This window comes from Zea mays, chromosome 1 (assembly GCF_902167145.1).
Source record: "Zea mays cultivar B73 chromosome 1, Zm-B73-REFERENCE-NAM-5.0, whole genome shotgun sequence".
Taxonomy (NCBI): Eukaryota; Viridiplantae; Streptophyta; class Magnoliopsida; order Poales; family Poaceae; genus Zea; species Zea mays.
In genome coordinates this window covers 161,481,969-161,554,057 of record NC_050096.1, presented here as the reverse complement: position 1 = coordinate 161,554,057, position 72,089 = coordinate 161,481,969, and the positions used below count along the sequence as shown (strand labels likewise).

General features: G+C 47.3%; 1 long non-coding RNA gene and 1 pseudogene across 1 annotated transcript; both read right to left on the bottom strand.

Moving 5' to 3' along the window:
• Positions 1 to 22,782: 22,782 nt before the first annotated feature.
• LOC111590520 (uncharacterized) lies at positions 22,783 to 22,959 on the bottom strand (annotated as a pseudogene).
• A 24,509-nt stretch (positions 22,960 to 47,468) lies between these two features.
• On the bottom strand, positions 47,469 to 48,675 carry LOC103640214 (uncharacterized). Its single transcript, NR_158208.1, has 2 exons — positions 48,438 to 48,675; positions 47,469 to 47,529 (listed from the first exon to the last, which is right to left on the bottom strand). It is a non-coding gene; the product is annotated as an uncharacterized lncRNA (long non-coding RNA).
• Positions 48,676 to 72,089: the final 23,414 nt, after the last annotated feature.

Sequence of the window (72,089 nt, the reverse complement as noted above, 5' to 3'; positions counted from 1 at the left end):
CAATATCAAATGTTCTTTTAGTTGCACCCTTGAGCTTCAATTTATTATCAGTGGGACAACTCTGTGATCTTGGACTTCAATGCTTATTCACTCCATCAGAGGTTATTGTAACAAAAATGGATGATGAATCAATGGTATTCAAGGAGTTTAGATACAACAACCTCTACTTAGTGGATTTCACTTCAGAAGATGCAGACTTAAGAACTTGCCTCTTCACCAAAGCTTCTCTTGGATGGCTTTGGCATAGGAGGCTTGCACATGTTGGGATGAGCACACTCAAGAAGGTATTAAAGAAAGATATGGTTAGAGGATTAAAGGATGTGGTATTTGAAAAAGACAAGCCATGCAGTGCATGTCAAGCTGGAAAGCAGGTTGCTAATACACATCCCACTAAAGCTTTCATGTCAACATCAAGGCCACTGGAACTACTTCATATGGATTTATTTGGACCTACAAATTATGTCAGTGCCGGTGGCAACCTCTACTGTCTAGTGATTGTTGATGACTTCTCAAGATACACTTGGGTGTTCTTTCTCCATGGCAAATCTGAAGTTGCATCTATATTCAAGAAGTTTGCCAAGAAAGCACAAAATGAATTTGATTGCAAGATTAAGAAAATTAGAAGTGACAATGGCAAAGAATTTGACAACACCAACATTCATGAGTACTGTGATGAAATCGGGATCAAGCATGAAGTATCTGCCACATATACACCTCAACAAAATGGAGTTGTTGAAAGGAAAAATAGGACCTTGATCACCCTTGCAAGAACAATGATTGATGAGTATAACACACCGGAGAGGTTTTGGGCCGAAGCTGTCAACACTGCTTGCTATGCATCAAACAGGCTATTTCCTCACCGGCTACTTGCGAAGACTCCTTATGAACTGCTAAATGGGAAAAAGCCAGACGTCTCTTTCTTCCGGGTGTTTGGGTGCAAATGCTACATCTACAAAAAACGCCATCATCTAGGGAAGTTTCAAAGACGTTGTGATATTGGTTTTCTTTTGGGTTATTCATTAAAGTCCAAAGCATATCGAGTATTCAACCATGCCACTGGCGTGGTAGAAGAAACATATGATGTGGAATTTGATGAGACTAATGGCTCCCAAGGAGCACATGAAAATCTTGATGATGTAGGTGATGAGCCACTTAGGGAAGCAATGAAGAACATGCCTATTGGAGCTATCAAACCAAAAGAAGATGAAGAAGAGGTGCAAATCATTGACAGGCCTTCTTCACCAAATGTACCACAAGATGATGAAAAAGATGAGAGGCATGCAAATGAAGATACATTTGTCCCTCATGAACAAGCAAGGGTACAAGCCGAAGATGTTGATGCTCCAGGATCTTCTTCCCAAGTGGTTGACAGGAGAAACTCATCACTACTTCAAGCTCATCCTCAAAACCAAATCATCGGGAGTCCTTCACAAGGGGTTATTACTCGATCACATAAACATGCTAATTTTATTGAACATCACTCTTTTGTTTCTTGTGTTGAGCCTACTTGTATAGATGAGGCGCTACAGGATCCGGACTGGGTGAATGCCATGCATGAAGAACTTAACAACTTCACCCGTAACGAAGTTTGGACCCTGGAGAAGCCCCCACAAGATGCAAGAATCATTGGAACAAAGTGGGTGTTCAGAAACAAACAAGATGATCAAGGTGTGATTGTAAGAAACAAGGCAAGACTTGTCGCAAAGGGATTCTCTCAAGTTGAAGGCTTAGATTTTGGAGAGACCTTTGCACCGGTTGCTCGACTGGAAGCCATCCGTATCCTACTTGCATATGCATCATGCTATGATATAAAACTTTATCAAATGGATGTAAAAAGTGCATTTTTAAATGGCTTCATAAATGAACTTGTATATGTTGAGCAACCGCCTGGATTTGAAGACCCTAGATATCCTAATCATGCTTACAGGTTGTCCAAGGCGCTTTATGGGCTAAAGCAAGCTCCAAGGGCTTGGTATGAGCGTCTTCGCGACTTCCTCATCGAAAAGGGCTTCAAAATCGGGACCGTCGACACAACTCTCTTCACAAAGAAACATAACGGTGATATTTTCATTTGTCAAGTATATGTTGATGATATAATCTTTGGCTCGACAAATGACTATCATTGCAAGGAATTTGGTGAGTTGATGTCGAAGGAGTTCAAGATGTCAATGATTGGTGAGCTAACATACTTCCTCGGCTTTCAAGTCAAGCAAATGAAAGATGGTAACTTTCTCTCACAAGAGAAGTATACCAAAGACTTGTTGAAAAGGTTCAACATGGAGAAGTGCAAACCAATCAAGACCCCCATGCCTACAAATGGACATCTCGACTTAGATGAGGGAGGTAACCCGGTTAATCAAACTCTCTACCGTTCTATGATTGGTAGTTTATTATACCTTACCGCATCTAGGCCCGATATTATGTTCAGTGTCTGCATGTGTGCTAGATTTCAATCTAATCCTAAGAAAGCTCACCTTCGCGCTGTTAAGAGAATTCTTAGGTATCTCAGGCACACCACAAGCGTTGGTCTGTGGTATCCCAAAGGAGCTACTTTTGATTTAATTGGCTATTCCGATTCGGATTATGCCGGTTGCAAAATTGATAGGAAAAGTACTTCTAGGGGATGCCATCTGCTTGGTAGATCACTAGTTTCATGGACATCTAAAAAGCAAAATAGTGTTGCCTTGTCAACTGCCGAAGCGGAATACATTGCCACAGGTGCTTGTTGCACACAGATTTTATATATGAAACAAACTCTTCTAGACTATGGCGTAGTTCTAGAAAAAGTACCTTTGTTGTGTGATAATGAGAGTGCTGTTAAAATTGCTAATAATCCTGTACAACACTCTCGCACCAAGCACATTGATATCCGTCATCACTTCCTTAGAGATCATGTTGCTAAAGGAGATATCATTTTAGAAGGAGTGAGGTCGGAAGATCAATTAGCGGATATTTTCACTAAGCCACTTGATAAGACCCGCTTTTGCATGTTAAGGAATGAACTAAATATTCTTGATCTCAGAAATTTTATGTGAAATGTCAAATGGTGTTGTCAAGCTTGCATTGCATATTTAAATTCCTTGTATTGCATCTAGGGCTTGTCTAACCTAGTTGAGATAACCGCCAACAAAGCGAGTGAAAAAGCTTAACTCGGGTCAAACCTGACAAGTCTTAGTTTTAAGCTTTTAGCATTTAAATTCTTACTTTCTATGCAATTATTGGTTCTTGAAATGTGCATGAGGTACTGCACTTAGGGGGAGTATTCAAAACTCAAATCACTCATGAAAACCCCGAGTGCAAACCAAAATGCAAATTTCACCATTTGCCTATTTTCTCTAAAAATTATCTAGCCTATGGCGAAATATTTTGAAAAATGTATGAGGGTGCCAATACCTGTCCCAACAAGTGTTATTTTGTGTGATTATAAGTTGGGATTTGGTTTGGTTAGGAGTTAGATAGAAAAATTCAAAATTTTCCAAACTCCCCTCTGTCTGGGCTCACCGGACAGTCCGGTGTGCACCGGACACTGCACTGTGCAATGTCCGGTGCACCGGCAGCCGCGCGCTAAAATCCAATTTTCCTGTGCGCTGTCCGGTGGTTCACCGGACAGCTACTGTGCGCTTGATAGTCGCCTAGAGGGGGGGTGAATAGGGCGAAACTGAAATTTACAAATATAAACACAACTACAAGCTGGGTTAACGTTAGAAATATAAACGAGTCCGCAAGAGAGGGCGCAAAACAAATCGCGAGCAAATAATGAAGTGTGACACACGGATTTGTTTTACCGAGGTTCGGTTCTCTCAAACCTACTCCCCGTTGAGGAGGCCACAAAGGCCGGGTCTCTTTCAACCCTTCCCTCTCTCAAACGGTCCCTCGGACCGAGTGAGCTTCTCTTCTCAAATCAAAGCTGGGAACAAAAACTTCCCCGCAAGGGCCACCACACAATTGGTGCCTCTTGCCTTGATTACAATGGAGTTTTGATCACAAGAACAAGTGAGAAGGAAAAGAAGCAATCCAAGCGCAAGAGCTCAAATGAACACGGCAAATCACTCTCACTAGTCACTAGGGTTTTGTGTGGAATTGGAGAGGATTTGATCTCTTTGAATGTGTCTAGAATTGAATGCCTAGCTCTTGTAAGTGGTTGAGAAGTAGGAAAACTTGGATGCAATGAATGGTGGGGTGGTTGGGGTATTTATAGCCCCAACCACCAAATGTGGACGTTGGGAACCTGTCTGTTCGATGGCGCACCGGACAGTCCGGTGCACACCGGACAGTCCGGTGCCCCCTGCCACGTCATCACTGCCGTTGGATTCTAGCCGTTGGAGCTTCTGACTTGTGGGCCCGCCTGGGTGTCCGGTGCACACCGGACATGTACTGTTTGATGTCCGGTGCACCGGTATGGGCGTGCCTGACGTCTGCGCGCGCTGCGCGCGCATTAAATGCACCGCAGGGAGCCGTTGGCGCCGCAGGGAGCCGTTGCTCCGCTGGCACACCGGACAGTCCGGTGCACACCGGACAGTCCGGTGAATTTTAGCGGAGCGGCTGCCGCGCGAACCCGAGGCTGACGAGTTCCGAAGACCGCGCTTCCTTGGAGCACCGGACATGTCCGGTGCACACCGGACAGTCCGGTGATTTATAGCGCGCCGGCTTCCAAGAAATCCCGAGGGCGAAGAGTTTGAGTTGGTGTCCTCTGGGCGCACCGGACACTGTCCGGTGCACACCAGACAGTCCGGTGCCTTCAGCCAGAGGTGCCCTCGGTTGCCTCATTGCTCCTTTGTTGAATCCAACACTTGGTCTTTTATTGACTGAATGTGAACCTTTTACACCTGTATAATCTACACACTTGGGCAAACTAGTTAGTCCAATTATTTGTGTTGGGCAATTCAACCACCAAAATTATTTAGGAACTAGGTGTAAGCCTAATTCCCTTTCAATCTCCCCCTTTTTGGTGATTGATGCCAACACAAACCAAAGCAAATATAGAAGTGCATAATTGAACTAGTTTGCATAATGTAAGTGTAAAGGTTGCTTGGAATTTAGCCAATAAAACTACTTACAAGATATGCATGGAATGTTTCTTTCTTATTTAGCATTTTGGACCACGTTTGCACCCCATGTTTTGTTTTTGCAAAACCTTTTGTAAATCCATTTCAAAGATCTTTTGCAAATAGTCAAAGGTAAATGAATAAGAGTTTGCAAAAGCATTTTCAAGATTTGAAATTTTCTCCCCCTGTTTCAAATGCTTTTCCTTTGACTAAACAAAAACTCCCCCTAAAAGAGATCCACCTCTTAGTGTTCAAGAGGGTTTTGATATACCATTTTTGAAATACTACTTTCTCCCCCTTTTGAACACAATAGGATACCAATTGATAAATACTCTTGGAAAACACTGAGTTTTTGAAATTGGTGGTGGTGCGGTCCTTTTGCTTTGGGCTCATTTCTCCCCCTTTTTGGCATGAATCGCCAAAAACGGAATCATTAGAGCCCTCGAAGAAATTTCTTCCCCTTTGGTCATAAGTAAATGAGTTAAGATTATACCAAAGACGAAGTCCTTTTCATGATGCTCATTTCTCCCCCAAAGAATAGAGAGATGGTTGGAGTGATGGCGAAGGATGAGTTACGGAGTGGAAGCCTTTGTCTTTGCCGAAGACTCCAATTCCCTTTCAATATACCTATGACTTGGTTTGAAATAGACTTGAAAACACATTAGTCATAGCATATAAAAGAGATATGATCAAAGGTATTCAAATGAGCTATGTGTGCAAGCTAGCAAAAGAAATTTCTAGAATCAAGAATATTGAGCTCATGCCTAAGTCTGGTAAAAGATTGTTCATCAAGTGGCTTGGTAAAGATATCGGCTAATTGATCTTTAGTATTAATGTAAGAAATCTCGATATCCCCCTTTTGTTGGTGATCCCTAAGAAAATGATACCGAATGGCTATGTGCTTAGTGCGGCTATGCTCGACGGGATTGTCGGCCATTTTGATTGCACTCTCATTATCACATAGCAAAGGGACTTTGGTTAATTTGTAACCGTAGTCCCGCAGGGTTTGCCTCATCCAAAGCAATTGCGCGCAACAATGTCCTGCGGCAATATACTCGGCTTCGGCGGTGGAAAGAGCGACCGAATTTTGCTTCTTTGAAGCCCAAGACACCAAGGATCTTCCCAAGAACTGGCAAGTCCCCGATGTGCTCTTCCTATTAATTTTACACCCCGCCCAATCGGCATCCGAATAACCAATCAAATCAAATGTGGATCCCCGAGGGTACCAAAGCCCAAACTTAGGTGTATAAGCCAAATATCTCAAGATTCGTTTTACGGCCGTAAGGTGGGATTCCTTAGGGTCGGATTGGAATCTTGCACACATGCAAACGGAAAGCATAATGTCCGGTCGAGATGCACATAAATAAAGCAATGAACCAATCATCGACCGGTATACCTTTTGATCCACGGACTTACCTCCCGTGTCGAGGTCGAGATGCCCATTTGTTCCCATGGGTGTTTTGATGGGTTTGGCATCCTTCATCCCAAACTTAGCAAGAATGTCTTGAGTGTACTTCGTTTGGCTAATGAAGGTGCCTTCTTGGAGTTGCTTCACTTGAAATCCTAAGAAATACTTCAACTCCCCCATCATCGACATTTCGAATTTCTGTGTCATGATCCTACTAAACTCTTCACATGTAGACTCGTTAGTAGACCCAAATATAATATCATCAACATAAATTTGGCATACAAACAAGTCATTTTCAAGAGTTTTAGTAAAGAGTGTAGGATCGGCCTTGCCGACTTTGAAGCCATTAGTAATAAGGAAATCTCTAAGGCATTCATACCATGCTCTTGGGGCTTGCTTGAGCCCATAAAGCGCCTTAGAGAGCCTATAAACATGGTTAGGGTACTCACTGTCTTCAAAGCCGGGAGGTTGCTCAACATAAACCTCTTCCTTGATCGGTCCGTTGAGGAAGGCACTTTTCACGTCCATTTGATAGAGCTTAAAGCCATGGTAAGTAGCATAGGCCAATAATATGCGAATTGACTCAAGCCTAGCTACGGGTGCATAGGTTTCACTAAAATCCAAACCTTCGACTTGTGAATACCCTTTGGCCACGAGTCGAGCTTTGTTCCTTGTCACCACACCATGCTCGTCTTGCTTGTTGCGGAAGACCCATTTGGTTCCTACAACATTTTGGTTAGGACGTGGAACTAAATGCCATACCTCGTTCCTTGTGAAATTGTTGAGCTCCTCTTGCATCGCCACCACCCAATCCGAATCTTGGAGAGCTTCCTCTACCCTGTGTGGCTCAATAGAGGAAACAAAAGAGTAATGTTCACAAAAATGAGCAACCCGAGATCTAGTAGTTACCCCTTTATGAATGTCTCCGAGGATAGTGTCGACGGGGTGGTCTCGTTGGATTGCTTGGTGGACTCTTGGGTGTGGCGGCCTTGGTTCTTCCTCATCCTCCTTTTCTTGATTATTTTCATCTCCCCCTTGATCATTGCCATTATCTTGAGGTGGCTCATCTTCTTGATTTTGCTCTTCATCAACTTGAGCCTCATCCTCATTTTGAGTTGGTGGAGATGCTTGCATGGAGGAGGACGGTTGATCTTGTGCCTGTGGAGGCTCTTCGGATTCCTTAGGACACACATCCCCAATGGACATGTTCCTTAGCGCTATGCATGGAGCCTGTTCTTCACCTATCTCATCAAGATCAACTTGCTCTACTTGAGAGCCGTTAGTTTCATCAAACACAACGTCACATGAGACTTCAACTAGTCCAGTGGACTTGTTAAAGACTCTATATGCCCTTGTGTTTGAGTCATATCCTAGCAAAAAGCCTTCTACAGTTTTAGGTGTAAATTTGGATTTTCTACCTCTTTTAACAAGAATAAAGCATTTGCTACCAAAAACTCTAAAGTATGAAATGTTGGGCTTTTTACCGGTTAGGAGTTCATAGGATGTCTTCTTGAGGATTCGGTGAAGATATAACTGGTTGATGGCGTAGCAGGCGGTGTTGACCGCTTCGGCCCAAAACCGGTCCGGTGTCTTGTACTCATCAAGCATGGTTCTTGCCATGTCCAATAGAGTTCGATTCTTTCTCTCCACTACACCATTTTGTTGTGGCGTGTAGGGAGAGGAGAACTCATGCTTGATGCCCTCCTCCTCAAGGAAGCCTTCAATTTGTGAGTTCTTGAACTCCGTCCCGTTGTCGCTTCTTATCTTCTTGATCCTTAAGCCGAACTCATTTTGAGCCCGTCTCAAGAATCCCTTTAAGGTCTCTTGGGTTTGAGATTTTTCCTGTAAAAAGAATACCCAAGTGAAGCGAGAATAATCATCCACAATAACAAGACAATACTTACTCCCGCCGATGCTTATGTAAGCAATTGGGCCGAATAGATCCATGTGGAGTAGCTCAAGCGGCCTGTCGGTCGTCATGATGTTCTTGTGTGGATGATGGACTCCAACTTGCTTCCCTGCCTGGCATGCGCTACAAATCCTGTCTTTCTCAAAATGAACATTTGTTAATCCTAAAATGTGCTCTCCCTTTAGAAGCTTATGAAGATTCTTCATCCCAACATGGGCTAGTCGGCGGTGCCAGAGCCAACCCATGTTAGTCTTAGCAATTAAGCATGTGTCAAGTTCAGCTCTATCAAAATCTACTAAGTATAGCTGACCCTCTAACACACCCTTAAATGCTATTGAATCATCACTTCTTCTAAAGACAGTGACACCTACATCAGTAAAAAGACAGTTGTAGCCCATTTGACATAATTGGGAAACAGAAAGCAAGTTGTAATCTAAAGAATCAACAAGAAAAACATTGGAAATAGAATGGTCAGGAGATATAGCAATTTTACCAAGTCCTTTGACCAAACCTTGATTTCCATCCCCGAATGTGATAGCTCGTTGGGGATCTTGGTTTTTCTCATATGAGGAGAACATCCTTTTCTCCCCGGTCATGTGGTTTGTGCACCCGCTGTCGAGTATCCAACTTGAGCCCCCGGATGCATAAACCTACAAAACAATTTTAGTTCTTGACTTTAGGTACCCAAACGGTTTTGGGTCCTTTGGCATTAGAAACAAGAACTTTGGGTACCCAAACACAAGTCTTGGAGCCCTTGTGTTTGCCCCCAACAAACTTGGCAACTACCTTGCCGGATTTGCTAGTAAGCACATAAGATGCATCAAAAGTTTTAAATGAAATGACATGATCATTTGATGCATTAGGAATTTTCTTCTTAGGCAACTTAGCATGGGTTGGTTGCCTAGAACTAGATGTCTCACCCTTATACATAAAAGCATGATTAGGGCCAGAGTGAGACTTCCTAGAATGAATCTTCCTAATTTTGCTCTCAGGATAGCCGGCAGGGTATAAAATGTAACCCTCGTTATCCTGAGGCATGGGAGCTTTGCCCTTAACAAAGTTAGACAAGTTCTTAGGAGGGGCATTAAGTTTGACATTGTCTCCCCTTTGGAAGCCAATGCCATCCTTGATGCCAGGACGTCTCCCATTATAAAGCATGCTACGAGCAAATTTAAATTTCTCATTTTCTAAGTTGTGCTCGGCAATTTTAGCATTTAGTTTAGCTATATGATCATTTTGTTGCTTAATTAAAATCATGTGATCATGAATAGCATCAATATCAATATTTCTACATCTAGTACAAATAGATACATGCTCAACAATAGATGTAGAGGGTTTGCAAGATTTTAATTCTACAACCTTAGCATGCAACATATCATTTTTAGTTCTAAGGTCAGAAATTGTAACATTGCAAACATCTAGTTCTTTAGCCTTAGTAATCAACTTTTCATTCTCTACTCTAAGGCTAGCAAGAGATACATTCAATTCATCAATCTTAGCAAGCAAATCAACATTATCATTTCTAAGATTGGGAATTGAAACATTACAAACATGTGAATCAACCTTAGCATTTAAAATAGCATTTTCATTCCTAAGGTTGTCAATCATCTCACGGCAAGTGCTTAGCTCACTAGATAATTTTTCACATTTTTCTACTTCTAGAGCATAAGCCTTTTTAACCTTAACATGTTTTTTGTTTTCTTTAATTAGACAATCCTCTTGGGAATCCAAAAGGTCATCCTTTTCATGAATAGCACTAACCAATTCATTTAATTTTTCTTTTTGAGCTATGTTAAGGTTGGCAAAAAGGGAACGCAAATTATCTTCCTCATCACTAGCATTGTCATCACTAGAGGATTCATATTTAGTGGAGGATTTAGATTTAACCTTCTTTTTGCCGTCCTTTGCCATGAGGCACTTGTGGCCGACGTTGGGGAAGAGGAGTCCCTTGGTGACGGCGATGTTGGCGGCGTCCTCGTCGTCGGAGGAGTCGCTTGAGCTCTCGTCGGAGTCCCACTCGCGACAAACATGGGCATCGCCACCCTTCTTCTTGTAATACCTCTTCTTTTCCTTTCGTCTCCCCTTCTTGTCGTCACCTCGGTCACTGTCACTAGATATAGGACATTTAGCAATAAAATGACCGGGCTTACCACACTTGTAGCAAACCTTCTTGGAGCGGGACTTGTAGTCTTTCCCCCTCCTTTGTTTGAGGATTTGGCGGAAGCTCTTGATGACGAGCGCCATTTCCTCATTGTCGAGCTTGGAGGCGTCGATTGGTTGTCGACTTGGTGTAGCCTCCTCCTTCTTCTCCTCCGTTGCCTTGAATGCAACGGGTTGGGCTTCGGATGAGTCGCCAAGCTCGTTGATTTTCCTCGAGCCTTCTATCATGCACTCAAAACTTACAAAATGCCCGATAACTTCCTCGGGGGTCATTTTAGTATATCTAGGATTACCACGAATCAATTGAACTTGAGTGGGATTAAGAAAAATGAGAGATCTTAAAATAACATTTACCACTTCGTGATCGTCCCACTTCTTGCTCCCGAGGTTGCGCACTTGGTTCACCAAAGTCTTGAGCCGGTTGTACATGTGTTGTGGCTCCTCTCCTTTGTGAAGCCGGAACCGACCGAGCTCCCCCTCGATCGTTTCCCGCTTGGTGATCTTGGTGAGCTCGTCTCCCTCGTGCGCGGTTTTGAGTACATCCCAAATTTCCTTGGCGCTCTTCAACCCTTGTACTTTGTTATACTCCTCTTTACTTAGAGAGGCGAGGAGTATTGTTGTTGCTTGAGAGTTGAAGTGCTCGATTTGGGCCACCTCATCCTCATCATAGTCCTCATCCCCTACGGATGGTACCTGCGCGCCAAACTCAACAACATCCCATATGCTTTTGTGGAGCGAGGTTAGATGAAATCGCATTAAATCGCTCCACCTAGCGTAATCTTCACCATCAAAAGTTGGTGGTTTGCCTAATGGGACGGAAAGTAAAGGTGTATGTTTGGAAATGCGAGGGTAGCATAGGGGGATCTTACTATACTTCTTGCGCTCTTGGCGCTTAGAAGTGACGGAGGGCGCATCGGAGTCGGAGGTAGAAGTTGATGAAGTGTCGGTCTCGTAGTAGACCACCTTCCTCATCCTCTTGTGCTTGTCGCCTTTCCGATGCGGCTTGTGGGAAGAAGATTTTTCCTTCTTCTCTTTGTGGTGAGAAGAAGATTTCTTCTCCTTCCCTTTGTTGGAGGAGCTCTTCTTCTTCTCCCTCCTTTTGGTGCGGGACTCTTCCGATGAAGTGCTCCCGTGGCTTGTAGTGGGCTTTTCGCCGATCTCCATCTCCTTCTTGGCGTGATCTCCCGACATCACTTCGAGCGGTTAGGCTCTAATGAAGCACCGGGCTCTGATACCAATTGATAGTCGCCTAGAGGGGGGGTGAATAGGGCGAAACTGAAATTTACAAATATAAACACAACTACAAGCCGGGTTAACGTTAGAAATATAAACGAGTCCGCAAGAGAGGGCGCAAAACAAATCGCGAGCAAATAATGAAGTGTGACACACGGATTTGTTTTACCGAGGTTCGGTTCTCTCAAACCTACTCCCCGTTGAGGAGGCCACAAAGGCCGGGTCTCTTTCAACCCTTCCCTCTCTCAAACGGTCCCTCGGACCGAGTGAGCTTCTCTTCTCAAATCAAAGCTGGGAACAAAAACTTCCCCGCAAGGGCCACCACACAATTGGTGCCTCTTGCCTTGATTACAATGGAGTTTTGATCACAAGAACAAGTGAGAAGGAAAAGAAGCAATCCAAGCGCAAGAGCTCAAATGAACACGGCAAATCACTCTCACTAGTCACTAGGGTTTTGTGTGGAATTGGAGAGGATTTGATCTCTTTGAATGTGTCTAGAATTGAATGCCTAGCTCTTGTAAGTGGTTGAGAAGTAGGAAAACTTGGATGCAATGAATGGTGGGGTGGTTGGGGTATTTATAGCCCCAACCACCAAATGTGGCCGTTGGGAACCTGTCTGTTCGATGGCGCACCGGACAGTCCGGTGCACACCGGACAGTCCGGTGCCCCCTGCCACGTCATCACTGCCGTTGGATTCTAGCCGTTGGAGCTTCTGACTTGTGGGCCCGCCTGGGTGTCCGGTGCACACCGGACATGTACTGTTTGATGTCCGGTGCACCGGTATGGGCGTGCCTGACATCTGCGTGCGCTACGCGCGCATTAAATGCACCGCAGGGAGCCGTTGGCGCCGCAGGGAGCCGTTGCTCCGCTGGCACACCGGACAGTCCGGTGCACACCGGACAGTCCGGTGAATTTTAGCGGAGCGGCTGCCGCGCGAACCCGAGGCTGACGAGTTCCGAAGACCGCGCTTCCTTGGAGCACCGGACATGTCCGGTGCACACCGGACAGTCCGGTGATTTATAGCGCGCCGGCTTCCAAGAAATCCCGAGGGCGAAGAGTTTGAGTTGGTGTCCTCTGGGCGCACCGGACACTGTCCGGTGCACACCGGACAGTCCGGTGCCTTCAGCCAGAGGTGCCCTCGGTTGCCTCATTGCTCCTTTGTTGAATCCAACACTTGGTCTTTTATTGACTGAATGTGAACCTTTTACACCTGTATAATCTACACACTTGGGCAAACTAGTTAGTCCAATTATTTGTGTTGGGCAATTCAACCACCAAAATTATTTAGGAACTAGGTGTAAGCCTAATTCCCTTTCAGCGCTGTCCGGTGTGCACCGGACAGGCACTATAGACTGTCCGGTGCGCCCATCTCGCGTTTTAAAAAACGGCCTCCAGCCCGACCGAGCCAGAGACCTCTGTTATTTCTCCCAGCCACCGGTGCTCTCTGTCCAGTGGCGATTTCCTCTTCCCCCGCCGACAATCTTCAGCCACCGGCGGCCACCGTCCCCGCTGGGCTCCGACGACCTCGCCCGTGCTCTTCCCCTCGGTGAGCAGCTACTCTCCTCTCCCCTTCTCTCCTGTTCTCTGACTGAAAGGCAGTGGAGCCCCTTCTCTCCCTTTGTGCAAAATTCAAATTCCTGTGAAATCTGGAGATTTCCTGTTGTGGAATGTGTTCCTTTGTATGCCTTAAACATCATTGCAGGTTCCTAGCTCCTTCGGGAGGGTTTTCATACCTCAAATGGCCATTTTCCTAAAACCCTAACTCCCCGCACACCATGTGCTCGGTGAAATGCCCAAACCAGCCAAACTTGCTCCAATTGAACCCAAATTTTTTAGGCACCTTCACAACACTTCCAGCAACATCCTTGCCAAATTTCACGCCAATCCGAGATCCCAGGCTTAAATTTCACCAAAATTCCCGTTTTGAGCGATCGTTTCCGAGCCGAGTGCCCAAATCTCTTTTTCTTCGACTAAATTCAAACCAAGCACACACTTCACTCATATTCATCTATATAAACCTATTCGTGAAGTCTCGGCTCAATTCCATATCATTTCGTGCCTCATTTCGAATTCCAAACCTCCTATGTCACTATTTATCTGTCAAACGTCGCTTTTACGTCTTTTGACCTCTTGAACGTCCCGTCTCGTGCCATATCTCTCTGTGTATGTATTTATTCACATTTCATATGCTTATGACTATGTGACTAATACGTGCTCACCTCTTCTGTCATTTCAGTGACCTTGTGTGACCGTGTGTCGTCTCCCGTCCTGCCTGGATCGTCACCTCTCGTGTGAGCTTTCCAGGTAGACATCTCACTCTTTGCTAAATCTATCGGTCACTTTTGCTCTGTGCTTAGTCACTCTCTCTAATATGCAGACATCAGATCAGGATGCCGCGCACGAAGAATGCGTCGGCGTCAGGGGGTGGCGATGATGAGGACCCTCGTCGCCCCTTCAGGCAGGTGAAGGGCAAGACTGTCTATTTGGAGCAGCAGGAAGGCCGCAAGAAGCGGCGTACGGACAGAGAGGCTCGTGCAGCGGCAGCAGCTGCAGCAGCCGCTGCGCAGGCCGCACTTGGAGATCAGCCGCATGTTCCATCCGATCAGATTGCATTCCGTGCTCGTCATCTCACCTCCCGGTCTCGCTCCTCCACTCACACCTCCGCTTCCACTCCGCCACCCACCCTGCCTGCTCCCGTCACTCCTATTGCTCCATCCACCTCCACAGCCATACCCACTACCAGCACTACGCCAGCTTCCACTGCTACCCCTGCTCCCGCTCCCGCTTCAGCTCCTCCTATTCCTCCACCTCGATTCCGGGAGCGTGATGAGACTGAGGTCTGTCCTCTGGTTTCGGATCCTCGTCTGTTTGATCTTCAGCGTGCTACTGCAGCACGGGTACGTCGGTTCAGGTACGTACCCGTGGAGTCTTGGCTACCAGCTCAGAGAGACCCAGCAGCAGGTGTTCTTTTCAGCACACGGATTCAGGAGTCATTCTTCAGAGCTCAGATGTCTGCTCAGATAGCGCTGCGAGTGCACCGCCTTTTAGATCTTCCAGCTTTTCTGCTTGCAGCCGGTGCTGAGTCCGAGGCGCATCTCACCTATCTGCCTGGCCTCCTGACCCTTCTGACTATCAGCGGCAGATATGTTGAGGAGTGGGTCCGCGTCTTCTACGCCTCTGTTTGGATTGACCCAGATCATCACTGGATGAGGTTCCGCTTTGAGCGCGAGGATGTCACGATCACTGCCAGTTAGATCCGACAGCTATTTGGATTCCCTGAGTCGACGACTCGCCTTCACAGCCTCTGCTACGGCACTTCTGATCCTCCTTGTCGCCCTCACGGCGGTGTGGCTCCAGGGACAGCTCACGTCGCGGCTCTGTTCCGCCCGCCTTTCACAGATGGGTCGCGACGTTCACCAGCAGACTTTACTACAGCAGCGAAGTACTTATATGAGCTCATCAGACGGACACTCCTGCCAAGGATGGGATATAGGGAGGCTACCACTCATATTCAGCTTTGGCTCCTTGGTGCCCTGGTATCCCACTCTGAGTTTGACGTTGTGGACTTCCTGATCTGTGAGATCGAGGACACCGTTCTGGATGGGATTCGTGCTCGTCGACAGTTACCTTATGCTCACTACTTGTGCCACATCTTTGCGCAGCTGATTCAGCCACCTCGATTTCAGAGCACCCTTGAGGCCTCACGCCTTGTATTTGGATCTTACCGTCCTGCTCCTGAGATTCCAGTGCCAGCTTCTGTGTTTGACTCTCAGGCCGAGGATGCAGCTCTTCGACAGTTTGACACTCAGGGTACAGCAGCTAATGATGATGATGATGATGATTTTGGGGTTCCTCCTCCGCCTCCGCCTCCTATGCCTCCACGCTCACATGATCATGAGGCTGGGAGTTCTCGTGCTGCCCCTGCTCCTCCTCCGGCTATGGACCCTGCTCTTGCGACGATTCTGGCCAACCTGGCAGCCGAGCAGGCCCGGTTATCCGAGACGATGCTCTCGATGTTTCAGAGCATGCAGGACAGGCAGGATGCACTTCAGCAGCAGCTAATTCAGGATAGGGCAGAGAATAGGGCATTCATGGCTCTCATGCTTCAGCATTCTGGTATCTCAGCACCTCCGGTTCAGTCTGCTCCACCTCCTCCGCTTCACGCTCCAGTGGTGCCATCGATTTTGTCTGGACCCCCTGTTGGTACCTCTCCGCTCCGGCCGGTCACTTTGGCGTTCACCTCTCCGGTTCTCAGCTCTGTCTGTCCGCAGCCGCCAGTGCCACCAGCATCTGCTGTTACCACTACCGCTGTGGCAGTATCTGTGACCGCTTCTGCTCCGGTAGCTCCTGCAGCGCGGCCTTCGTCCGAGTCAGTACCAGCTCCAGCTTCTACCGCAGATCCTGGATCCGAGACTGACTCTGACCCTCCGTCGGCATTCGCTCTGCTACCTCGACCTCGACCGGATGCGCCCCCGCCGCCTCCTCCTGCTTCAGGCGTTTAGGTTCAGGTCCCTTTTGGTGTTTGACGCCAAAGGGGGAGAGATATGAGTTGTGAGAGCTAGGGGGAGTTAGAGAGTTAGTAGAGAGTCAGAGTCATTTTGATGTAATATATGTGCTTGCTACTCTCTGTACTAGCTTGATGTTTTTGGCTCACAAACTCGTCATAAACTCTCGTTGCGTATGATTGACTGTGTGTATTATGTTTTCACCTTATACTTTATCACCAGTCTTCTAGCTCTTGTTTCATTAATTTAACTTCACTTTTATATGAACAAGAATCTTATGATGTGTATGCGCTCACTCTTACTATTATGGTACACATTCTTTCTGTCGAAGAATACTGAGTATAACTAACCATTCTTTCCATTGACAGAATCTACAAAACAAACTACTCTCACAAAACTTGTAGGGTTGTCATCAATCACCAAAAAGGGGGAGATTGAAAGCATCTAGGCCCCTGGTTGGTTTTAGTGATTAATGACAACGTAATATTATATGTGACTAACGTGTGTTTTGCAGAAACAAATGGTAAGTTAGGTCGCATGACAGGTAAAAGTACTACAACCGTGAAAACAATCCCGGAGATAAGAACTCGAAGCGACGGCTAGAACGACGGAACAAAAGGTGAAGGTCTACGGAGTCCGAGTGTCAAGGAGATGTGGACACTCGCGATTTAGTTAGGTCTTTTATTCTCTTTTAGCCGTACTATAAAGAGGGGTTGTCGATGAGTAGTTTGACCAAGAGAGTTCTAGTGTAGTGTTGGTGCACAATCTCACTCATATACAGTGCTAGGTGTCACTCTAGAACTCACACACAAGTTAGAACGAAAACTGATTTGAAAATCAGCTGAAAATCAAGACTTAGTGTTTCTGGCTTAGGGGCACTGGACTGTCCGGTGTGCACCGGACTGTCCGGTGCACCCTCTGCCAGGTGGGGCCAGGCTGGTCCACGGCAGAGTCCTCCCCTTCGCAGAAACCCGAGAGCGCAGCCTTCGGAGATGAATTTTAGTGGCACACCGGACACCGCACCGGACTGTCCGGTGTGCACCGGACAGTGGACTGTTCACTGTCCGGTGCGCCATGAGTCCAACGGCTCTCTGTCAGAACTAGCCATTGGAAGTGACCGTTGGCGCACCGGTGGCGCACCGGACTGTCCGGTGCGCCATCACGCAGTAAATTGCCTGTAACGGCTAGTTGGTGGGTGAGGGCTATTTATACCCCCTCCACCCACCATATTCAATGTCTTGCACTCCACATTTATTCCAGCACCTTGGTAGAGCATTGCAAGCACCAAAAGCCTAGTGAGGAGATTAGAGAATCATAATCCACGCTTGTTCCTCATTAGCGCTAGTGAGAGCCACCTAGAGCACACACCACTTGCATTAGGCTTCTCTTGGTCAAGCGATAGTCTACGGCTTGTTACTCTTGGTGATCGGCATCACCTAGACGGCTTGGTGGCGTTGGGAGCTCGGTGATCACCGTGAAGATCTTGTTGGTGACCCGACTCAAGTTTGTAAGCGGTCTCGAGGGATCCACCGCGCCGGAGTGGCAAAGGATCATCTCGTAGTGAGCACTTGGTTCTTGCGAGGACCAAGGGGGAGCGATACCCTTGCGCGGGTGCTCCAACGAGGACTAGTGGAGAGTGCCGACTCTTCGATACCTCGGGAAAAATTGGAGGAGTCTTCTAAACTTTGCTTTACATTCCGCACTTAATTCAAGCACTTTACATTATGTATTTGTTTAGCAAGTATTTGAAGTATTATCTTAGCTTTGTTACATTTCTAGTATTATATTCTTAGTGCTAGTTGTTGGGGTGAAGTTGGGCTCTTGTTTAGCTCTTGCTTAGGTTTTAATTAGTGTTGATTTTTAGAAAAGCCCAATTCACCCCCCCTCTTGGGCATCGTGATCCTTTCACGGAGTTCAAGAACTCTCAAATTGAAGGCTTCCTTGAGGAGGAGGGCATCAAGAATGAGTTCTCTTCTCCCTACACCCCACATCAAAATGGTGTAGTGGAGAGGAAGAATAGAACTCTATTGGACATGGCAAGAACCATGCTTGATGAGTACAAGACTTCGGATCGGTTTTGGGCCGAGGCGTTCAACATCGCCTGCTATGCCATCAACCGGTTATATCTACACCGAATCCTCAAGAAGACATCTTATGAACTCCTAACCGGTAAAAAGCCCAATATTTCATATTTTAGAGTCTTTGGTAGCAAATGCTTTATTCTTGTTAAGAGAGGTAGAAAATCTAAATTTGCTCCTAAGACTGTAGAAGGCTTTTTACTAGGATATGATTCAAACACAAGGGCATATAGAGTCTTTAACAAGTCCTCAGGACTAGTTGAAGTTTCTTGTGACGTTGTGTTTGATGAGACTAACGGCTCTCAAGTAGAGCAAGTTGATCTTGATGAGATAGGTGATGAAGAGGCTCCATGCATCGCTCTAAGGAACATGTCCATTGGGGATGTGTGCCCTAAAGAATTCGAAGAGCCTACAAATGCACAAGATCAACCATCCTCCTCCACACAAGCATCTCCACCAACTCAAGATGAGGATGAGGCTCAAGTTGATGAAGGAGAAGATCAACAAGATGAGCCATCTCAAGATGATGGCAATGATCAAGGGGGAGATGCAAATGATCAAGACAAGGAGGATGAAGAACCAAGACCGCCACACCCAAGAGTCCACCAAGCAATCCAACGAGATCACCCCGTCGACACCATCCTCAGCGACATTCATAAGGGGGTAACCACTAGATCTCGTGTTGCACATTTTTGTGAACATTACTCTTTTGTTTCCTCTATTGAGCCACACAGGGTAGAGGAAGCACTACAAGATTCGGATTGGGTGGTGGCAATGCAAGAGGAACTCAACAACTTCACTAGGAATGAGGTATGGCATTTGGTTCCACGTCCTAATCAAAATGTTGTAGGAACCAAGTGGGTGTTCCGCAACAAGCAAGACGAGCATGGTGTGGTGACAAGGAACAAAGCCCGACTTGTAGCCAAAGGATATTCACAAGTCGAAGGTTTGGATTTCGGTGAAACCTATGCACCCGTAGCTAGGCTTGAGTCAATTCGTATATTACTTGCCTATGCTACTTACCATGGCTTTAAGCTTTACCAAATGGACGTGAAAAGTGCCTTCCTCAATGGACCAATCAAGGAAGAGGTCTATGTTGAGCAACCTCCCGGCTTTGAAGATAGTGAGTACCCTAACCATGTTTATAAACTCTCTAAGGTGCTTTATGGGCTCAAGCAAGCCCCAAGAGCATGGTATGAATGCCTTAGAGATTTTCTTATCACTAATGGCTTCAAAGTCGGAAAGGCCGATCCTACTTTATTTACTAAAACTCTTGACAACGATTTGTTTGTATGCCAAATTTATGTTGATGATATTATATTTGGGTCTACTAACGAATCTACATGTGAAGAATTTAGTAGGATCATGACACAAAAATTCGAGATGTCGATGATGGGGGACTTGAAGTACTTCTTAGGGTTTCAAGTAAAGCAACTCTAAGAGGGCACCTTCATTAGCCAAATGAAGTATACTCAAGACATTCTACACAAGTTTGGAATGAAGGATGCCAAACCCATCAAGACACCCATGGGAACCAATGGGCATCTCGACCTCGACACGGAAGGTAAATCCGTCGATCAAAAGGTATACCGGTCGATGATAGGCTCTTTACTCTACTTATGCGCATCTCGACCGGACATTATGCTTTCCGTATGCATGTGTGCAAGATTCCAAGCCGACCCTAAGGAAGCTCACCTTACGGCCATAAAACGAATCTTGAGATATTTAGTTTATACTCCTAAGTTTGGGCTTTGGTATCCACGGGGATCCACATTTGATTTAATTGGTTATTCGGATGCCGATTGGGCGAGGTGTAAAATTAATAGAAAGAGCACATCGGGGACTTGCCAGTTCTTGGGAAGATCCTTGGTGTCTTGGGCTTCAAAGAAGCAAAATTCCGTAGCTCTTTCTACCGCCGAAGCCGAGTATATTGCCGCAGGACATTGTTGCGCGCAGTTACTTTAGATGAGGCAAACCCTTAGGGACTATGGTTACAAATTAACCAAAGTTCCTCTTCTATGTGATAATGAGAGTGCAATCCGCATGGCGGATAATCCCGTTGAGCACAGCCGCACTAAACACATAACCATTCGGTATCATTTCTTAAGGGACCGCCAACAAAAGGGAGATATCGATATCGCATACATTAACACTAAAGATCAATTAGCCGATATCTTTACCAAGCCACTTGATGAACAAACTTTTAACAAACTTAGGCATGAGCTAAATATTCTTGATTCTAGGAATTTCTTTTGATGTCTTGCACACATAACTCATAAATATACCTTTGATCATATCTCTTTCATGTGCTATAACTAATGTATTTTCAAGTGAATTTCAAAACAAGTCATAGGTGTATTGAAAGGGAATTGGAGTCTTCGGCAAAGACAAAGGCTTCCACTCCATCGACTCATCCTTCGCCGTCGATCCAAACAATTCTCCGCGTTTGGTATAATCTTCACTCATATGTCTTTTACCAAAGGGGGGGAAAGTAATTCAAAGGGCTCTAATGATTCCGTTTTTGGCGATTTATGCCAAAGGGGGAGAGAGCATGAGCCCAAAGCAAAAGGACCGCACCACCACCAATTTCAAAACTTTTAGTCTTTCAATTTGGTTTTAAATAAGTATTTTCAAATTGGTATCTTATTTGTGATATAATTTCAAATTGGTATACCCTCTTCAAAATTAACATCAAAACCCTATTGAACACTAAGAGGAGGATTTCATTAAGGGGGAGTTTTGTTTAGTCAAAGAGAAAAGCATTTGAAACAGGGGGAGAAAATTTCAAATCTTGAAAATGCTTCGCAAAATCTTATTCATTTACCTTTGACTATTTGCATAAGGGCTTTGAAAAGGATTTACAAAAGAATTTGCAAAAACAAAACAAGTGGTGCAAGCGTGGTCCAAAATGTTAAAAATAAAGAAACATTCCATGCGTATCTTATAAGTATTGATATTGGTTCAATTCTAAGTAACCTTTGCACTTACATTATGCAAACTAGTTCAATTATGCACTTCTATATTTGCTTTGGTTTGTGTTGGCATCAATCACCAAAAAGGGGGAGATTGAAAGGGAAATAGGCTTACACCTTTTCCTAATTGATTTTGGTGATTGAATTGCCCAACACAAATAATTGGACTAACTAGTTTGCTCTAATCTATAAGTTCTACAGGTGCCAAAGGTTCATAATAAGTCAATAAAAAGACCAAGAAAAGGGTTCAACAAAGAGAGCAAAGGGATAACCGAAGTGTGCCCTAGTCTGGCGCACCGGACTGTCCGGTGCACCACCGGACAGTGTCCGGTGCACCAGGGGACTTCAAGCTGAACTCAACACCTTCGGGAATTCTCAGAGGCGCTTCGCTATAATTCACCGGACTGTCTGGTGCCCCACTGGACAGTGTCCGGTGCTCCAAGGAAGAGCAACTCTGAACTCGCCAGCTTCGGGAATCTGCTCCGCTATAATTCACCGGACTGTCCGGTGAGTCACTGGACAGTGTCCGGTGCACACCGGACTGTCCGGTGTGATAGCGGAGCAACGGCTACTTCGCGCATAATGGTCGACTGCAACGCATTTAATGCGCGCCTGCGCGCGCAGAGGAGCAGAGCACGCGCGGGTGGCACACCGGACAGTCTACAGGACTTGTCTGGTGCGCCACCGGACAGCCAGGCGGGCCCACAAGACAGAGCTCCAATGGTCGAACCCAACGGTCTGCTGACGTGGCTGGCGCACCGGACAGTGTCCGGTGGCGCACCGGACTGTCCGGTGCGCCATACGACAGCCCACTTCCAACGGCCACTTTGTGGTGGTTGGGGCTATAAATACCCCAACCACCCACATTCATTGGCATCCAAGTTTTTCCACCTTCCAACTACTTACAAGGGCTCTAGCATTCAATTCTAGACACACCCAAGTGATCAAATCCTCTTCCAATTCCACTCAAAGCATTAGTGATTAGTGAGAGAGATTTGTTGTGTTCTTTTGAGCTCTTGCGCTTGGATTGCTTCTTTCTTTCATTCTTTCTTGCGAACAACTCAATTGTAACTGAGGCAAGAGACACCAATTGTGTGGTGGTCCTTGCGGGGAAGTTTGTTCCCGTTTGATTGAGAAGAAGAAGCTCACTCGGTCCGAGGGACCGTTTGAGAGAGGGAAAGGGTTGAAAGAGACCCGGTCTTTGTGACCACCTCAACGGGGAGTAGGTTTGCGAGAACCGAACCTCGGTAAAACAAATCCGCGTGTCACACTCTTTATTCGCTTGCGATTTGTTTTGCACCCTCTCTCTCGGACTCGATTATATTTCTTACGCTAACCCGGCTTGTAGTTGTGATTAAGTTTGTAAATTTCAGATTCGCCCTATTCACCCCCCCTCTAGGCGACTTTCACACCCTAACCAATACCATTCAATATGATTGTGTGTCATCACAACGTACAGACATCTTACTAGTTATGGGTAAAGAGTGAGCAATTATGCAATCTATTTTTCCTTTCTCTTAGACCTCTATTTTTTCCTTCTGGTCAAAAGGTATGCAATAAATAAACTACTAGTAACGTGCTCGTGCATTGCGACATCACACAAGAACAAATATTACAATTTATCTTAGCCAAAAGGCATAGAAAGGTATGAGGTAAAAAGGAGATCGACCCCCTTTTATAGCTCGTCCTCGTTTAACTAGCGAGGTGGTAATGGGAGTTGCGCTGTGTGCGACTACCTTTAGTGTTGGGCATGGATGGTTTCTCACGACCCATTTGTGGGGGTAACGACCCACTAATTAATGCTAGATATCGAGCCAGCTCAGCTTGGCTTATTTGTAAGCTCGAGCTGGCTTGTTTAGCTCGCGAGCTACAACAAAAACAATATACATATTGTCGTGGTTTCGGAAATCAGGGGGCAATAGTATTTGTGTTCAAGAGGGGATGCTATCGTGGATTCACTCTGAATGGTGAACCACAAATGATTCGAATAGAGCGTTTGAGACAGAGAGTCATACTGGTTCAAGCTTTCGTCCTAACTAAGTGTAGCGCTGGTCATAGTATTGCTTGAGGATTGTGTTACATCCGGTGCATGTGTGCGAAAAAGGAGGATGGTATGCCCGTTTATAGCTCAAGGGTAGGACCTTACAGAGAAGACTTGTTTCCTACTTGGTAAGGGTGTGATATGTTGCCTCTAGTTGGCGTAGTCCCTCTAACATCGTCCATAGGGTCGTGCGTGGCCGTACTCCTGGCATGGTGCGATGCTTTGTCTGTCCGGTATATGGGTCCCTATAGCGAGTCCGATGTTGATGTCCTCATAGTGGCGCTTCGTGGCTCCTAAGGGGTAGACTCGTGGTATGATGCACGGCGTAGTCTCGACTTTCGTCATAAACCCTGTGTCACCCTCCATCGTGCGTAGCCATACACCCGGTATGGTGTATACTCTTGTCCTTCTCGGTATACTGGTTACTGTAGAGACTCTGGTACTTAGGTCCCCCATGATAGGGGTTGACTGGCCCCACAAGGCAGACAGGATACGCTACAGATCATACGTGGTGGCGTACCATCATGTTGATAGGGACCTCTCAGTGCCCCTTTGGTATGCCGCACCCGTGGTCCAGACGTATCTTGGTGACGACACGTGCTGACATGGGTCAGTAGTACTGTCGTGGTTTTGGAAATTGGGGACAATAAGAGTTATGTTCGGTGGGGGATGCAAGCTATTGGGCACCTAGGAACGGGGTGCCCAAACAAAGCCTAAGAAGTCCCTGCCGAGCAACCTTACGAGGCTGAGCGGGCGACCAAGTCCCTACCGAGCAACCTTGTGAGGCGGAGTGGGCGACCAAGTCCATGCCGAGCAACCTTGCGAGATCGAGCAGGCGACCAGGTCCCTACCGAGCAACCTCATCAGAGACTGGCGTAAGAAAAGGCTGATCCAATGATACGAGCCCACGTCAGTCGGACAAGACGGGTCATCACCAACTATGTCCGGGCCTCGGGTGCGGCGTCAAAAGGTCTTTGGCGGACGTCAAAAGACACATCGCCACATACTATTTCAGGCAAACCACCACTGACAAATAGGACCGGTAAATCCTAGTTGAAGGGATCTTAGCATCGTAATATCTACAGTGACCAAGATACTTGAAAAGTTGCAAAAGATACACCATATCGGGTGTATGCCTACGCACGGCAACAAGTGACGCAGACCTATGACGATAGGCGAAGCTACGCTGCGTGCTACCGTGTCGTAGGGTCGACCCGCGGGACCCACCTCGCACCACTACGAAGATATCAGCAACGAAGTTGCTATAGGGGCCCATATGATGAATGAGCAAGACGGTGTGCCATACCTGGGGCACGGGTACACATGGCCCTATGAACAGCGTGACACCAGGCGCACGACGACAAGACGGGAGGAGCGGACCAACCTCATACCAAGAAGAGAGCAAGTCACCCTGTAAGGTCCTACCCTTGAATTATAAAAGGGTGGGCCTCCTTTATTATAGACACACACAAGCACACTTGTTGTAACACTCTCAAAGCAATACTACGATCAGCGCTACACTGGAGTAGGGTGTGAACCCAAACCAGTATAAACCTCCGTGTTCCGAGTTCTTCATTCGAGTAACGATTCACCATTTAGAGTGAGTCCACGCTAGCACCCCTGCTGAACACAAATCTTACTGCACCCTAGTTTCCGAAACCACGACACAAGCGCGGACTCACTCTAAATGGTGAATCACTAGGACTAAAAGAGAAATCTGAGACACGGGCTTATACTAGTTTAGGATGGGGCCCTAGTACAGTGTAGTGTTGATCATCGAATTGCAGTAGATTGTGTTATAGCATGTGTGCTTGTGTGGGAAGAAGGAGGGGGCCTGCCTTTTTTATATCTCAAGGACAGGACCTTATAGAGAAGATATGTTTTCTACTAGAGAGAGATTGGCTCCCCCGAGTTGTCATGGTGGGTCCTCCGTAGGGTTGTGTGTAGCCGTACTCTCGGTATGGCATCGTCCATTACTCTGGCTCCTGTAGCGTGTCCATCACTAAAGTCTTTGTAGTGGTGCGCGGCGGGTCCCACGGACAAGTCTCATGGTGTGGTCGTATGTGGCGTGGATTCTCCTGTCGTCATGAGCCCTTCGTCACCTGTCAGCATGTGTAGGCTTACACTCAGTATGGCACACTGTCCCGTCCTTTCGATGTACGGGTCACTGTAGATACCCTAGTGCCCATTCGATGTGTTGTGCATATGTCCGGACATGGCTTGATGGTGACACGTCCTGTCGTAGCTAACGTGGATCTGTAGCGTTGGACTCAGATTTTTGCCTCGTCAGGTTGCTCGTCGGTGAGTTGGTCGGCCAGAGCTGATTAGCGGAGAGTTGGTCATCAGAGAGTTAGTCAGCCAGTCCGCCTCGCAGAGTTGGTCATCCAGAGAGTTGGTCAACCGGTTCGCCTCGCAGAGTTGGTCGACAGAGTTGGTCATCAGAGAGTTGGTTAGCCAGTCCGCCTCATAGAGTTGGTCGGCGAAGACTTGGTTGACAAGTGGGTCGTTTTTGAAGGGCCTGTTTCTGGCACCCGGTTCCCGAGTACTCGACAAGTACTCTATCGGGGCCTCTGCCTCGCTAAGTTGCTTGATGAGGACATGGTTGGTCGCTCCACCTCGATGAGTTGGTCGGTCGCTTCGCCTTGGTGAGTTGGTCGACAGAGATTTGGTCGGCTGCTCCGCCTTGGTGAGTTAGTTGACAGAGAGTTGGTCGGTCGCTCTGCCTCGTGAGTTTGTCGACCGCTCCACCTCGCAGGGTTGCTCGACAGGGACTTAGTCGGCAGCTTTGCCTCGGTGAGTTGCTCAGCAGAGAGTTGGTCGACCGTTCCACCTCGTAGGGTTGCTCGATAGAGAATTGGTTGGCCGCTCCGCCTCATTGAGATGCTGGACGGAGACTTGGTTGGCTGCTCCGTCTCACATGGTTGCTCGACAGAGACTTGGTCACCCGCTCCGCCTCGGTGAGTTGTTGGGCAGAGAGTTGGTCATCCGCTCCGCCTCGCAGGGTTGCTCGACAGAGACTTGGTCGGCCGCTCCACGTCGGTGAGTTGGTGGGTAGAGAGTTGGTCGGCCGCTCCACCTCGGTGAGTTGTTCGGGCGTTTCACCTCACATGGTTGCTCGACAGAGACTTGGTCGGCCACTCTACCTTGATGGGTTGGTCGACAGAGAGTTGGTCGGCTGCTCCTCCTCGCAGGGTTGCTCAGTAGAGACTTGGTCGGCCACTCCGCCTCGGTGAGTTGGTCGGCCGTTCCGCCTTGCATGGTTGCTCGGCAGAGACTTGGTTGGCTTATCTGCCTCGGTGAGTTGTTCGGGCGTTTCGTCTCACATGGTTGCTCGACAGAGACTTGGTCGGCCACTCCGCCTCGATGGGTTGATCGGCAGAGAGTTGGTCGGCTGCTCCTCCTTGCAGGGTTGCTCGGTAAAGGCTTGGTTGGCCACTCCGCATCGGTGAGTTGGTCAGCCATTCTGCCTCGCATGGTTGCTCGACAGAGACTTGGTCGGTCGATCTGCCTCGGTGAGTTGTTCGGGCGTTTCGTCTCACATGATTGCTCGGCAGAGACTTGGTCGGCCACTCCGCCTCGATGGTTTGGTCGGCAGAGAGTTGGTCGGCTCCTCCTCCTCGTAGGGTTGTTTGGCAAAGACTTGGTCGGCCACTCCGCCTCGGTGAGTTGGTCGGCCGTTTCGCCTCGCATGGTTGCTCGGCAGAGACTTGGTTGGCCTATCTGCCTCGGTGAGTTGTTCGGGCGTTTCGTCTCACATGGTTGCTCGACAGAGACTTGGTCGGCCACTCCGCCTCGATGGGTTGGTCGATAGAGAGTTGGTCGGTTGGTCCTCCTCGCAAGGTTGCTCGGTAAAGACTTGGTCGTCCACTCCGCCTCAGCGAGTTGGTCGGCCGTTCCGCCTCGCATGGTTGCTCGACAGAACTTGGTCGGCCGATCTGCCTCGGTGAGTTGTTCGGGCGTTTCGTCACATGGTTGATCGATAGAGAGTTGGTCAGCCACTCCTCCTCGCAGGGTTGCTCGATAGAGACTTGGTCGGCCGCTCTGCCTCGATGAGTTGGTGGGCAGAGAGTTGGTTGTCCGCTCCGCCTCGTAGGGTTGCTTGGTAGAGACTTAGTCGGCAAGTGGGTCATCAATTGTCTTGGGCCTACTTTGGGCACACGGTTTCTGGATACCCGACACACACACACATAAAACAATATAATCAATTACTAGATAATTCTAGACCAGTTTAACACTAGAAAAGAGTAATAACACTCGTGATCTCAACAAAGTTCATCGCTTATTCGTTCATCCAACTCAGGCGCGAGTTTTGTTTCTCCAACAAATGGTCGCTTGTTCGAGCTAACGAGCTTGGCTCGCTAACAAATCGAGTCGACATGCTAGCTCGGCCTCGTGACAAAATCGAAACGAGCCGAGTCGAGAGGAGACAAGCTGACCACGAGCCGAGCAAGCTCACGAGCCATGAGTTTTTAGGTCCGGCCCTATCACTAATAGGGGCTTCGATGGTTTTTACGGTCGGTTTACTGATATACGTAGGGATAGGAATAGACCTAGATGCTTCACTCGTGATGGAGTATGATCGTTAAAGTTAGTTTATAGTAGTAGTAGAGTCTGTACGTAGGGGTGGAAATTTGGCTCGGGCTCGGTGGGGCTCGAGCCGGCTCGCGAGCCAAAACGTGCCCGAGCCGAGCCTGGTTTTGTAGCTCGCCAGAACTGCGAGCCGGCTTGCGAGCCGAGCTAACAACGTCAAATATACTATTATACCATATTATTATTATGTTTTGAACTATTTTATTGAATTTCTTAAATTTGATACGTGATACACTTATATTATAGTCTAAAAATATATTATATATAATTTTTATATCTTATATATAATAAAAAATATATAATTTATACTTTAAACGTGATTTAGTGTGAGGCTTGCGAGCCGTTATCGAGCTGAGTCGAGTCTCTTGATTAGGCTCGCAACATGACTGAGTCGAGTCTGGCTCGGCTCGTAGTTGTACCGAACCACGGCGAGCCGGCTCGTTTCCAGCCCTATCTATACGGATAGAGCAGAGAAAGGGCGTTGCTCTGTTTACGTTGTTGTTCGGTCCCTTTGGCCCGGCGCCAAATAATATACGCACACGTATTCCTCGAAACTACACAGATTAATCCGCAGTGACCGAGGCAAGATTCTGCTGGAGGTGCATGCCGGCCGGGCAACGCACGCTCCCGTCCAGACTCCGGAGCAAGAAAGACTATCATGGCTAGTGACAAAAGGTTGTTGAATCCGATAGGCGGGTAGGGGCGCCGAGCAGCAGGGGAAGAAAAAAATATATATGCTGGGCTACCTTGTCTATGCTGTGGTGCGCATGATGTCGCTCCGCGTCCCAGGTCGAGCTACTCCCAGGCTAGGCTAAGCTAGGCTAGGCTAGGCTAGGCGTGATGAAAATGATGTCACCCTACCCTACGCACGCAGTACGCAAGTCCAATACGCAGAGCTGGTACTTTAACCTCACTTACTACGGATTAGAACCGATGCGATTTTATTTGTCGCATTTTTAGTACAAAATTAAATTAACGGACGATGAATATTCGAGAACGGAGTTAGTGCTATACACGTACGTATGTGTACAAATATATACGTAGATAATTATTTCTACCATCCTTGTTAGAACCTCGCTTGCAAATGTTTGGTTTGACACGTGGATTCTGCCAGCCGGATCGAGCATGTTCGCTTCGCTTTAATCGACTTTCTATTGCTTATACAATATTTTGTTTTACAGCTGCAGTAGTCTGAACAACTGATTTTAAACATGTTTGATTCGAAGTGGATTCTACCAGCCGGATTATGATGATTGTCACGGCGAACTCATGTTATATTTGTTAAGTTCAAAGGAGAGACATTGGTAAAGATAAGAATAAAAAGTTTTTTATCCTTACGGAGTGGTGGGACATGGGTAAGCATCTAAAACTAATGGTTACCGGTTAAAATTAGTTGAAAGATTTAACGGATCGACTAATTATTAGCTTTTAAATAGCCATTAGTTGTTAGCTACTCTAAACCAGCTGACATGGGTAAGCATCTAAAACTAATGGTTACCGGTTAAAATTAGTTGAAAGATTTAACAGACCGACTAATTATTAGCTTTTAAATAGCCATTAGTTGTTAGCTACTCTAAACCAGCTAAAACTAGCGTGTGTTAAAATCCTGATCGATCTCCGTGAGAGTAGAAGTCTCTACTGCTGGTTTGGCGGTTGTTCGTGCATCGTACCTTTTATGTGAAAATAAGGTAAAATTATGCGTAGGTTGATGTTTGAAACTTAATTGTTGATTTGACATTTAGACTCACCTAACCAATAGAAATAGAACATATACTCCCTCTATATTGAAATAGAAGTCCTTCTGGAGAGGTAGCTGGAAATTGGCAAAGCAAAGTCATTTTAGATGCTAGTATTTTATTTGGACAGCTTTACTGCCTCCAACTCTTTATTTTTCTATGTAGCACGTCGCAAAAAAACATATGTTGAGTAGAGAGGGAGTCGATCATGGGACTCTTGTCTTTAGTGCATTGAACCGCCTGTAACAATAAATCAAGATGCATGGTTTTTGTGTCCATAATACAGCCGAGAAGCTATTTAATATCGACGTTTCATAACTATACTACTATTGGTGGGGAGCAAAAAAAAAAAAAGAGGCCTACTCCCATGACGGGACGTTTCATGCGTCTGAGCCGCGCCACATCCCTCTACAACAGTCTCTTCTCTCCCCTGCATCCGTATGTGTATGTATGGCCTCCCTCTCCTCTCCTCGTGCCATGCTGGTGCTGCGGCGTCCTTCTCTTGTCGTGCCGCACCACCCATCTCCATCATGCCCCTCCTCCCACGCCACGCCACGCCGCCATTCATGTCATGTCACGCCGCCCCATGCATCGCCACTCCTCTGCCCTCGAGTGCCGCCACAGACTCTTCTGCTGAGCTAGCTAGTTTCCTTCATGGTCTTCTCCGCCGTGTTCGTCTCCGCCATGCTGACATGCAGCTGGAGGCTGGAGCCAACGAGGATGCCTGCCTAAGGTGTGTTTAGTTTTTAGTATTTTATTTTATTTTAGTTTCTGTATTTTATAATTTAGAGACTTAAATTAAATAAAATAGAGAAATTAAAAATTAGTGTATATGAACCAACACACTATAAATTTCATACTTTAAAAAAATACAGTATTTTCTATCCGTTATAGCACACTTTAAAAGGATTTGTTTTTTATATCTTCTCCGTCCCTAACGACGCCTCTAATTTCGGTTTTCAATATCTATAACGATAGTATTAACGGATTTCATTTACCACATTGTTTTTTGCCGTTTTGTGATAGGTCAGAATTTTAACTTCGATTTTTCTTAAAAATAACAATCTTAAAAATAACGACGTTACAAAATTATTGATCGTTGCAAAAAAAATAGTCGGCGTTATCACTTAGCAAAACAATATTCGCTCGGCTTCTAATGCTTATACAGTATTTTTTTGTCTCTATGAATTGCATCTGCAGGAGTTCAAACAAACCGTTTTAACCCGAAGCGAACAACCCGTATGTTCACTGTTCAGATAATTTTTGTACGGTGTAGTTACAAATATCGTTCATACATCCTACCGCTACTAAGGTTTTCTACAACGATTCATCTATCTTATCCCTAAATTCAATTTTCACTATACAAATAATATTATCTACAATATCGCGTCCCTTATTTATATGCTTCACGGAAGACAGCCTAATCGTTACACACTTATTTTTATGTTTATGTTATCCGTTTAATGCATTATCTCTTCTACGAAATATAACATAAATATTCACAATGTTGTATTCGACATGTTACCGTATTTGCCGAACGTGTAATCACATTACCATACACAAATGATGCATTATAGCGGAGCCTTCTCGTCTGCCACATGTGATATGTAGAGGATGGGAGGAGGCTGGCAAAATTTAGAAAACATGATAGAAAACTCTGCTCGAGGTGTGCTCACGACATGGATTGGCTAAATATACCGAACATGACCGTTTCCTTGATGGGGGAGAGCCTTAATAGAAAAATTCTAAGTAGAAGCATAATAGCCTTAATAAAAAAGTGTGTACTTTTAGGTCACAAGTCAACAAAACAGTAGTTCTATGTAACATCATCATTCGTAAAGTATGTTTTCGTTATCGTCGGAGACCATAATTAGGGGTACCCCCAAGACTCCTAAACTCGGCTGGTAACCGCCATCAGCACAAGCTGCAAAGGCCTGATGGGCGCAATACAGGTCAAAGCTCCGTCCACTCAAGGGACACGACCTCGCCTCGCCCGAGCCCAGCCTCGGGCAGGAACAGTAGACCCAGGTGGATTCACGCCTCGCCCGAGGGCCTCCTCAAGCAGCGGGCGCACCTTCGACTCGCCCGAGGCCCAGCTCGAGCAGGCTTCGCAGTGAAGCAACCTTGGCCAGATTGCCTCGCCAACCGACCAAATCGCAGGAGCATTCAATGCAAGGATCGCCTGACACCTTATTCTGACACGCGCTCCTCAGTCGGCAGGGTCGAAGTGACCGCAGTCACTTCGCCCCTCCACTGACTGACGAAAACAGCGCCGCCTGCCCTGCTCTGACTGCTGTGCCGCCCGCCAGGGTGAGGCTGACATCAGTCGAGTCCAGCCTCAGGCGCCATAGGAAGCTCCGCCTCGCCCGACCCTAGGGCTCGGCCCCCGCCTCGGCCTCGGAAGATGGACTCCGCCTCGCCCGACCCCAGGGCTCGGCCCCCGCCTCGACCTCGGAAGACGGTCTCCGCCTCGCCCGACCCCAGGGCTTGGACTCAGCCTCGACCTCGGAAGACGGTCTCCGCCTCGCCCGACCCCAGGGCTCGGCCCCCGCCTCGACCTCGGAAGACGGTCTCCGCCTCGCCCGACCCCAGGGCTTGGACTCAGCCTCGACCTCGGAAGACGGTCTCCGCCTCGCCCGACCCCAGGGCTCAGACTCAACCTCGACCTCGGAGGAGCCTCCGCCTCGCCCGGCCTTGGGCTCGGACCGACCACATCGCAGGGGGTACATCATTACCCTACCCCTAGCCAGCTCAGGCTACGGGGAACAAGACCGGCGTCCCATCTGGCTCGCCTCGGTAAAACAAGTAATGATGGCACCCCACATGCTCCCATGACGACGGCGGTTCTCAGCCCCTTACGGAAGCAAGGAGACGTCAGCAAGGTCCCGTCAGCCCCGACAGTTGTGCTTCTACAGGGCTCAAGTGCTCCTCCGACGGCCACGACATCACATGCACAGGGCACTAACACCTCTCCGACAGCCACGTCGGCATGTACATAGGACTCTTGCTCCTCTCTGCCGGACACATTAGCATACTGCTACACCCCCCATTGTACACCTGGGCCCTCTCCTTACATCTATAAAAGGAAGGTCCGGGGCCCCCGTACGAGAAGGTGGCCGCGCGGGAGGACGGGCTGACGAACAGGCTCTCTCCCTCTCTCGCGAACGCTTGTAACCCCCTACTGCAAGCGCATCCGCCCTGGGCGCAGGATAACACGAGCCGCGGTTCCCCTTTTCTTTCCCCCTTGTGTTCCATCTCACGCCGACCCATCTGGGCTGGGACACGCAGCGACAATTTACTCGTCGATCCAGGGACCCCCGGGGTCGAAATGCCGACAGTTGGCGTGCCAGGTAGGGGCCTGCTACGTGTTGACGAACAGCTTCCCGTCAAGCTCCAGATGGGTGGTCTCTAGCAACCTCTCCAGCCCGGGACGCTGCTCCGTTTCGGGAGTCTCGAGTTCATGTCCCTCGACGACAGCTATGACATGGTACTCCTTCCTCCACCGCGCGACAACGACAATGACGGCCGTCAACCCGCCCGACGGCGGCGGAATCGACGACGTCTTCCCCCCATGGCGGAAAAGCAGCATCCGGGCCTGTCCCGTCACCTTTCCCGCCGCAGGAGGAGGAGGCGGGGCAACCATGGCCAAGCAGGAGGTCGTTGGCTGTCGAGCGAGTCGACGACGCCGGCGCGCCAGCGGGGGACATGTCGGGCGTTGACCTCGCGTCTGAGACGAAGACGAGCGTCGTTTCCCCGCAACACGCCAACCCCAAGCGGACGGATGACGCCAGCACGCTCGCGAAGGACTTGCTGGGCGTTAGCCTTGTACCTGAGATAGCGGTGCAGTCCGTCCCCGACGCGACTTCGTCACCATCCGTCGATCAAGAGGTACCGTCCGTTTTCCATCCTGTGCCTTTTAGATTCAGCTTCGACCCACCAAGCGACCCCGCTTCGGTGGACGCTTTCATAAAGGCATATCCAAACCTTCCGGGGTACCATATGTGGTCAACCTGGGACCGACTAACGGTCGTCTCGACCTATGGGCCCCCGGGTTCTGAGGAAGATGACGACCCCCGACTCTGGTTGGGATTTCTCCGGGCTCCGTGCTCCTAGTGCCATGTGGGACTTCATGACGCATGTGACTACTGCCTCTCCGATTGCCTCGATCATGGCCACAGCCTTGACGACGAGGGCTGTGGCCCAGGCCGCGAATGTTTCCACGTCGATCTAGGGGGTCTCGACGAAGGCAACCACCTTGGTATGCCAGAGGACGACGGTCCCCCTAGGCCTGCGCCTCGCGTTGACATCCTTCGGAAGCTAGTTGTGGTCCCAGTCCCTGCGGGGGGTCAGGACACACAGCTCGAGCAAATCCGCGAGATGCAGGCCAAGCTCGACGAGGAAGCAGGACAACTTGTGCAGCTCCGGCAAAACATCGGGCAGGAGTGGGCAGGCCGAGCGCTAGCCGGAGAAGCGTGTCATCAGGCCCAGGACGTCCAGCACCACATCGCTGACGATGCCAGGGCAAGGCTGCCCCCGGCTTCCAGTGGGGTCGGCCAGAACCTGGCTGCAGCAACAATACTACTCCGAGCGATGCCGGAGCCATCCACCACCGAGGGGCGGCGTATTCAGGGAGAACTCAAGAATCTCCTGGAGGATGTCGCGGTCCGACGGGCCGAAAGCTCTGCCTCCCGAAGGCAGGGGTACCCCCCGGAGCATCGCGCCGCGACTTCCCGATTCATGCGGGAAGCCTCGGTCCACACGGGCGCACGCGGGACACGACGCCTGTAGCCCCGGGTCGCCTCGGCCACGAGCACCACCGCCGCGACCGTCGAGCCCACCTCGACAAGAAGGTGCGCTGAGGCTACCACCCCAGGCGTGGGGGACGCTACGACAGCGGGGAGGATCGAAGCCCCTCGCCCAAACCACCCGGTCCGCAAGCTTTCAGCCGGGCCATACGACGAGCGCCGTTCCCGACTCGGTTCCGAGCCCCGACTACCATCACTAAGTACTCGGGGGAAACAAGGCCGGAACTATGGCTCGCGGACTACCGGCTGGCCTGCCAGCTGGGTGGAATGGACGATGACAACCTCATCATCCGCAACCTCCCCCTGTTCCTCTCCGACGCCGCCCGGGCCTGGCTGGAGCATCTGCCTCCTGCGCAGATCTCCAACTGGGACGACCTGGTCAAAGCCTTCGCCGGAAACTTCCAGGGCACATACGTGCGCCCTGGGAACTCCTGGGATCTCCGAAGCTGCCGCCAGCAGCCGGGAGAATCCCTGCGGGACTACATCCGGCGATTTTCGAAGCAGCGCACCGAGCTGCCCAACATCACTGACTCAGATGTCATCGGCGCGTTCCTCGCCGGCACCACTTGTCGCGACCTGGTGAGCAAGCTGGGTCGCAAGACTCCCACCAGAGCGAGCGAGCTGATGGACATCGCCACCAAGTTCACCTCTGGCCAGGAGGCGGTCGAGGCCATCTTCTGGAAGGACAAGCAGCCTCAGGGACGCCAGCAGGAAGACGTCCCCAAGACGTCCGCTCAGCGCGGCACGAAGAAGAAGGGCAAGAAGAAGTCGTAAGCGAAACGCGACGCCGCCGGCGCAGATCTTGTCGCCGTCGCCGAGCACAGGAACCCTTGGAAGCCTCCCGGAGGGGCCAACTTGTTCGACAAGATGCTCAAGGAGTTGTGCCCCTATCATCAGGGTCCCATCAAGCACACCCTTGAGGAGTGCGTCATGCTTTGGCGCTACTTCCACAAGGCCGGGCCCCCGGCGGAAGGTGGCAGAGCCCACGACAACGACAAGAAGGAAGGCAACAAGGCAGAAGAGTTCCCCGAGGTCCATGACTGCTTCATGATCTACAGTGGGCAGGTGGCGAACGCCTCGGCTCGACACCGCAAGCAGGAGCGCCGAGAAGTCTGCTCGGTGAAGGTGGCGGCGCCAGTCTACCTAGACTGGTCCGACAAGCCCATCACCTTCGACCAAGGCGACCACCCCGACCGCGTGCCGAGCCCGGGGAAGTACCCGCTCATTGTCGATCCTGTCATCAACAACGTCAGGCTTACCAAGGTCCTCATGGATGGAGGCAGCAACCTCAACATCATCTACGCCGAGACCCTCGGGCTCTCGCAGATCGATCTGTCCACGATCCGGGCCGGTGCGGCGCCTTTTCACGGGATCATCCCCGGGAAGCGCGTCCAACCCCTTGGGCAACTCGATCTGCCCGTCTTCTTCGGGACTCCCTCCAACTTCCAAAAGGAAACCCTCACGTTCGAGGTGGTCGGGTTCCGAGGAACCTACCACACAGTGCTGGGGAGACCATGCTACGCCAAGTTCATGGCCGTCCCCAACTACACCTACCTCAAGCTCAAGATGTTGGGCCCCAACGGGGTCAACACCGTCGGATCCACATACCGACACATGTACGAATGCGACGTGGAGTGTGTGGAGTATGCTGAGGCCCTCGCCGAATCCGAGGCCCTCATCGCCGACCTAGAGAGCCTCTCCAAGGAGGTGCCAGATGCGAAGCGCCACACCGGCAACTTTGAGCCAGCAGAGGCGGTTAAGTCCGTCCCTCTCGACCCCAGCAACGACGCCTCTAAGCAAGTCTGGATCGGCTCCAAGCTCGACCCCAAATAGGAAGCAGTGCTCGTTGACTTTCTCCGCGCGAACACCGAGGTTTTTGCGTGGAGTCCCTCGGATATGCCTGGCATACCGAGGGATGTCGCCGAGCACTCGCTGGATATCCGAGCTAGAGCCCGACCCGTGAAGCAGCCTCTACGCCAATTCGACGAAGAAAAGCGCAGAGCCATAGGCGAGGAGATCCACAAGCTGATGGCTGCAGGGTTCATCAAAGAGGTATTCCATCCCGAATGGCTAGCCAACCCTGTGCTTGTGAAAAAGAAAGGTGGGAAATGGAGGATGTGTGTAGACTACACTGGTCTAAACAAAGCATGTCCGAAGGTTCCCTACCCTCTGCCTCGCATCGATCAAATCGTGGATTCCACTGCTGGGTGCGAAACCCTGTCATTCCTCGATGCCTACTCAGGGTATCACCAAATTAGGATGAAAGAGTCCGACCAGCTCGCGACTTCTTTCATTACACCTTTTGGCATGTACTGCTATATTACTATGCCATTCGGTTTAAGGAATGCAGACGCGACATACCAAAGGTGTATGAACCATGTGTTCGGAGAGCACATTGGCCGAACGGTCGAGGCTTACGTCGATGACATCGTAGTCAAGACAAGGAAAGCCTCCGACCTCCTCACTGACCTTGAAACGACATTCAAGCGTCTCAAGGCGAAAGGCGTGAAACTCAATCCCGAGAAGTGTGTCTTCGGAGTCCCCCGAGGCATGCTCCTGGGGTTCATCGTCTCCGAGCGGGGCATCGAGGCCAACCCGGAGAAAATCGCGGCCATCACCAACATGGGGCCTATCAAGGACTTGAAAGAAGTACAGAGGGTCATGGGATGCCTTGCGGCTCTGAGCCGTTTCATCTCGCGCCTCGGCGAAAGAGGCCTACCCCTGTACCGCCTCTTAAGGAAGACCGAGCGCTTCACTTGGACCCCCGAGGCCAAGGAAGCCCTCGGGAACTTAAAGGCGCTCCTTACAAGCGCGCCCATCCTGGTGCCCCCCGCTGCCGGAGAAGCCCTCTTGATCTACGTAGCCGCAACCACTCAGGTGGTCAGCGCCGCGATCGTAGTCGAGAGATGAGAAGAAGGGCATACATTGCTCGTCCAGAGACCGGTCTACTTCATCAGTGAGGTACTGTCTGAGACCAAGATCCGCTACCCGCAAATTCAGAAGCTACTGTACGCGGTAATTCTGACGCGACAAAAATTGCGGCACTACTTCGAGTCTCATCCGGTGACTGTGGTGTCATCATTCCCCCTTGGGGAGATCATCCAGTGCCGAGAGGCCTCGGGTAGGATCGCAAAGTGGGTGGTGGAGATCATGGGCGAGATGATCTCGTTCGCTCCTTGGAAGGCCATCAAGTCCCAAGTCTTGGCGGACTTTGTGGCTGAATGGGTCGACACCCAGCTTCCAGCAGCTCCGATCCAACCGGAACTCTGGACCATGTTTTTAGACGGGTCGCTGATGAAAATAGGAGCGGGCGCGGGCCTGCTCTTCATCTCACCCCTCGGAAAGCACCTCCGCTACGTGCTGCGCCTCCATTTCCCGGCGTCAAACAACGTGTCCGAGTACGAGGCTCTGGTTAACGGGTTGCGCATCGCCAGCGAGCTAGGGGTTTGGTGCCTCGACGCTCGTGGTGACTCGCAGCTTGTCATCGACCAAGTCATGAAGAACTCCCACTCCCGCGACCCGAAGATGGAAGCCTACTGCGATGAGGTTCGACGCCTGGAAGATAAGTTATACGGGCTCGAGCTCAACCACATCGCCCGACGGTACAACAGGACTGCGGACGAGCTGGCTAAAATAGCCTCGGGGCGGACAACGGTCCCCCCGAACGTCTTCTCCCGAGACCTACACCAATCCTCCGTCAAGACCGACGACACGCCCGAGCCCGAGGAGGCCTCGGCACAGCCCGAGGCACCCTCGGCCCCCGAGGGTGAGGCTTTGCGCGTCGAGGAAGAGCGGAATGGGGTCACGCCTAATCGAAACTGGCAGACCCCATACCTGTAATATCTCCACCGAGGAGAGCTACCCCTCGATAGAGCCGAGGCTCGGCGACTGGCGCGGCACGCCAAGTCATTCGTCTTGCTGGGTGACAAGAAGGAGCTCTACCCTCGCAGCCCCTCAGGCATCCTCCAACGATGCATATCCATCGCCGAAGGTCAGGAGCTATTGCAAGAAATACACTCGGGGGCTTGCGGTCATCACGCAGCGCCTCGAGCCCTCGTTGGAAATGCCTTCCGACAAGGTTTCTACTGGCCAACCGCGGTGGCCGACGCCACTAGGATTGTACGCACCTACCAAGGGTGTCAATTCTATGCAAGGCAGACACACCTGCCCGCTCAGGCCCTGCAAACAATACCCATCACCTGGCCGTTTGCTGTGTGGAGTCTGGACCTCGTCGGTCCCTTGCAGAAGGCACCCGGGGGCTTCACGCACCTGCTGGTCGCTATTGACAAATTCTCCAAGTGGATTGAGGTCCGACCCCTAAACAGCACCAGGTCCGAGCAGGCGGTGGCATTTTTCACCAACATCATCCATCGCTTTGGGGTCCCGAACTCCATCATCACAGACAACGGCACCCAGTTCACTAGCAGGAAGTTCCTGGACTTCTGTGAGGACCACCACATCCAGGTGGACTGGGCCGCCGTAGCTCACCCCATGACGAATGGGTAGGCAGAGCGTGCCAACGGCATGATTCTGCAGGGACTCAAGCCGAGGATCTACAACGACCTCAACAAGTTCGGCAGACGATGGATGAAGGAACTCCCCTCGGTGGTCTGGAGTCTGAGGACGATGCCAAGCCGAGCCACGGGCTTCACGCCGTTCTTTCTAGTCTATGGGGCCGAGGCTATCTTGCCCACAGACTTAGAATACAGTTTCCCGAGGACAAGGGCGTACGACGACCGAAGCAACCAGACCAGCCAAGAAGACTCACTGGACCAGCTGGAAGAGGCTCGAGACATGGCCTTACTACACTCGGCACGGTATCAGCAGTCTCTGCGACGCTACCACGCCCGAGGGGTTCGGTCCTGAGACCTCCAGGTGGGGGACTTGGTGCTTCGGCTACGACAAGACGCCCGAGGGCGCCACAAGCTCACACCTCCCTAGGAAGGGCCATTAATCATCGCCAAGATTTTGAAGCCCGGAACATACAAGCTCGCCAACAGTCAAGACGAGGTCTACAACAACGCTTGGAACATCCGACAGCTACGTCGCTTTTACCCTTAAGATGTTTTCAAGTCGTTCATATGCCTCGTTCTCTTTACCTACGCAAATAGAGTCTAACCGTCAAGGAAGGGTCAGCCTTGCCTCGGCGAAGCCCGACCCTCCCTCGGGGGCTAGAAGGGGGGAACCCCTCTGCGTCAAAATTTTCCTCGGAAAAAGTCTTTCTGCTAGAACATCTTTCGCGCTTTTCGACTACTTCGATAGCAGGATCCTAAAAACGATGGAGTACACGTAAGCGGCAAGGCCGACCGAGCCGAGGGACTCCTATTCCTCCGGGATACGGATACCTCACTCATCACCTTCTGCGATAAGTAACTCACGCTCGGATAAGCAATTCTACTGACCGAACGAGTCTTAACGCTCGAAAACTTTTCTGCCAGAACGATTTTTCGTGCCTTCTCGACTATGTCGATAACAGAATCCTGCGGACGAGTAAGAGTACACGTAAGCGGCGAGGCCGACCGAGCCGAGGGACTCCTACGCCTCCGGGATACGGATACCTCACTCATCACCTTCCGCGATAAGTAACTCTCGCTCGCACAAGTAATTCTGCTACTGACAAACAAGTCCTGATACTCGAAACAAGAGGAAAAGAAACGCAGCTTTATAACACGACAATGATATGTTTGGGCCTCGGCGGCCGCAAAAGACATACGCATGCTACAGATAAACTGTTCCTGCAGGTTCAGACATCAACAGAGGGAACAACACCACCCTCGGTGTTGTTTCCACCTTCGGCGAGATCCGGCCCGACCTCGGACGACGACACGGGCGGAGGATCTCCACCTCGAAGGAAGATGTTAGCACCGCGCCTGGGCCATCACCGTCAGCGTCCCCTTCAGGAACCCGACCCGAGCAGACGACTTGTCCGGCCGCTTCGTAGCCTCAGCCAGCTGTCCCTCGAGGACATCAGCCCGGCGCATGGCCTCGGCAGCCCGACTCCGGGGTTGGTCCCGCCAGTGGATGACCCGGCCCGGCTCTAGCCGCCACTGCTACGCCTCCTCGGCCCGGGAAGTCACCTGCTCCTGGGCCAACGAAGCCCCTTTTCGAGCCAACTCCGCCTCTGTCCATGCTGACACCGCTGCCTCCAGCTCCGGCTCATCGCAGAGCAACCGAGGGTTCCTTAACTGAGCAAGAGAAGCCTTGAGTGGCAAGGCCGACCGAGCCAAGGGACTCCTACGCCTCCGGGATACGGATACCTCACTCGTCACCTTCCGCACAGGGCAACTCACACTCGGTTAAGCGGCTCAGCTAGTCAACAGGTGAGTCCCAATACTCGAAACAAGGGGAAGACATGGTTTCACGCCCAAATACCAAGATGTTCAGGCCCCGACAGCCACAATGAACAGACACCGGCACTCAAGGTGCCATTACAAACGGAACTCTGGTTCCACTCCCGCGGGTATGAACAACCTCCACATCAGAGGGCCTGCGAGACGACAAACTCCGGGTGGCTCGTCGGTGACCTCTGCAGCAGCAGCGATGGCCCCAGGGTAAACGCCACCGCCTGGGAGGCTCTCGTTCGTGTCCCCTCACGGGGGACAAGAACCAGACATCAAAGCCAAAGAGCCGGAGGTCGGTCCACGGGTGGCGCTGACGGTCTCGTCGGCGGGGAAGCTTTCTCCAGCTGCCACCACCTCAGCACCGACGGTGGCGTCCACCTGCCCACCAACACTGCACCAGCGAGCGCCGGCCGCCCCAAAGCGCACCGGCAGGTCCTCACCCCCGTCCTCGCCATGGAAACGAGAATGGGACCGTCCCAGAACACGAATACTGCCCTCGCGGCGTACGACGTGTTGTGAGACCCCCTGGTGCGGTTGGCCACCGTCGCCCGGACAGAGGACGAAATGCTGCACCCTAGCTGGGCAGCAGCAGTTCGCCTTCCCTGGCATGGCTGGAGGACGCCTCCTCTGTAGAGCTGGAGGATGGTTTCCACCCCCAGATGCCAGAGGAAGAAGCGGGATGCCAGCCCACGCGAAGGCAGGCCCCAGCTCGCCTCACCCTCCTCCCCAGTAAGGATGATGAAGATCCTTGAAGCTGAGGGCGGGGCAGAGGCCGCAACCCGGCTTGCTTCTCCCCACCATCGAACTGGTGGTCACCGTCTTGGGTGACCATTGGTGAGGGGATGCAGCTAGGCTGCCTGATGAAAATCCTTGAAGCTGAGCAATGGCTGAAAGGTGCCAACCTCCGCGAAGTTGCGCTCCACCAACAGCAGCAAGATGAAAGCAACGCGGGTGCCCCCCATCCGGGGGCTCGGAAGGTGGAAGGACACAATGCATGAGGGGAGTGCGAAGGCGTAGCTACCACCCAGGGGGTCGATCCCTTTTTAAAGGCAACTCTCCCTACTCGCGTCCTCAGGCGTCGCGTACTAAGTCTTCACCAACGCGCTCCAGGGTCCTCCCCCTATGACACGGGGGCTGGGTCCCACGCGTCATGCGAGCTGGCCCAGGACAGAAGAAGCCAAACCGCCGCGCGCGGAGCGTGTAACCGCCCAGCGGTTACAAGCACTCCTCCATCTTCGCCTAAACCAGCGGGTGAAAGGGCGGACCGCCTTGCAGGCGGCATGCAACCGCACCACGGGGATGCACCCCTTCGACTTCGACACATCTAGCATGGAGTCCCAGGCCCACACGTCATGTAACCGGCGCGCCGGTTACTACGTGCGAAAAACTACACCGCCACTTACGCCAATGCCGCGCCTTCTCGACTGCGGAACCGGTGCCGCAACTCGAGGCAACCCTGCGCATGGCCCAACAGTGCCAACCAAGCACATCGGTCACAGGTCAGTCAGCCGCGGGAAAAGGCGCGACGGTCGATATGGCCAAAAGTGGGCCAGCAGTAATGGCGGCGGCAGGTGGGCGGAAGCAGCAGCCAAATCATCTGCAGGCTCACGTCCCCTCCTGGAGCAGCAGGGGAGCCCTCTCCCACGGCGTGAAGACGACGCGCCCGTGTTCCGTTCCTTGAACGGCTCGCGCAACGGCTGCCCCGCGAACCACCCGTCCCGTCGCATTAACTCCGCGGCAGGGCAGGCGACACCTTTGGCAGGCGAAGCGGGCGACGCTTCACCTCCGCCATGATGACCACGTCAAAAAAGGTGCGCCACATCGTTTAATTTCGTATCCTTTTCCTCTTCCTCTTTCTCTCTCTTGCTACAGGGACCGGGAAAGGGGATACTCCGAAAGGGATCCTTCTCCGTGAAGGAAGCAGGCCCCGAGCGCTCCTACTGACCAGGGGCTCGAAGGCTGGCCCCTCGGAAGGGTTCGACAGCCGCCCAGAGCACACGGGCTTCAGGCTCATTGTTGATCAGAGGTTCGAAGGCTGGCCCCTCGGAAGGGTTCGACAGCTGCCTCAGAACACTCGGGCTCCGCACCCACTACTGGTCAGAGGTTCGAAGGCTGGCCCCTCGGAAGGGTTCGACAGTCACCTCAGGCCACTCGGGCTCCGTGCCCACTACTGATCAGGGGTTCGAAGGCTGGCCCCCCGAAGGGTTCGACAGCCGCCTCAGAACACGCAGAGCGAGGGATGACTCTGGGTAGTCCGATACATGGCTGAGGCTCGGGCTACGCTCCCGAGGTACCCTAGGACATTTCCGAGACCAGCAGGAGCGATTCTGTAACGGAATCCCATCAGAGGGAGGCATCGAGCCCTCGGACCCTATCAAACGGGACCGGGTCCGGCAAATCACCTGCAGGTACTTTTGGAGCGCGCCTCTGGGCCACTAGCCGACCCTTATCGAACGGGGCACGGGCGTCCACTCGGATCACCCGTTAGCAACTCACTGGAGACACCATGTTCGGCGCCCTCCGAGGGCAACATGGCGCTTTCCCCCCTCCTCGTTGCGGAAAGGCGACGAAGGGGCGTATGATAAAAGCCGAGTCAGTCCTTGACCGTCCTCTCGCCCTGTGCAGAGGCTCGGGGGCTGCTCTCGCAAACCCGGCTTCGGCCAAACCGTTGACAGCGTCAACATACCAGCCCAAGAACTCGGAACCTGACCATGCACCCGGGCTACGACCAGATCGCATGAGGGAACAACCAGACCAGCCGAGGCGTCACGAAAGGCACTAAGACCTCGGAGGAGTCAAACTACTCCTCCGAGGCCTCGGGGGCTACACCCGGCGGGTGCGCTCGCGCGCACCCACCGGAACAAAATGTAACCGAGAAAGGCCGGTCCCCTTGCAAAAAAGTGCGACAAAGCCTCCAAGCGAGTACCAACACTCCCTTTGAGGCTCGAGGGCTACTGTCGGGGACTATAATTAGGGGTACCCCCAAGACTCCTAAACTCGGCTGGTAACCGCCATCAGCACAAGCTGCAAAGGCCTGATGGGCGCAATACAAGTCAAAGCTCCGTCCACTCAAGGGACACGACCTCGCCTCGCCCGAGCCCAGCCTCGGGCAGGAACAGTAGACCCAGGTGGATTCACGCCTTGCCCGAGGGCCTCCTCAAGCAGCGGGCGCACCTTCGACTCGCCCGAGGCCCAGCTTGGGCAGGCTTCACAGTGAAGCAACCTTGGTCATATCGCCTCGCCAACCGACCAAATCGCAGGAGCATTCAATGCAAGGATCGTCTGACACCTTATCCTGACGCGCGCTCCTCAGTCGGCAGGGTCGAAGTTACCGCAGTCACTTTGCCCGTCCACTGACTGACCTGACAGGAAAACAGCGCCGCCTGCCCTGCTTCGACTGTTGTGCCGCTCGCAATGGTGAGGCTGACAGCAGTCGAGTCCAGCCTCAGGCGCCATAGGAAGCTCCGCCTCGCCCGACCCCAGGGCTCGGCCCCCGCCTCGGCCTCGGAAGATGGACTCCGCCTCGCCCGACCCCAGGGCTTAGCCCCCGCCTTGACCTCGGAAGACGGTCTCCGCTTCGCCTGACCCCAGGGCTCGGACTCAGCCTTGACCTCGGAAGACGGTCTCCGCCTCGCCTGACCCCAGGGCTCGGACTCAACCTCGACCTCGGAGGAGCCTCCGCCTCGCCCGACCTTAGGCTCGGACCGACCACATCGCAGGGGGGTACATCATTACCCTACCCCTAGCCAGCTCAGGCTACGGGGAACAGGACCGGCGTCCCATCTGGCTCGCCCCGGTAAAACAAGTAATGATGGCACCCCACATGCTCCCATGACGACGACGGTTCTCATCCCCTTACGAAAGCAAGGAGACGTCAGCAAGGTCCCATCAGCCCCGACAACTGTGCTTCTACAGGGCTCAAGTGCCCCTCCGACGGCCACGACATCACATACACAGGGCACTAACACCTCTCCGGCAGCCACGTCGGCATGTACATAGGACTCTGGCTCCTCTCTGCCGGACACGTTAGCATACTGCTGCATCCCCCCATTGTACACCTGGGCCCTCTCCTTACATCTATAAAAGGAAGGTCCGGGGCCCCGTACGAGAAGGTGGCTGCGCGGGAGGACGGGCTGACGAACATGCTCTCTCCCTCTCTCGCGAATGCTTGTAACCCCCTACTGCAAGCACATCCGCCCTGGGCGCAGGATAACATAAGCCGCGGTTCCCCTTTTCTTTCCCCCTTGTGTTCCATCTCGCGCCGACCCATCTGGGCTAGGACACGCATCGACAATTTACTCGTCGGTCCAGGAACCCCCCAGGGTCGAAACGCCGACAGCTATAATTTAGCCGGTCACTGTACATTTCAAGGAAATACTATTAGTACTAATGTTCATGCCAAACCCTTGTTAGTTATAAATAAAACAAAATTGGTATTAACAACATCATGACATCTCTATCTCTACTGCTTTAAAGCACGAGTTTTGTGTGTCGTGCGTCACACATGAAGCACATAGAGTAGATTTGTTTTTCTCTCACGTCTTACCTAACAATTAAGTCATTACCTCCTAGATATGTCGTGAAAAAACATCTAAACCCAATATGACACGAAGCCACATGTAGCTTAACGCTCTCGGAGCGAGGGAGAGGAGGGTGTGGCGGGATCACGGGGAAGGGAGATATAGGGTTATCGTGCGTGTGAGGGAGGATGGAGGAAGGGTGATCCAAATACTATTAGTCATTAGATTTGAGTAAGAGACGTGAGTTATTATTCGGTGATATGAACCGTTAGTTTTGAGGGTGTGTTATGACTAGGTGTAATTCGTTTGGTGGATTTATGGGGTGTTTAGGACTACTTTACTCCATGTTTTGCTGCTCTGCTCCACAATTTGCTTGCCAAACGGTTTAAAGTTCAACAACTCTGGTCTAAAAAAACGTGGTGTTAGAGTGAACTCCATTTTGCTGGATACTCTAGAGAACTTATTTTTAAAATATAAACATGGTGTTCAAGATTAATTACCCATCAATGCCGCTTGTTACAGTAAGAATAACGTTTCCTTTCATTTCCTTTTCCGTTCTTTCCTCTTCCTCACGTGAAAACAGAGCGGCGGTGAGCACCTGCACACGCAAGGCGGCGGCATTTCTTTTGAATCGGAAACGAAGAGGGCCTCTCCATCCTCTCTGGTTCTTTAATCTGGCCCGTTCGTCGCGGCCGTACAGGAAAAAGAATCTTATTTCAGTTGCAAATCGAGCCTTTTGTTTGGTTGGTGTTGGTACCTGACTTCAATCCCCTAGAGTTATTCATAATCAAGGCATTATGTTGAATATCAATACATTCATCCTCTTGAACAAAGGACGAAAGTTTTTAAAGAGAAGCATAAATGAAAACGATATAAAAAAGATAATGTAAAGCTTTCTATGGAACTCATCTTATATGTATTAACATTTTGTTTCATTTTGTCACACCCGGTTTCAAGGGGTAAACCCGGGTACATCTCATATGTGCGCTAAAAAAGAATACCACATATAATGACAAAGTGTATAGAGATAAACGTCACTAATATTATTATTATATATCGGAAGTCTTACAAAAATAAATAAGAACAATAAAGCGAACTAAGTATTATTCCTTGGCACCATAAAGCTGACTGGGAGACGCCACCTAGATAAGCTCGTACTCCTCGTTGTAAGGCTCCTCCTGGACACCTGTTCTTCTCCTGTGTGGGGTTTATATATCGCAACAGTGAGCTCACAAAATATCATAGTTCAACAAGTTATGGTGAATAATGTGCATGAACTCACCAAAGATAGGAGTTCATGTGAAGTGTAAGGCTGATCAACAAATAATGATTAAAGCTGAGCAATACTTTTAATAAGTAGATACCAAACTAGAGTAATAATAGATCAAAATTAATAATAAACCACAAAATGCGATGCATATGACAAATTAAATTTAATTCCATAAATTAATAATGCGAGAGTCCTGAGCTGCTCATGACCACGAGCACGGTTAGTATACCAGTTTTACACTCTGCAGAGGTTGTACCCTTTACCCACAAGTCATGTCACCCGGTTGCCAAGGGGTCTAGAAGTCGCATTCATCTCTACCGAGGAGACGAAGCAGGGTAACACTACGAGGCCTTTACAAAGTTCCACTAGCTTCAGAAAACCCGCTACAATTTCTAGGGAGCGCAATGCAGGGATCCCCCGTCTGACCGCCATCGCAGCAAAATCAACCCGAGAACCTCCCTACACCGACCACTCCCCTACTGCTCTTGCCCCTTTCGGGTAAGGTAGACCTCCACTGGCTTTCCTAATTAGTTAGTCAAGGGCGTCCCATTCCACCCTTGTGGTGGCATGTGTTTCTTAAGTTAAGCTCCATGTTCTAATTAACATAATAGCCTTATCATTAACATAATAAAACAATAATAATAAAGAATAACCATGTGTAATAGTTATCTCAACACCCAAAACCACATATAGCAATAGCAAAGGCTACCCAAAAGTTCATGGGTAAAAGGTGTAAAGATGACCAAACTAGGGTGACCTATTGGGTCCCATCAAAATTAAGCCTATGCATGCCAAAATGATTATAGAGAACATTATTTGGTAAATAAAAGTGATCAAGGCCACAACTTGCCTTCAACGAGCTCCTGCTCAGCAATTTCCACCTGCTGAACACCTATGTCCTCGGTCACTGGTTCGTCTACTCGAAGCAATACAAACAGACATGGTATAGAAGAAATTAACATCACGCCAAACATGAGAACAAAATGCATAATAATAATCTACGCATTGCAACGAGATCATAGGTTCGAGAATAACTAAATTCGAAGTTACGGATAACAAGTTATGATTTTCCAAAGGTTTTATGTGTTTGGTACAGAATAGACTAAGTGATAAATTTTAATCTATGTTTCATGATAAAACAATGTTATTAACTGAGACAATATTAAAACAAAATTATTGCAACTGGAATGGATTAAAAAGGAGTTAAAATGAATTTTCTAGGAATTAAACAAGATTATGGAAATATTTTTACAATAAAAATCATTTTCTATATTAATTTCTCTGATTTTTCTAACTCTCTGTACTGTGCGCATGAATATTAGTGAGTTCAGGGGCTAGTTTACAATATTCTAGGGTTTGTCTGTTATTAATTTATGCAGAGTGTGGACACGAGTTGTTTTTAGGATACCAGAGGGGCTCTTATGCAAATCGGGTTGGTCGGAAGGGTACGATCAAGTCTTGGTAGTCCTATTAAATGCTATTGGCTCAGATTAGATCTAGGCTTCCCTGAACTGGTACATGATGTAGAGCCTGAAATCTACGGTTAGTATTTTATGAGGTGCGATCTGTGCCCGACCCTCGGATTCAATCCCAACGGTCCGCATGTCACAATCCAGAAGGGGTATTCCTATCTAATCGAGACCGTTCGACTGGGGATCGACGGTCAGGCCACGTCTTCCTCCTCCCGGTTGAACCCCGGCAGCCAACAGTGAGGCTGCGGCGGCGCGCCATCGCCGGACTCCCGGACTCAGCGCACTAAACTCGAGTCTACTGGGTGCTACGCAATCACAAGGAACAAGTGAACATGACATAGGGTTTACTCACCGGAGATGGACACCGAACGAAGCTACCCGCGACGCACAGCGGATCGAGGTCAAAGCAAAGACTCTGGCAAGCAATTGTCGTGGCTGTAGTGCCCCGACGCTCCAATGACGCATACCCAAGCTTCCGCGACGACCAACTGACTGCCCAGAGCAACAAATGGAGGCGAGGCGACGACGGTGGCCCGTACTCCCACGGCTCCCGATTCTCGCGGTGATGGGTATGCCCAAATCGCCAATCGGGTCAAAGAGACGTGGCTCGGGGGACTTTATACTCAGGACGTGTCCATTATCGCTGGGGAGAGCGGAATAACCATCGTGGCCGAGATCTACGGTGCTGGGCACGGCACAACAGCCATGGCGAAGAAGGGGGCTGCACAACCGTGAGGGGTTGGCAAGTGGGCCACAACTGTCAGTGTAATGCGCACACGGAACGGACAGCTCGCGTGGCTGCCATGTAGGCTCGGGCCGTCAGCGCCACCGCGCGGAGGCGAGAGCTGGGCTGCCGCGCGGCGAGTGGGCCGAGTGGAGCAGTAGCCGGCGCCGCTGGCCCAAGCAGTTTTTTCTCTCTTTTTATTCTGTTTGCTTTTCCTTTTTATTTTTAGATTTCAAACTTGAATTCAAATTTTATTGTGAACTTGAACTCATTTTAAATGTACAAATTGAACATACCATTATGGAAGGATTTTTTATTTATGTATTTATTTTCTTTATTTTGTATAGTATTTTCCTTCTCTTTCTCCAAATTCTAAATTGCAAACTAGGTATTAAATCCAAATTTGGACATTAATGTATTTCTAATAATAATAATAATAATATTAAATGCACACACAAATAAACTCCAACATGATGCATAAATTATTGATGTGCCATTAGTTAATTATTCACTTTGAATATGGTTGTTCATATGTTCTAATAAGTAGAGGGCAAAACCTATAAGGAGATCAATTTTTTTCTTATTATTTACAAATTGGGTATTACAAATCCTAACCCCTGAAAAATAATCTCGACCTCGAGATTAGGAAGAACTAGGGAAGAGGTGGGGAAATTCTATTCGTAGCTCTTCTTCTCTCTCCCAAGTAGCTTCATCTTCTCCATGATGACTCCATTGTACTTTGCACATTTTTATCACTTTATTCCTTGTAACCCGAGTCAAAGTGTCAATGATCTTGATAGGATACTCTGTGTAGGTTAGATCACCTTGCACACTGAGTTCTTCCATTGGTAACTGTTCCTCGGGGACACAGAGACACTTCTTGAGTTGAGATACGTGGAATACATCATGCACATCAGACAAATTATCTGGTAGCTCAAGCTGGTAGGCCATCTCTCCAACTCGCCTAAAGATTCTGAAGGGTCTAATAAAGTGAGGGGATAGCTTGTCTTTAACTTTGAATCTTCTCATTCCACGAATTGGTGACACCTTGAGGTACACATGGTCACCCTCCTCAAATTCTAATGGTCTTCTCCGGTTATCAGCATAGCTCTTCTGCCGAGTCTGTGCTATCCTCAAGTTCTCCTAGATCTTCTGCACTTGTTCTTTTGCCTCTTGAATAATCTCAGACCCAAAAAACTATCTTTCACCAGTCTAATCCCAATACAGAGGGTTCTACACTTTCTGCCATATAAAGCTTCAAATGGAGACATCTTCAGACTAGCCTGATAACTATTATTGTAAGAGAACTCTGCATATGGCAGACTCTTGTCCCAACTGCCTCCATGCTTAAGGGCACAAGCTCTTAACATATCCTCAAGTACTTGGTTAGTTCTCTCAGTCTGGCCATCAGTTTGAGGATGATAGGCCGAACTGAAGTTCAACTTCGTATCCATGTTCTCATGAAGACTCTTCCAAAATCTTGAGATAAATTGAGATCCTTGACCAGAAACAATCTTCTTCGGTACACCATGTAGGCACACAATTCGAGCCATGTATAACTCTGCCAACTGAGAACCCTTGTAAGTAGTCTTGACCGGAATGAAGTGAGCCACTTTGGTTAGTCTATCCACGATCACCCATATGGAATCATACCATTTCGGGGTGTGAGGCAACCCAACAATGAAATCCATACCAATTTCTTCCCACTTCCATTTGGGTACCTTTAACGGGTGTAGCATTCTAGCTGGCCTCTACTGTTCAGCTTTGACTCTTTGACATACGTCACATACAGCCACGTGTGCACCTACATCTCTTTTTAGCCCATACCACTAGTACTTTTGCTTCAGATCTTGATACATCTTAGTGCTACCAGGATGAATAGAGTAATCAGAGTCATGGGCTTCCTTCAGTATGGTTTCACGGAGGCTGTCAATCTCAGGAACACAAATCCGGTTCTTGAACCATATTATGCCTTGCTCATCCTCCGTGAAGTCTGGACCTCTACCTTCTGCTATCAGATCTTTGATTTCTTGGATTTTAGCATCACTGATCTGACCCTTGCGTATTTCTTGCTCCAAGGTAGGTTCCACTTCAATAGTGATCCCTTCAATATGTGCAATATTCTCAGGTTGAGTCATTTAAAATCTTCTACTAACTCATCGGGTAATTGGGCTACAATAGCTGCATGAACATGCTCCTTCTGACTCAAGGCATCCGCAACTAGATTCGCCTTGCCCGGATGATAGTGGATTTCCAAGTCATAATCTTTGATGAGCTCCAACCAACGGCGTTGCCTAAGGTTGAGATCTTTCTAAGTGAAGATATACTTTAAGCTCTTATGATCAGTGTAGACTTGGCACTTAGTCCCCATTATATAATGCCTCCAAATCTTGAGAGCATGCACTACGACTGCCAATTCTAAGTCATGAGTGGGTAGTTCAACTCATCTTTCCGCAACTGGCGAGACGCGTAGGCAATGACATGTCCTTCTTGCATAAGAACACATCCCAAGCCCTAGCGGCACACATCACAATATATGTCAAATCCCTTCTACAGATCTGACATAACCAACACTGGGGGTGACATCAATTTTAACTTTAGTTGATTGAAACTATCTTGACATTCACGGGACCACTTAAACTCATTTCCCTTCTCTAATAGTGAGGTCATAGGCTTCGCTATCTTGGAGAATCCCTCAAAAAATTGTTGATAATACCCTGCGAGTCCCAAGAAGCTCTGGATCTCAGTAACCGAACTTGGTATCTTCCATCCTACTATCTCTCTCACTTTAGTAGGATCCACTGATATTCCTCCATTAGAGATGATGTGTCCAAGGAATGGTACTTCGTCAAGCTAGAACTCACACTTGCTATACTTGGCATAAAGTTGGTTATCCCTTAACTTTTGTAGCACCAATCGTAGATGTTCCTCATGATCGCTATCATTCTTGGAATAAATAAGAATGTCGTCGATGAATACCTCAACGAACTTATCAAGATACTCCATGAACACCTTGTTCATCAGATTCATGAAGTAGGCTAGTGCATTAGTTAAGCCAAACGACATGACCGTGAACTCATATAGACCGTATCGGGTAGAGAAATCTATCTTGGGAATATCAGATAGCCTAATCTTCATTTGATGATAACCTGATCTGAGATCAATCTTAGAGAATACCCTAGCACCTCTCATTTGATCAAATAAATCTTCAATACGAGGTAAAGGATACTTGTTCTTAATTGTGACATCATTAAGTGATCGATAATCAACACACATCCTTTGTGAACCATCTTTCTTCTGTATAAACAGAACTGATGCTCCCCAATGTGAGGAACTCAGACGAATGTATCCTGCCTCTTGCAACTCCGTTAACTATTTCTTAAGTTCTTTTAGTTCTTCTACTGACATCCTGTATGGCCTTTTTGAAATAGGAGCGGTTCCAAGTAAGAGATCAATAGAAAACTCAACTTCCCTATCTGGTGGCATCCTAGGTAACTCCTCTAGAAAGGCATCGGGGAAATCTCTAACCACACGGATGTTTCTGCCCACAAATTTACCATCTACTAGGTATACAACAGGTCTGGTAGAGGGGGTTATGGTAATTATGACTTCAAATCTTTCTCCTTTTGGACTGGTGAGTTCTACGGTTCCCCTAGCACAATGTATAACTGCCTTTGATTTCCTTAACCATGACATACCAAGTATCAGATCTATATTGCTTTCTTCTAATACTATATGCATGGACCAGAATTCCCTTCCCATAATTGTCAGTGTAATCTGTTGGTCATATAATTTGCTTCAATAGGCCATTTAGGGGTAATTACTATCAGTGGGTTTTGCAAAGTTTGAAGTGGTAACTCATTTGTGTTGACATAGCGAGCATAAATGAACGAATGCGTAGCTCCAAAATCAAATAATATAGCTGCTGGAATTGAATTAATATAAAATGTATCGATAGCAAAATCAGCCCCATCAGCAGTAGCATTAGCACTGACTTGGTTGACTCTGGCAATTCTGAATCCCTTGCCAGAAGCTGGAGTCTGTGGCTTGCCTTGGACATTGCTTCGAGCGGGTAGGTTGGGGATACTCTTCGGACAAGCATTGATGTAGTGCTCAACCTCACCACACCTGAAGCAAGTGGTTACTATACCCTGTCCTGTAGGTCTCGCCGGGGTGCCAGTGGGGGTAGCCTAACGAGTGTGTGGAGTCCCATGTGGTGTATACTGAGCTGGTCGTTGCCCTCCTCCAGGACGAGCTGATGTACCCTAGGATGGAACATAGCAAGAACGGATGCTACTGCTCCCCTGCCCCTAGGTGATAGCCTTCCTCTTCATCTCACCCAGCTGAACATGCTTGTGTTCAGCAGCTATAGCCTTGTCTAGAAGCCTCTGAAAAGATGGGAAGGTGTGGGAAACCAGCTGATACTGAAGTGGCCCAATAAGTCCCTCCATGAAATGCTCCTGCTTCCTTTCATCATCAGCAACCTCATCTGGAACATACCTCGACAGCTGAATAAATTTATCACGATATTCACTAACTGACATGTTGCGTTGCTTCAGTGATAGAAATTCCTTCTTTATTTTCATCAGGCCAACCGGAATATGGTAGTTTCTGAATTGTGTAGCAAACTTTGCCTAGGTGATAGTATCAGCAACATCATGGGCAACAGTGTAGGAGTCCCACCAATCAGTAGCGGGGCCAGTAAGACGACCCGAAGCATAGAGCACCTTCTCCCGATCATTTCATTGCAATATTTAGCATCTTCTCCACTGATTTCAGCCAATCATTAGCATGTAAAGGATTCAGAGAGCTAGAGAATGTAGGTGGCTTATGACTCATGAATTCCCGGTGCTTGTCCTAGGGTGGAGCTGGTAGTGGTGGTGGAGGTAGTTGTGGTTGTTGTTGTCACTCCAATCGCTCTTGCCTCATCTCCTGACGCATTTCCTGCCTTTCCTGACGCATCTCCTGGTGTTCTTGTCTCATATGAGCTTGCATTTCATTATCATGTTTGCCATCTACTGTAGCATCTGCATCTGAGCGGCAATCACTGGATCTATCCCAGCCGGTGGAGGATTCAGTGGAGAACTCATCTCTGGTTGCGGTTGTCTAACAATCCTCCTGCTGTGGTGGTTGGCAGGTAGATCGATTCCGTCTCCCTTCCTGGTATTGACCATCTGGGTTAGAAACACATGGTAAGATAGAATTGTAGATTAGACGAGTAATTATGAGACACAATCTTTTGGGGGGTTTTATTAGCTCATAGATTAGTGTGTCACCTACTAATACTAATACATTACCTTATGGTGGTACATGCTAGAATGCCCCGCTATACTATTTCAGTCAATCAAAAAAGCAAATCAAGCAGTTATCATCAAAACAAACATCCAAACACTTTAGATAGCGAATATTTTTTGTCTTAGGTCTCCTATCTCTTTAAGAGGACTTAGATGTAGGATTCCAAGGTGTGAAATCCTTCTTGTCTTTCTAGTGTAGAAAAGATAAGAGTAGTCAGAGTAGAACAGCCAAAGGTGAGACAGGATCAAGATAAGTATAGAAAGAATCAAAGTAAAGGTAAGTAGGTTAGGTTTTTTAATCCAGTTCTATCTAGGTTTCGTCCTATAGTCAACATTTCCTCTGATACCACTTCTGTCACACCCGGTTTTAAAGGGTAAAGCCGGGTGCGTCTCATATGTGCGCCAAAGAAGAACACCACATATAATGACAAAGTGTATAGAGATAAATGTCACAAATATCATTATTACATAGCGGAAGTCTTACAAAAACAAATGAGAACAATAAAGCGAACTAAGTATTATTCCTTGGCACCATACAACTGACTGGGAGACGTCACCAAGATATGCTCGTACTCCTCGTTGTAAGGGTCCTCTTGGGCCACATGTTCTTCTCCTATGGGGGGGTTATATATCACAAGGGTGAGCTCACAAAAGATCATAGCTCAACAAGTTGTGGGGAATAATGTGCATGAAGTCACCAAAGGTGAGAGTTCATGTGAAGTGTAAGGCTGATCAACAACTAATGGTTAAAGCTGAGCATTGGTTTTAATAAGTTGGTCAAATTTTATTAGTAGTTACTAAATGTAAGTAGATACCAAACCAGAGTATTAATAGATCAAAAGTAATAATAAACCACAATGCGATGCATATGACAAATTGAATTTAATTCCATAAATTAATCATGCGAGATTCCTGAGCTGCTCATGACCGCGAGCACGGCTAGTATACCAGTTTTACACTCTGCAGAGGTTGTACCCTTTACCCACAAGTCATGTCACCCGGTTGCCAAGGGGTCTAGAAGTCCTATTCATCTCTACCAAGGAGACGAGGCAGGGTAACACTACGAGGCCTTTACAAAGTTCCACTAGATTTAGAAAACCTGCTACAGTTCTAGGGAGCGCAATGGTGGGATCCCCGTCTGACCGCCATGGCAGCTTTATCAACCTGAGAACCTCCCTACACCGACCACTCCCCTACTGCCCTTGCCCCATTCGGGTAAGGTAGACCTCCATTAGCTTTCCTAATTAGTTAGCCAAGGGCGTCCAATTCCACCCTTGTGGTGGCACGTGTTTCTCAAGTTAAGCTTCAGGTTCCAATTAACATAATAGTCTTATCATGAACAGAATAAAACAACAATAATAAAGAATGACCATGTGTAATAGTTATCTCAACACCCAAAACCACATATAGTAATAACAAAGACTACCCAAAAGTTCAGGGGTAAACAAGGTGTAAAGATGACCAAACTAGGGTGACCTAGGGTCCCATCAAAATTAAGAGTATGCATGCCAAAATGATTATAGAGAACATTATTGGGTAAATAAAAGTGATCAAGGTCACAACTTGCCTTCAACGAGCTCCTGCTCAGCAATTTCCACCTGCTGAACACCTGGGTCCTCGGTCACTGGTCCGTCTACTCGAAGCAATACAAACAGACATGATATAGGAGAAATTAACATCAAACCAAACATGATAACAAAATGCTTAATAATAATCTACGCGTTGTAACGAGATCGTAGGTTTGAGAATCACTAAATTCGGAGTTACGGATAACAAGTTATGATTTTCCAAAGGTTTTATGTGTTTGGTATAGAATAGAGTAAGTGATAAATTTTAATCTATGTTTCATGATAAAACAATGTTATTAACTGATAGACAATATTAAAATAAAATTATTGCAACTTGAATGAATTAAAAAGGAGTTAAAATGAATTTTCTAGGAATTAAACAAGATTCTGGAATTATTTTTACACTAAAAATCATTTTCTATATTAATTTCTCTGATTTTCTAACTCACTGTACTGCGCGCATGAATATCAGGGAGCGCAGGGGCTAGTTTACAAGATTCTAGGGTCTGTCTGTAATTAATTTATGCAGATTGTGGACCGCGGGTTGTTTTTAGGATACGACAGGGGCTCTTATGCAAATTGGGTCGGGCAAAAGGGTATGGTCAAGTCTCGGCCGTCCGATTAAATGCTAGCGGCTCAAATTAGATCTAGGCTTCCCCGAACCAGTACGTGATGTAGAGCCTTGGATCAGAAATCTACGGTTAGGATTTTATGAGGAGCGATCTGCGCCCGACCCTCGGATTCAATCTCAGTGGTCCGCGTGTCACGATCTCGAAGGGGTATTTCTATCTAATCGAGACCGTTCGGCAGTGGATCGATGGTCAGGCCACGTCTTCCCCCTCCCAGTTGAACCCCGACGTCCAACAGTGAGGCCGCGGCGGCGCACTATCGCCGGACTCCCGGACTCAGCGCACTAGCGCACTAAACTCGAGTCTACCGGTTGCTTCGCAATCATAGGGAACAAGTAAACATGACATAGGGTTTACTCAACGGAGATTGACATCGAACGAAGCTACTCGCGGCGCACGACGGATTAGGGTCAAAGCAAAGACTCCGACAAGCAATTGCTGTGGCTGTGGTGCCCCGACGCTCCAATGACGCCCACCCGAGCTTCCGCGACGACCAACTGACTGCCTAGAGCAACGAACGGAGGCGAGGCGACGACGGCGACCCGTACTCCCACGACTCCCGATTTTCTCATGGTGATGGGTATGCCCTAAGCGGCAATCGGGTCACAGAGACGCGGCTCGGGGGACTTTATACTCAGGACGTGTCCACGATCGCAGGGGAGAGCGAAATAACCATCACAGTCGAGATCTGCGGAGCTAGGTGCGGCACAACGACCATGGAGAAGAAGGCGGGCTACACAACCATGAGGGGCTGGCGAGTGGGCCACAACTGTCAATGTAACGCGCGCATGGAACGGACGGCTCGCGTGGCTGCCATGTAGGCCCAGACCGTCAGCGCCACTGCGCGGAGGCGAGAGCTAGATTGCGCCCGCGGCGAGTGGGTCGAGTGGAGCAGTAGCCAGCCCAAGCAGTTTTTTGCTCTTTTTTTATTCTGTTTGCTTTTCCTTTTTATTTTTAGATTTCAAACTTGAATTCAAATTTTATTGTGAACTTGCACTCATTTTAAATGTACAAATTGAACATACCAATATGGAAGGACTTTATTTATTTATGTATTTATTTTCTTTATTTTGTATAGTATTTTCCTTCTCTTTCTCCAAATTCTAAATTGCAAACTAGGTATTAAATCAAAATTTGGACATTAATGTATTTCTATTAATAATAATATTATTATTAAATGCACACATAAATAAACTCCAACATGATGCATAGATTATTGATGTGCCATTAGTTAATTATTCACTTTAAATATGGTTGTTCATATGTTCTAATAAGTAGAGGGAAAAACCTATAAGGAGATCAACTCTTTTCTTATTATTTACAAATTGGGTATTACACATTTTCCTTCTCTTAAGTGATTACAAGCAGACCTTCGGCTTTACAAGATTAAGAACTCGAAGGTGACTTCGGAAGCTGGACAAATGAGAGTTTGGCATCCCAAAAAAGGTATCTTATGCAGGGCACTGTTTATCTATTTATAGGAAAGATGAACCGCCTTTGTAAAAAATTATAAACATGTCCATAAAGCTTATACATTTGGTTTACAAACAACACAAGGGTATCATCGTCTTTTCTCTATTATCTTGTCACCATAAAAAAATAAACTTCTTCCAGCTTTGCCTGAATTCTATCTCCGCCTTTCCGAAGGTAATACTTTCGTCTTTACTTGATTCGCCCCGAATGTGGTCTTTGCCAAATCACCAATAACACCCTTAGAAATGTATCGAGAAATAATGGTTAACTATCGTTTTGAGGACCTTCGAAGGACGAAGGCCCCCAACAATAGCCCACACAGTATTAGGTCCTTTCCTTACAACGAATTCAGACTGCGAAATAAACGAAGACCTTGTACCGAAGGTCTGAAAAAACACCTTCCCTCGCTAACTAGCGAAATTTCTAAAATGCAGGGCCTACTCTGCAGTGGTAATTTTTTTAACTTTTCTTCCTCTTCCGCCTTTTCCCATCGCTAACCGTAGATTTCGTGTATAAATAGAAAAAACTGTATGGTATTTATCATGATATTCACTTGTTTGTTGCTAGATTGTCTTAGTGCTTTAAGTCAAAGGTTATTACTCAAAGTTGTGTTCATTTTAGCTTCTGTTGTGTTCTGGCTTTTGGCTTAAATGGCTGAGGGTAGCAAGAGTGAGGAGCTTGAGCTTGCTAGGTTTCAGGAGGCCATGGAGAAGAGTAATACTGTGAAGATTGTTGATGAAATATTGTCCGGACTGTCAGACGACTCTGAGGATAGCGATGACTTTTGATTTTGAGGGGATGCTGACGATGCCAAAGAGCGACACTGGAAACCAAGCCATGTCAACTTTGGGAAATTGAATGTGAAGAAAGGTCATATTGAAGCTATGAAATATAAATATTTGCATGATGTTTTAGTAGTGTGGCTTGGCAGGGAAACTTTTGTCCCTCTTCCTGAAAAGGACTAGGTAGTTGTTTACTAAAGCTTTCTGTAGGCTGGGTTATTCTTTCCTCTTCATAAAATGTTGGTCGAGGTTCTAAAGAGGTTCAAAATATACCTTCATCAACTTACTCCCGAAGAGTTGATTAAGATTGGGATTTTCGTTTGGGCAGTAAGGAGCCAGAGTTTGGAGCTAATTGTTGACTGTTTTTGCAACATCCACGAGCATTTTTATCAAACAAAAGCTATTGGAAAAGAGCAGTATCATAATAACTTTGGTTGCTATACCTTCATACCGGTCAGATGCCAGGTGCCCTGTCCTAACTTTTCGACAAAAGTGGCCATGTTCTTGGATGAAACAATGGTTTTATGTAAAAAATGACTTGGACTAGAGGGAAGACATTAAACATATAATTCAGTGGCCTATCATATCTCACTTCTGCATAAAAAGGCCAGCTATTGTGAAGATAGAAGAAGCCCAATCCTGCTTGGTAGCGTTTAACATCGTGTGCAGTTACATTTGCACCAGAGATTTGGTCCAGGAGCATATAGTTTTTAAAGTTTGGTCCCTTGTCATTGAATAGGAAATGTCGAAGGAGACTGAGGATGGATCAAGCCAGAGTGCTGGAAAAGGTGGTTTAGTGTATCTGAAATACACATATCAATACAGAGACCGGTTTGGTGAACCTGATGACGAATGGCTTGAATCTATCGAGGCTACTTGTGATGAAATATTGGGGGCTTACACGAAGGCTGGAGATGAACCTATGAATACCACATTTGGTGTCCGAGGAAAGAGAAGGTTAAATAGGGTGTTTGATGCCATTGGTTTTATCTATCCTGATTACTAGTTCCCTGCCTAAGGGAAGGGTCAAAAAGAAAAAGCGCTCTAAAATCTCCTTCAACTCCTCTTAAGCAGAAAAGAGTGAAGACTTTGGCAAATCACCAAAATCATACTATATTGAAAGGGCGACAGTGATACCTGTACTTTCGGCAGCGACGGGAGACGAGACGAAGGTTATGTCTACAAAGGACGACTCTTTAGTTATTTTGATGGTGCATACCTTGATTTCTACTCCAACTATTTTGATTTTTATCGAGATGTTTAGTTTATTTTAAAATTTTCAATACAGGAAAAAGGTCGAAGAGAAGGTTACTGAAGTTCCAATCCGGGACGAAGTACCCCTGGCTAGCGTGGAGCCGAAGATGTGAAGCAACTTGCAGGATCAGCCGAAGCTAAAAACTATTGCAACAAGAACCCCTTGAAAGGGTAAAAGAATGGGTAATGTGTTGAAGTGTAACACCTCAAAATCTTATTGCTGAGAATTGTGTAAAACTCTCCAAAGGTTTTGAAAATAATATTTAATAAGAATTTTCTTACTTTCGAAGTCACGCCTTCTAAATAACTAGGTTTTCTAATAACAAGATTACTATAGGAATTAGGTTTTCCCTTTATGGAACTATATATAAGTATCTACTAAAGGATATAAAAGATAGATCATATCTCAATAAATATTGTATACTTGAAACTGTTCTCCTAAAATAAAAATCTAAACATGCTCTTAAGTGGATTATGCATTCAAGAGAGTAACTTCGTTACTTTATGTTTGTGCATTCCATACATTTGGATAAAGTAATTAAAACAAGTATCTTATGTGTATATAAACTTCCTATGGAGAACATTTATCTTATGGATAAAACAAAATAATAAATAATTAATTTTTTTAGTAAGCATCATGTTGGTTCTTTGTTGGTTGCACCATTATTTGGGGTTCGCTAAATCAAACACATATTTGATTTCAAATGTGAAATTGAAAAGGGAGATAGAAATAGATTTTAAGTCTGAACTCTATTTAAATTTAATTTAAAATTTGAATTTAAACCTGATTTGAAATTGGGATTGAAATATGAAAACAGAAAACAGAAAACAGAAAATGAAAATAAAAAGAAAAGAAGGAACTCACTTGGGCCGAATTCCCTTCTTCTGGCCCATCTCCCCTTCTCTACCCCGCGCTGGCCCACTTATCCTTCTCTGCGCGCGGTCACTTAATGTTGGGCCCACTTGCCAGCACTGGTCACGCACGAGCGCCTACGCGCTGTGTGTTTGACGTGTGGGACCGCTTCGTCAGGCGCGTTCCCAGCCTTGCGCGGACTCATTTCCGGTCACCGACTAGCGGGCCCCATCCTGTCAGGTTCGACCCTATCGAATCCGTTGGGACTGTGTGCAAATCCCGGGCGAAATCGGTTGTCGCCGGCGGCGCGATTTTAGCGGAGACTTCGGTCGCTGGCTACAAATACAAATGCCCAATTGCCCTACGTTAAGAGCCGCACCTCGGATTAGCTCAAGTTCATGGATCACCTACACCAGGAATTCTGCGAGAAGGAGGAGGGAGAAAAACAAATCATCGGCGCTGAACCTCGCGATCACCGCTGCCTGGGCCTCCATGCTGGGATCCGGGAGCTCGCGAATGTCCTCTGCGTGTGACCATGGCCTCATATTAGCGGACCTAATAGGTTTCCCTAGATTTGTTTATCTCACACCTTGTTTACCACTGAACTTTTGAGGTAGTTATGCTATTGCTCTATCTGGTTTTGGGATTAATATTACATTATGATCATGTTCCAATTATACTATTGTTTTAATTATTGTTCATGACAAGATCATTGTGTTAATTGGAACATGAATCTTAACTTGAGAAACACGTGCTACCACAAGGTTGGAATGGGACGCCCTTGGGTGACTAATTAGAAAAGTTAGTGGCGGACTATCTTACCTGAAAGGGGCAAGGGCAATAGGGGAGTTGCGTATAGGGAGGTTCTCAGTTCGATAATGCTGTGATGACTTTTCAGACGAGGGATTCCTATATTGCCCTTCCTAGAAACTGTAGCGGGTTTTCTGAAGCTAGTGAAACTTTGTAAAGGCCTCATTGTGGATCCCAAGCCATTCACCTTAGAAGTTTCTAAGGGTCTAGCTAACCCTGGCTAGACGGGATACACGACTTGTGGGTAAAGGGTGCAACCTCTGCAGAGTGTAAAACTGGTAGATCAACTGTGCTCGCGGTCATGAGAAACTCAGGACTCTCGCATGATTAATTTATGGAACTAAACTTAATCTGTCATATGCATTGCATTGCGGGTGTCATTATCAATTTTCATCTCTTACTTAATTGAGTTGGTATCTACTTATACTTAGTAACTGCTAATAAAATTTTGACCAACTCTAAAAGCAATGCTCAGCTTTAACCATCTCCTTTGGTAAGCCTTACACTTCACATGAGCTCCCACTTTTGGTGAGTTCATGCACATTATTCCCACAACATGTTGAGCGATGAACGTATATGATGTCACCCTTGCTGTACTCACATCCCCCAGGTCAAGGACATGTACCACTGGATGAGGCACATGAAGGATGCTGTGATGAGTTCGTTAGTGGTCTAGGCCATCGTCTCCCAGTTAACTTTGTGTTGCTGGACCGTTGTCTTCGCATGATGTAATTATTTAACTATTTTGTACAGAACTCCTATTATATAGTAAAGATGTGACATTCGTTTCTGTACCATGAGTCATCATATGCGTGAGACTTGGTCCCGACACACTTGGTGATTATTTCGCGCCCGGGTTTGGTGCCCCCTAGAACCCGGGTGTGCCATGAAGGCTATTTTGAGGCCTGCAAAGATGGCTTCGCCTGCAGTGTCGAAGATTACCGAAAGTCCTCTCGGCACACCTGTTACCGAAAACGTGATTACTAAACTGAAAGTGGCTACTAGCACAGAGGTTTCTCTTGATGTAGACAAAGCTAAATCTTCGAAGGCTTGTTTAATAATAGATGCTGCCAAGGAAAAACAACAAGTGAAAATTGAATCTTCTAAAGCTAAATATTTGATAGAGGAAAAGGCCTCATTAGCATCCGAAGGAGTGCCGCCTGCAATTTGCGAATACATTATTTGCCATGCTTCGGGTGGAAAATTGACTAATGAGCAAATTACTAAAGTTCAGAATTACGCTAAAGATTTGAAGTACCCTTCATGCTCACTTGTATGTGGTGGCAATGATGAAGACGATTATCTCTAGTGCCTTTTAGATAGCAGGGAAATTGAAGTATGCCGTGAAATGATGGATAAAATGGGTTACCCGAAGCTAAAAATCGGGTTATCTGCTATGCCGAAGGACCAACTTGCGGACTGCATAACATACAACAATCTGAAGGTTAGCTTACATCTCTCTTCCGTGTTTTTCATGATGATTCAGATGGCTCATATGTTATTTATTTTTTTCTCTTGGTTTGACTTCATCAAGGACTGATTCTAAGTAAAGCTTTATAGGCCCAAAAGGACACCGAAGACGAAATTACTCAGATAGCCTTCAAAAATTTATGGTCGGAGGTTATCGATCTTCGGCATCAAGCCAAAGAGAAAGATAAGATTCTGATCACTCTGGTTAACAAAATAAAAGGGAGTCGTGCTGAAATGATAAAAATTTCTAACGAGGAAAATAACAAGATTTTGAAACTGGAAGATGAGAAGAAGGATAATGCAAAACACATCGCTGATCTCGAGGCTATGATGGCAGCACAAGCTGAGTCACACAAATCTGAGATGCTGAAACTGCAATAAAAATTTGATGAAGTAAACCAAAATTTTGAGGTTGAGAAAGCGAAGCGTGAAATATCTGAAACTGAACGTAACAGGGTCTAGAAGAATGTTGATGAGCTTCGGGAGTCAAAGGAACAATGCTTCTCCATTGCCACACAGTGATACGAGAAGCTGAAGAGTATGTTTGCTAGCATCGGCACTGTAAACCCCAGTGTGGGAGTATATCAACTTGGTTCATAAAAGAAAATAATACTAAGGTGATTTGGCTTATGGGTGTTATTATTGGAGGATATTTCTTTAGTTACAAAATAATAATAATAAGATAAAATATTCAAACTTGTGCATCATGCTGATGTTTAAGTGTTGTGCACTTAGTTAGAAGGTGGATTTTGAAACTTGAACTATAAATGGATTTGAATTTGGAAGAATGGAACCTGGAAACAACACCTTGGTTTAAATGAATTGCCCCTTCTATAAGTAAGTCATAAGAAGTATAAAAAATGAATAATAAAAAGGTAACAACAGGAGTTACATCATGTTGGACTTCCAATGTATATTCTAAATCTGAAATTCAAAACTTAAATTAGAATTTAGTTCGAATTCTAAAAATAAAAGAGAGAAGAGAAGGAAATAGAAAATAAAAAAAGAAAAAGGGAAAGAGGAGATGACCATCGAAGTTAGGCCCAAACCCTTTGTCACCCTTGGCCCAGTCAAGAGCTGCGCGCCGGCCGCCATGCGTAGACAGGCGGGGCCCGCATGCAGCCTCTCTCCCTACCGTCTCAGTCGGCCACGCGCGCCCTATGCCGTGGATGACTGGGGCCCACATGTCTGGTCGGTCGTTCTCAACAGCTAAGCCGAACACCACGCGAGTTGTTGCGTATCGGCCTGCAGGTAATCAGTGAAACCGAGTCGATTTCCCCTGAGCCTATAAGAATTAGAGCAGCAACCTTCCCCCTCTCCTCTCGTCCAAATACGCTAGCGCCAAGAACCTCAAACACCATTATGGGTACCTCGTCGCGAAGCGAGGAGGGATTGGAAGGCAGACACCATCAGGGAATCCACCTTGTTGTCGTCGTCGAAGCCTCGGTGTGGTGTCCAGGAGCATTGTAAGGCTTCAGGTGGCATGTTCGTGGCCTAGGCAAGGGTGGTGGTGCATCGGGTCCTGGTGAATTTCTCGCTGTCGTCGCGCTACCGTCATGGATCCGCCCTCCGCCGTGGGCAGCCAGCTCCACTGCGCGACTCTTGGTGAGAATTATTCACATGGCTTTGCATCTTCGTTCTTTGCGTGTAGCATCTCTTAGGGCATCGTGCTAATCCTCGTTGAGCCGTGTCCTCGCACACCGGCGATGGCGCCGCCGTCGACAGTGCAGTGCCACCGGGGCTTTAGCCAGGACGGAGACAGGGGGCGCATACCATAGATCTACCTATGGACGGTTGGCATTAAATTAGGAGATGCACCTTCGCCCAGTGAATCAGTGCCATCGGATGGTGATCGGGTGGAGGCGGGTCATGATGCGCCATAATTGAATCTGAACCAAAGATCATTAATCTTGCGGATGAGATCAGACACCGGTTCACATATAGAGTCGATTTAATTCCAGCCTTAGATCAGTGATCCGAGCGCCCCAGGTCACGTACCGATTCAAGTGAACTAGAGCCTAATCCACGCCGTGGAGTTATAATCAGGCAGCTAGGGGTCACCGATACCCCTTCGCCGTGCTATTTTGTAAAAGAACCCCTAGAGTCTTTACTAATCAACCTGCAGTACGCCTTTACATAAAGATCATTGCCTCTAGGTCCCAGAATTTGCCGAATGAACCCTAGGCTTCCTGGTTTTTGTGTCTGCAGTACATAGGTCATTAGGAAATAGTAATTAATATTGAAAATGATTTCTAGTATAGAACTAATTCCAGAACCTTGTTAAATTCATAATTAATACATTTTAACTCCTTTTTGATCCATTCTAGTTTCATTAAACTTATATTAATATTGTTTATCATCTAGTAACCTTATTTTATTATGAAACATATGGTTGAAATCATCCACTTAATTTGTTTTATGTCTAACACATAAACATTCAGAAAATCATAACTCTTTAACTGTAACTCCGATTTTAGTGGTTCTCGAATCTACGATCTCGTAGCAACGCATAGATCATTATTCCGCAGTTTGAGCTCATGTTTGTTGTGATGTTAATTTCTCCTATACCATGTTTGTTTGTATTGTTGCGAGTAGACGAGCAAGTGACTGAGGAGCTCGGTACTCAGTAGGTGGAAAATACTGAGCAGGAGCTCGTTGAAGGCAAGTTGTGCCCTTGATCACTCTTCTTTACCCAATAATGTTCCAATGAATTACTATGGCATGCTCATGATTTATTTTGATGGGACCCAATAGGTTACCCTAGTTTAGTCTACTTTACACCTTGATCATCAGTGAACTCTTTAGGTAGTATTTGCTATTGCTATATTTGGTCTTGGGTGTTAAGATACATATTATTCATGATCATGCTATTTATTGTCTTTGTATTATTTAATGTTCATGATAAGATTATCATGTTAATTGGAACATGGAGTGACCACCTAGGAAAATAGTGCTACCATAGGGGTGGAATGGGACGCCCTTGGCTGATTAATTAGGAAAGCTAGTGTGAGTTAACCTTTTCCCGAAAGGGGCAAGCAGAGTGGAGGATGTAGGTGTAGGTAAGTCCTCGGGTCGGACTCTCTATTTAGCTTTTCGGACGAGGATTCCTATACCGCTTTTGGCCCAGAAACTGTAGCGGTTCTCTCCTCTAGTGGAACTTTGTAAAGGCCTCGCAGTGTACCCTCGCCCACTCACCTTAGCTGTGTTTAAGGGTTTGATGAACTCAAGGCGACAAAGGGAACATGTCTTGTGGGTAAAGATGTGCAACCTCTGCAGAGTGTAAAACTGGTATATCAGCCGTGCTCACGGTCATGAGCGGCTCGGACCCTCACATGGGTAACTTATGGAATTAAAATTAATTTGTCTTTTGCATCTCATTGTGGTTTTATTATTAATTTTGATCTCATATTTATTTGATTGGTATTTACTTATACTTAGTAACTACTAATAAAATTTCACCAAGTTATTAAAAGCAATGCTTTGCCTTAACCATTATTTGTTGATCAGCTAGATACTATACATGAGCCCCCACCGTAAGTGATCTCGTGCACATTATTCCCCACACTTGTTGAGAGATGAACTTTTGTGAGCTCACTCTTGCGATAACACTTCCCTCGACAGGTGAAGAGCAGGTGGCCCCGGAGGAAGACTACTATGAGGAGTTCGACGAGGTCTAGGTGTCGTCTCCCAGTTAGCTTGTTGGCGCCATGAGACAATAATGTTATTAGTTCGTTTTAATTATTATCATTTATCTTGTAAGACATTTTGTTATGTAATAATGATTATGATGTTCATCTCTATACACTGAGTCATTATATGTGTTGATCTCGTTTGGCGCACATATGAGACGCACCTGAGTTTGCCCCTTAAATCCGAGTGTGATACTAGTGATGAAAAGTTTGTTCGCGTCGATGCCAAAGGGGCAATAAATTGGATTGAAGGTGAAGTTGAAGCCTTTAACGAAGTTCTTATTAGTCAGGGAGATTTCTATGCTTGTATGGGTCCACGGGGAGCAGTCTTGTTGCTAGAAAAAGCTGGCTGCGAGCACGCAAAGTCTGTGATCCAACAGGAGTTCAAGGTTTCGACTAATGATATTAAAGACCCTTTGACCAAAGTTGTTGAACTAGGAGAAAAATTCTATTCTGACATCTGGCTTGCTGGTGGAAGACAAATGGCGGATGAGGCTGTCAGAGACAGTGAGGGAGAGGTTTCTTTTGAATGCTGAATCTTGTCCTTTGATTTTCATGTAGTTGAATTTTTAATAAATTGTATTTTTGTTTTACAGGCTCACTGGGCCGCCGAAGCGATTAAAAATGCCCGTGGGAAACTGTGACACCTAAGAGGGGGGGGGGGGGTGAATTAGGACTTCTAAAACTTCTTTCTAAACTAGACCACAAAGTAATCCCTAGAACAAAACCTATGAAAATAAGTTAACTAGAATGTGCAAACTAGGTTTTGTCGATGTGTTGCTATCTCTACCGCAAAACAAGTTATGCAACGTAAGTTCCAATCCTATATAATTTACACTAAGACTAGTAAGGATTGCAACTTAAGTAGAGAGAGTAAATGCAAAAGATTAAAGAGCTAGTAGAGAAAGCAAACTCTCATGGACGTCGCCGATATTTTTGTCGAGGTATCCAAAACCACGCAAGGTCCCGCCTAATCCTCGTTGGTGCCCATACGCAAAGGGTAGCCTACACGAGGGCCAAGCACCACGTTCGAGTAACTCCATAGAGAGCCAAGACCTTCTCCATGCGCATGTGGTGCTTCGCTTTTGGCTCCTGTCGGACGCTCCCCACCGTCTCCACTATCGAGCTTCCAGCAAAAACACCGTAGGCCTCGTTCCATCTGGTACACGGTGGCGGCCGTGACACAAACTCAGTTGTCACAGTCTCACAAAACTCTCGGCCCACTCGGTACAATATTACAACGACTCATGCAAGAGCGGAGGGGATATGCGGGGTTTTCTAAACTCACTCAACTAACTAGGAATCACCTAGAGAAAGCGCATAAGAGATCTAACTAACCTAAGCACTTTGCAAAGCACCTACTCTAATCACCAAGTGATTCTGTTAAGCACTTGGGTGTTTGAGCACATAGAAATGTTTATAACATGTGTTGGTATGTAGCTTGGGCTCCCACACCTTCAAATGGTCGGTTGACTGAAGTATATATAGGCCCCAACTCGAAACTAACCGATGGAGAAAATTTGTTGCTTCTCTGTGGCACATCGAATAGTCTGATGGTAGGCACAGACAATTCGGTGCCCTGTCCGGTGCTCCACTAGCCGTTGGATTGACCGTTGCATGTGACCATTGCCTCGTGCAGCCTTGCACCGGACAGTCTGGTGAATCTCCTCCACAGTGCCACCAGGAACTAACCGTTGGGCTACTATTCCCTTGTGCACCGGACAGTCCGGTGCTCTTAGCCAGACAGTCCACTAGTGGCAACACTTTCTTTATGTCTTGGACTTTGCTTGATACTTGTTGATCTTCATAATGTCTTTCTTTGAGATGTTGCTTCCTGCCTTAGTAAAAGTTACTTTAGTATCCTGTGAACTACAAATACAAACACTAGCAAACACATTAGTCCACAAGCTATGTTGATCATCAAACACCAAAATCATTTAGTCAAATGGGCCGAGGTCCATTTTCCTTACAATCTCCTCCTTTTTGGTGATTGGTGACAACAATGCATCCAAATATAACAAACATTTTGATGAAAGTATGCAATCTACTTGCTAGGATGCATGAATGTCCCCACTATGTGATATTATGGACGTAAGCCTCCCCCTAACTCCATAATCCACATACTTCTTATTTTAGACCAAAAACACTAGTAGAACCAAAACTACTTGTAAGTTCAAGATTATTTTTTTAAAAAATTGGGTGGTGTTTGGTGTTTGATATATTTTGAATTGTTTTAGTCCCTAAAACTTCTCCCCCTTTGGAATCAAACACCGAAAAGGAAGACATTAAAAGCATATAGAAAGCAATAAAAGGACTTGACCTCTTAAAGATTTACCACTTGTAGCTCTAAAAGATTACACCCCCTAAAAGAGTGTTCTTTCCCTTTCAAAGAATATTTTCCTCCTTTGTATGAAAGAAGACATACTCCCCCTTTCGAAGATCCTCTACTTAGGAAAAGCACATGAGAAAGAGAGGAAACAAGACATGATTCATTTGACTAACTCCCCCTATGCATAGGTAAAAGATATATTTTAACACCATATGCAATTATAGCAACATGGGAAGCATAATATATGTAATGTAGTCTAATGATAATCTAGAGAAGACATGTAAATTATACCGATAGTAGAATGAAATCACTTGTGAAAATACTTATAGATTTGCAGTGGAAGCTTATTGTCTTTCTCCTAGGGACTCCATTTTCCTTCAATCAGACTACTACACATAATAGACTTTGAAAACAAGTATTAGTCTCAAAGACTTAGATTATAGAGTAACCTCCCCCTGAAAGTGTGCATACAAGTTTTGAATACTTGCCGGAGACATGTACTTTGATTTTGAGATCAAGAGGCAAATTATCTATAATCCGAGCTTTGGCACATATCAAACAAGATGACACCACTTGAAAATAGATATACTTGTAGAATATAAACTTTGAAGCAAAGCATTAGTGTCATCTACTTAGGAGTGTTAAATAAGCTGTATGTCGTGCTTAACTAAACATTTTAAACCATGTAGGTTTGCTCAAGAATATGAATTGAAAATGAGCATTCCTACCATATGATTGACCTATTATGCATGCAACTCTAATCAATAGTAAATACAACATGTAAAACTAGGCATGTAAGGTAAAAACTAGATACAAGAAAATAGGTACGCATATCTAAAAACAAGAAAATGCAATAAATCTATTTACTTTAGTCATAGGTGGGGAATTTGGGTCCAAAGTATTCACTAACCCACTTGGCAATAAACTTGATCCGATGTGATGCATCCCATTATATACATCCCAATTTCGCCAAGTCTCCAAATTCCTCGAAACTCCTTCAGACTTCTCACTTCGCTCTTGGGATCCAAACCTTCTTGGTGCTCTTCAAGGTTGAGATAATCTCCTTTGCCACCTAGATGTGTTTGGCCCCCTTTTTCATTGTTGGCCTTGATTGCTATCTTCTTTCCATTTTTCTCTTCTTGATCAAATAAGGTGTAGAAACCTTTTTGTCCACCTTGTTGATGTAGGTGTTGGATATTTTGCTTGTTGGCCATTTCTTTTGCTTCTCCCCGGTCTTCGCCTTGCATTGGTATGACTTATGGCCTTCCTTATGGCATAGCCTACAAACCACGGGTTCTCCCTCTCTAGACTTGTTCACTCCCGCAGTGGTGTTATCCTGTGGAGGTTGGGTTTATTTGGCTTTGCCTTTCTTGTCATATAAATCCTTGCCAAGGCAAGCCACCTCTTGCCTTAATTGCTCATTCTCCATTGCAATCTTAGCTGAACATTTCTCTATAACAACATTCTTAACAAGAACTTTATTGTAGGGATTAGAATCATCAATTAAATCAAAGAAAGAAGTAGAAGCATCTTTCTTAACAATTTTAGGAATTTCAACTAAAGATGCTCCTAGGGTGCTACCGATGTTTTCTAGCTTAGTAGTTAGCTCATTATCATGAATGCTAAGAATTTCCATTTTCTCTAGCAGTTTTGAATTGTATCCTGAGAGCTAGCTAACTTAGCCTTAAGTTTTTCATTCTTTTTGATAAGGCTATCATCGGTAGTTGAGGATGGAGTATTAGATTCTAATTGCTCAATTTTAGTTGTTAGCTCACAATTCAAATTTGCAAATGTTTCAAATTTTGTAGCAAACATTTATAATCATTTTGAGAGGTAATCAAATTATTTTTCAAGGTTTTAAGTTGAGCCTTTTGTTTAGTGCAAACATCCTAAAAAACTTAATGACATGCGGAAGTTCATCTGCGGAGGGCTTTCCCTCACCATCACACTCATTATCACTATCATCACTAGAGGATGGGATACTTGTTTTACCTCTTGCCATAAGACATTTGTGTCATGACCGTGAAGAGCATGATGAAGAGCGGTGGCTACATGTCCTTGGAGGATTATCTTCACTTGAAGAATCATCCCAAGTCTTAACACTTGTGAGTGCCTTGCCTTTGCTCCTCCTCTTTGTGGGTTCGGTCATGTTTGGACAGTTGTCCGTGAAGTGGTCCTTCTCCCTGCATGCGAAGCATCCTCTCTTTATTTGCTTTTCCCATCAATGTTAAAGAGAAGATCCTCGACCTGTAGGGGTACACCCATTAGATTAATCTTGTGAATCATCCCCATTACCTTTCCGACGCGTCGGATTGTTTCTTCGTCCTCGGAGGTTGATGTTGAGCCCTGATCATCTTCATCATCATCATCATCTTCTTCTTCTTCCTTTTCTTAATCACTTGAGCTTGGAGCCTTCTTGCATTTTATCTTTTTGTGTTCATCACTTGTAAAATAATATGGCTTTGAAGAGGTTGGCTCTTCTCCCTGACGCATTTTCCTCGACATCTCAAATGCCGCAATCTTTCCAATCACGATTGTTGAGGTCATTTGACTCAAGTTCCCAAGATTGTGAAGGATGGTGATGATGCTCCCATATCTTTGTTGTGGTATAAGAGATATGATCTTCCTCACCATGTCTGCATCACCTAACTTATTTATTCCAATAGAGTTGAGCTCATTAATCACAAGGTTTAAGCGAGAATACATGTCTCTAACAAGCTCATTTCCTTTCATAAGAATGGAATTATACTCATTTAACACTAGACAATGTTTTTGCAGACGAACATTAGATGTGCCGTCATGGAGCTCATGCAATTTTAGCCAAATCTCATTAGCAGTTTTACGGTAAATACTTGATTGAAAATTTTCATGCTAAAAGATTCATACAAGCAATTTTTAGCTCTAGCATTTAAATGAATTTCTTTTTCGTCACTCGTGGTGAGCTTCTCGAGATTTTAGGTGGTTTCATCCCGTCACCAGTGACTCTCCAAACACCATGATCAACTGCTTCTAGGTAACAAGCCATTCTAGAACTATAATATGGGTAGTTAGTGTCATTGAAGTGTGGTGGCCAATGAGTATACATCCCCTTCCTCTAAAAAGCGTCGGCTCGAATAGCGGTGAAGCTAA